Source organism: Limanda limanda, chromosome 22 (genome assembly GCF_963576545.1).
Source record: "Limanda limanda chromosome 22, fLimLim1.1, whole genome shotgun sequence".
NCBI classification, from domain to species: Eukaryota; Metazoa; Chordata; class Actinopteri; order Pleuronectiformes; family Pleuronectidae; genus Limanda; species Limanda limanda.
In genome coordinates, this window is record NC_083657.1 from 16,992,218 (window position 1) to 17,064,306 (window position 72,089).

General features: G+C 41.0%; 3 protein-coding genes across 6 annotated transcripts in view; all 3 read right to left on the reverse strand.

Moving 5' to 3' along the window:
* Positions 1 to 34,035: 34,035 nt before the first annotated feature.
* On the reverse strand, positions 34,036 to 54,496 carry LOC132995823 (glycogen phosphorylase, muscle form). The gene is made up of 20 exons (XM_061066032.1): positions 54,159 to 54,496; positions 49,154 to 49,255; positions 47,784 to 47,862; positions 47,587 to 47,690; positions 46,578 to 46,709; positions 45,723 to 45,834; positions 45,530 to 45,612; positions 43,918 to 44,061; positions 43,219 to 43,311; positions 42,464 to 42,610; positions 41,680 to 41,843; positions 41,318 to 41,432; positions 39,970 to 40,071; positions 39,368 to 39,515; positions 39,217 to 39,275; positions 38,678 to 38,819; positions 37,469 to 37,676; positions 36,899 to 37,033; positions 36,086 to 36,152; positions 34,036 to 35,418 (listed from the first exon to the last, which is right to left on the reverse strand). The coding sequence occupies exons 1-20, from the start codon at positions 54,399 to 54,401 to the stop codon at positions 35,269 to 35,271; spliced, it is 2,529 nt and encodes an 842-aa protein (XP_060922015.1). The 5' UTR covers positions 54,402 to 54,496; the 3' UTR covers positions 34,036 to 35,268.
* Positions 54,497 to 57,747: 3,251 nt separating this feature from the next.
* sf1 (splicing factor 1) lies at positions 57,748 to 68,280 on the reverse strand. Of its 3 annotated transcripts, none has more exons than XM_061095752.1 (12): positions 67,895 to 68,280; positions 67,203 to 67,331; positions 65,374 to 65,449; positions 62,409 to 62,561; positions 61,676 to 61,765; positions 61,401 to 61,584; positions 61,128 to 61,243; positions 60,860 to 60,967; positions 60,569 to 60,764; positions 60,228 to 60,477; positions 59,812 to 59,976; positions 57,748 to 59,064 (listed from the first exon to the last, which is right to left on the reverse strand). In XM_061095752.1, the coding sequence occupies exons 1-12, from the start codon at positions 68,151 to 68,153 to the stop codon at positions 58,733 to 58,735; spliced, it is 2,058 nt and encodes a 685-aa protein (XP_060951735.1). In that variant the 5' UTR covers positions 68,154 to 68,280; the 3' UTR covers positions 57,748 to 58,732. The 3 variants fall into 3 exon arrangements, with proteins under 3 accessions (XP_060951735.1, XP_060951734.1, XP_060951737.1); XM_061095751.1 differs by having other exon boundaries at positions 60,228 to 60,480; XM_061095754.1 differs by lacking the exons at positions 65,374 to 65,449; positions 67,895 to 68,280 and having other exon boundaries at positions 60,228 to 60,480; positions 67,203 to 67,264.
* Positions 68,281 to 70,282: 2,002 nt separating this feature from the next.
* The window catches only part of LOC132995863 (RNA-binding protein 4.1-like), a 4,503-nt gene continuing 2,696 nt past the window's right edge, over positions 70,283 to 72,089 (reverse strand). The window contains exon 3 of one of the 2 annotated variants that reach the window (XM_061066092.1): positions 70,283 to 71,532. In XM_061066092.1, coding sequence (XP_060922075.1) covers positions 70,679 to 71,532 — 854 coding nt within the window. In that variant the 3' untranslated portion in view covers positions 70,283 to 70,678. The other variant, XM_061066093.1, reaches the window with a different exon arrangement.

The following is a 72,089-nucleotide window of genomic DNA, read 5'->3' on the forward strand; positions in this document are numbered from 1 at the left end:
TACATCTCACCAAATTCTACACACTGAATCATTAAAGGTACATCTGACTGAATCAGGAATTGGACATGGATGTTTGATATATCATTGCCCCCTCTGTGTAAATTGTGGCCCTTGACTTATGAAAATACTTCACCAGCCTCTGGAGAACAACCCCCCAAGCTAGCTTGTCCTTAATATTTAACTCATTACTTTTCTCTTCTGAACAGTCTGACAGGTCTTGACCATGACCTGACAGACATATTCAGCCAGAAGTGACAACACTGAAAGACATGTTGGTCTAATGTTGAATGTGTTTTTTTCCTTTGATGCAGAAAAAACTAGGTGGAGGTTCTCAGGTTGTTTGTCTGCCCCATTTTTATGAACACATGTCAAATTCTGTATGAAGCTTCAGTTGGACTCAGAGATGAACTGATGCAAAATGTCGAGGTCACGGTGACCTCATGATCTTGTGAATTTAATACATCACAATCACCTTCAGGGAATTTTGTTACAAACAAGTATTCACTTCAAGGATGATTTGATTACAACTGAAAGTAGTTCAAGGTTATTAACTTAAAAAAAAAGCCTTTTATGCCTCGTTAATGTCACGTTTGTTGTATAACTGGACACAAATGCTGCCAAAGAAACATTACAAAACAAGAAGTGCAGGGAAAAATATTTAATTGACAAACTAAATTGCTCACACTCAGAATGCTGGTTAGAGAACTCAGGTGATCCAAGAGCTGAAACTCCAAACAGAGACACAGGAGCTGGACTGAACAGAACCAAAGTGAAGAGACGACCTGACACAGACAGAATAACTGAACCCAGGTGAAACACATGAGGTCAGGTGCACACAATCACAAGATTGAAGTGACCAACAATGACACATGGGGGGGAACAGGAAGTGAAGGTCACAATAAAACAGAAAATGGCACAACATGGATGTAACTAAACTGAGCAGAAGGACACACAAGGAAGGGGAAGATAAAATACAGAGGACAAATCCCAAAACACAAATATACAAAAACAAAGTCCAAACAAAAGATCATAACAGAAATGAAAAGTCCAAAATTTGACTGCTATATAGAGCGCTATATAGTGAGCTTATCGGAAAAGAACAAAAATGCTTTCAGACACTATTCAGTGCATTTTGTCTGCATTGAAAAATGACCTCATTGCCACAGGAATAAAATGTACAACAACAACAATGTGGAAAATCACAAAGTAAATTTGAAATGTTTATTTTACAGCTTTATTGTAAAAAATAAACATGTTGGATGATCATCTTTAAATGTGGAAATAATCTTGTTTCCCACACTTTGTGCTGTGATGCACCGCATGATGGTATATATTGTTTGGTTAGTGAACATTGGTTGCACACTACTTTTCATGATGCATTGTGGGAAACAATGAGTCAATTACATTGGATATTAAAAAGATCTGTAAACATTTGGACAGCACTAAAAAATTACGAATTCAGCATATAGTGCACTATACAGTGATTAGTGAGGGATTTGGAACACAGCCATAGACTCACAGATGAACTGATTAGATTTCAGTTGGTGGTGGTTAACTTATAAAACATGTTTTGGCCTCTTGAACATGATATTTCAAGTCTGTGGTTCAATCATTTTCTCACATTTTGAGCAGTCGTCACTTGAATGTGTTGAAGATGAACAGATTAGATTTCAGTGGTCAAAGGTCAGGGTGACCTCATATGAGAGGAAAAAAAATGTATGCAGAAATAAACTGCACAGGTTGAAGGTGGCAAATGACCACAGGGTGGAACTTTATATCTGAGTTGCTTGTTTTTGTGAATTGTCTGACAGGCCTGATCAAAGTGTCTTGTGGGCAACATGCAGCCTGGAGACCAGAGGTTCCTCACTGTGTTGTGAATAAAAGATCCAAGTACTTCTTCACAGAGCTAGTACCACTGTAAACTTGTGTTTTCTTTCTCTCCTCATTCTTGCAGTGAAGCTGCAGGACTCCTCTGGACCTGAAAGACCCTGCTGTGAAAGCAAACATTCTGAAATCAGCAAGTTTCCAAAATCCACCCTGAAACACATTCATAGACCCAGGACAGATATAATAAAGAGTTTGATGACATCAAATAACCCTGAGGCAGATGAGTGAATACAAAGAACTCCTGCCAGAAAGGATTTACAATGCAAAGCAGCCAGAACACTGGAAAGAAGAGTTATCATGTTGACTCCATTGAATTATTTTAGGATGTCGAATAAGGCAGGCTTCAATATCCAGTTGGGTTACAGCCTGAGGATATGAAATTGGGCAATGAGTTAATTCAATTTAATTTGTTTAGCACCAAATCTGATTATCTCAAGGCACTTTACATAGTAAAGTTCAGACCTTGTACGACTATAGAGAAACCCAACAGTTCCCACAACGAACAGCACTGACGACTGTGGAGAGAAAAAAAAACTATTTCACTGGAACTAAGAAACCTCAAGAAACAGAGAGAGAGAGAGAGAGAGAGAGAGAGAGAGAGAGAGAGAACCTTTTGACTTTTAAGTAAACTTTTATTTAAATAATTTCATGAAATAAACATAATAAATAACACTTCGATCATATCATATTTAACACAAGGACTACATGTCACACACCCACACGGAATTTAAAAATGAAGGATCAGTGAACCGTCCTCCTCTGTTGAACATAAATCCTGTCTGATCCCCCACTGAGATGTAAAAGCTTCAGGTTACTGGTCAGGCTGGAGAAGGCATTTTCACGTGAGTTGCTACCAAGCCTTTAAAACACTTCACCACATCTGTCCAGCCTATACCCAACATCTGGTTCATCCTGCTCTTCCAAGTGGCCAGTTTAGCTATACCATACAGGAAGTTAACCCACTGCTGTAGTTGTCTAAATAAAACCTGTAGTGGGGGACAAGTCACCACTAGGTGCTCTAGAGTCTCCCTGTCACCACAGAAATCACATCCCTCCCCAGTACTCGGGTCCAGGTGAGCTCTGTGTCTGTTTGTAGATAAAGCTCCATGTATAATCCTCCACTGGAGGTCACCCATCCGTTTTTCAACAGGAGGTTTATACAGGTCCCTCCACCTGCCTTCAGGGGTGCAGCCTGCAGCAAATTCCTCAGTGCAACTCGTCTCCTTGACTCCAGCCAGAGAGCGAAGGTTCAGCACCTTCACACAGCTGACACAAAGCTGCTTCTTCCCACAAGAGCTGAAACTACCCAGCACCGGTGTTCTGAAGGAAAGAAGCAGTCCACTCTCCTCTCGCCACTCATCAGCAGCAGGGCTGATGATCAGAGAGGGAAACAGGTACTCACAGTCATCATCCCATTGGTCAGCTAGAGTACGGTTTTCAGCAAACACTCTCAGTGGCACAGACAGACACTGCAACACTTCCTCCACAACCCTCTCCAGCACTCTGGAGGACCTGATGTTGGTGACGTCACAGAGTGTTTCCATTGATGCGTTTGTGAGGTGGCCCAGTTTGATGATGCCCGCCTCAATAAACGTATTCCTTAATGCTGTAGAGGAAAAGGTGTCAGTTCTCAGGAAATCATTGTAAAACAGCGGCTCCTCAAACAGCCATATCCCCGGTCTGTGGTCAGGAGTCCGCTTGACCTCCAGTGTCTGCCAGGCGTTCACCACCGAGCTGTAAAGCGGCGTCAGTCCGGTCAGGTCAGCTTCAATTGTTGATAGCAGGAATAACTGTTTGTCCTGTGCTGACCAGACCTGAAGAAAGTCACCAGGCGACGCTGCACATCTTTAACCAGACCTGGAGGTGGCACCAACACAATAAGTCTGTGCCAAAGAGACGAGGCGACCAAGTTATTCACTATCAGAACTCTCCCCATAGGACAGATAAGGTAGCAACCACTTCCATTTAGACAACTTTGTCTCCAGCACCCCCTCCCAGTTCTGCCTCTGGAAGCCCTCCCTTCCTAGATGTACTCCTAGGACCTTTAATCCATTCCTTCCCCACTGGAGATTACCGGGAAGACCAGGATCAGTCCCCGGGCTCCACTGCCCCATTAAAAAGCCCTCACTCTTCTCCCAGTTGACTCTGGCTGAAGAGGCTCTCCCATAGCAGACCAAACTTTCCTGAAGTTGCTGGACATCATGCTGGTCAAGGATAAAAACATTAACGTCGTCAGCATATGCTGAGACGACCACAGGAGGGTTGTGAGCCAGCCCCGGCAGAGAGAGACTCCTCAGCCTGCTCCTCAACCTGCACAGAAGAGGTTCGATGGCGATGCTGGAGAGTTGTCCTGAGATGGGGCAGCCCTGCCTGATGCCTCTCGTGACGGGCACAGGACAGCTCAACCCTCCCCCACCTTCACCACACAATTAGCCCCACTATACAGCAGCTTGATCCAGGAAAGGACCCCCCCCCAACACCAAAAGCCTGCATGGTTGAAAATAAAAAAGAGAATTAGGAGAGAGAGAGAGAGAGAGAGAGAGAGAGAGAGAGAGAGACAGAGAGAGAGAGAGACAGAGAATTGTCAGAATAGTTGTTATAATGAAAATAATGCATAGTAGTATAATATATAATAATAATAATACCCATCATCATCACTTCTTTTACTTCTCTTCTCATCCTTATTTTCATCTGATCTACATATTAGATGGAATTAGAGGTGATCACAACATTAGTAGGTAAACATTTCAAACATCCCTGTCACAGAGGATCAATGGATCCACGGTGTGAGCAAGACAAACAGACATTCATTCACTCACCAGCTGCACAGGGGTGGAGGCAGAGACCACTCTGGGTCAGATACGATCAGAACTATCTGCATAGTGAGATGTCTCCAGAGGCAAACAAGGAAAAAAATTGTTGTTTGCATCTTTGCCTTTTTGCATAAAGAGTTCAACAGAACACTGACTATTTACAGTAAAGAGGAGGAGCTGGTGTTACATTTCCCTAAAGCTGCATTAGAACTATAAGTTAGGTGTTAGTGGTGAACACTGGCACAGACAGTCCACAGAGCAGCATCAGGATGGAAGGGATCTTCATTGGTGTCTTGTGTCTCTCAGGTCAGTGAATTTAACTGTTTGTATGATGTCTAACAGGAAATCTGAATATAGAGATTAATTTGAGTCCTCATACATAACAAAAATAACTGGTTTCATCCTCAGGGTGCCTCACCGTCTCCACATGCCTCCTTCATCAGTACCACTTTGTGTCTGATGCAAAGAATTGGACTGAAGCTCAGAGCTACTGCAGAGAGAAGTACACAGACCTGGCCATTATTGAAAACACTGAAGAAATTAAGAAACTTAAAGATACAGTTTCTGCTGCTGGTCACAGCTCTAAGGTTTGGATTGGCCTGTACAGTCATATTGACTGGAAGTGGTCAGAAGGGTTCAACCAGAGTGGAGCTGAATATAGGAAGTGGGATAAAAATCAACCAAACCATTATTCAGCCAATCAGTTCTGTGTGGCCATGGATTCCAATAGAAGATGGTTTGATAATATCTGCCATGTAAAGCATCAATTTATCTGCTACAATGGTAATGATGTCCTTTATATTGATCTTTACTGTACAAGATAATTTATAAGATATGATTTTGAAAACCATTGTGTGATCTCAACAATCTCTCTTTTGTTCTCAAACTTAACTTCAGGAACATTAGAGGATTCTGACTTGGTGCGAGTGAACACAGCAAAGACTTGGTCTGAGGCTCAGAGGCACTGCAGAGAACACTACACAGATCTGGTCACTGTGAGGAACGACGCTGACAACTACAAGATAAAGAACTTGATACCAGTTGGTCAATTTGCATGGATCGGTTTGTACAGAGATCCTCAGATTTACTGGTCCGACGGGAGTATCTACTCATTCCGCTACTGGTATCAGGGTCACAACCCACTTGGCTCGATGAAAGTCGTATGTGGTGTTGCAGATTTGGAGAAGGGAGGAAACTGGAGGTTATTTTCCTGTGAAGAAAGAAAACCATTTGTCTGCTACAGCGTCCCAAGTGAGAATCTTTTTTGTATTTTTGTGTTGCTTATTTTTTATTTGTGGGTTTTCTGACAGGCCTGATAAAAATGTATTTTGGGCAACATGCAGCCCAACGACCAGAGGTTCCTCACTGTGTGTTTTAAGTCAAAGATCTGAGTAGTTCTTTCTCCACAGGAATAACTGTAGGTTTCATTAAACTATACACCACATTAAACGTGTGTTTTTATTCTCTCCTCATTCTTTGTCTAAGCAGCAGTGAAGACATTGGTGAAGGTGAAGGTGGAGCTACAGGACTCCTCTGTTGACCTGAATGACCCTGGTGTGAAAGAAAAGATTCTGAAACAAGCAAGTCTCCAAAATCCAAACTGAAACAGTAACTCGTTCATTGACCCTGGACAGATGTATTACAGAGTTTTACATCATCAAATAACCATGAAGGAGACTAGTGAATGTAAAAAAAACTCCAGTCACAGATGTTCTACAATGCAAAGCAGCCACAACAAAGGAAGGAAGAGTTATAATCATAATCCTTAAATTATTTTTGACAGATTATTCTTCCAGGTTTTGCCAAAGTAGCTCTTCAGTTTTTTTTATTATTAGTGCTGTTACTAATAACATCTTACCATTAATAATTATCAGTCTTGCTATTCTCTCTCACCCTCTCCTCAAATCTCTCTCTCTTCTCTTCCCTCTTTTACACTCCCCTCTCCTTCTTGCCCACATTGAGTCTGGTTCTAGAAGTTTCTTCCAGTTAATGAGGTTTTTTTTTCTCCACAGTCTCCAAAGTGCTGCTCATTGTGGGAACTGTTGGGTTTCTCTTTACATTTTAAAGTCTTGACCTTCTATGTAAAGTTCCTTGAGATGATGTATATTGTGATATATACGCTATATAAATAGAATTGAATTGACTTAAAACACATAACTCTTTGTCTTAGAGAGCAAAGGAATCTGTTAAAAGTATTTCAAATAGCCTCCATTTCTGTTTTTCAGTTCCAGGACAGATTGAAGGCGAACGGACTGAGTGGCATCACCTTGAAGTGGAAAGAACAGGCTGATGGGAAAGTTTTCCACAAGGAGGAGAAAGGTTCTGACAAGAAAAAAAAAACTGAGCTTTAATATTTGACTTCAACTTTTATTGCATGCGCTTATGTTTCATGTCTGCACGTATACACACCTCTATCACTGTACTCAGTTAAACTATACCAATTAATTCTGTTGTAGAAAAACTAGCCTTTGTGTGCTTAAATGCTTAAACTGTGCATCTGTGTGTAAAGAGCATCAGGAACTTTATGCAGCCTGGGAAGAATGTTTAATTAACACCAGACACAGGGAGAGTCTCCATCGGAAGGAAAATGTAATTAGTTGCTTGGCAGGTTAATAATTTTACAGCTGATTATGTCTTATACGAAGGAAATGACAAAGACCCACAGCACAGGTCAAGCCAATGCAAAACAGATTTCTGGCTGCAACTGTACGCTTTCACCAGACAGCATCATATATCCAGCATAAAGAAATGTATTAATGTATCCAACCTTACTGGAATGCTTGTTTTTTTAACATATATTAAGTGTGTGGAAATGTAATCATAAAAAAAAAATGCAGCTAGACATCGCCCGAATCTAATGGAGTCAGGAGACAGGACCTTCTAAATCGAGTAACGCCTGAAACAGAGGCCTCCAAAACTCCAAGATTTATAATGGTGTCAAAGTTAGACCAACAACCACAACTTTACAGTTTTTCACAATTATTAACACGTTTTTCAAAACAATAACGGCTTTCTCAAAAATGCACACAGAAAACTCAAAACCTCACACACAAAATGCTAAACCTGACACTCCCTTTGCAAGATGACTCTTTGCCATCAAAATAGAACTCATGTTTTCATTTGGTACACACAGCCATATTTTCAAATGACACACACATACCATTTATTGAGTACACACAACTAAGCATTTGCTTGCACACTTCCAAGCATTTACAGCACACTGAAGTGCAAAATTGAAAACACAATCATCGGAATGGAACACACCATATGAATGACAATGACTCTGGAGAATTAGCCATTTCTCCTTTTGTAAACTGTTTCAGTGTAGGCCTACTTTTTTCATAGTCAAACATAAAACAGCACACAAATATGCAGCAAAAAAAGGTTTACAGCATGAGAATGCAAGTTACAGTATGGACACAGAGAGGTCAACACAGTGGGCTACAGTGAGACACTGTAGAAAAGGAACAATATTGGATTACAGGTACAATACATGCATGTGTCAGTGCTGAATGTTTGGTATTAACAAGCACAAACTCTCACGGTAACTCCTTGATTCGGTCTGTGTTCCGTTCGAATGGAACCCTGTTCACATGTTTCATCCACATGGCATTCCTATGAAGAATACGGTCCAATGTAGAGAGGATGGCAGTCTGGACGTTTCTAAATGTAGCATGGTCAGCCAGGATTCTAGTTTTTATTTGTCTGAGTGTGATAGCGTTGCTCTCACAAACCATATCTACAATTTCAGTCTCCTGTCCGGCTGTGAACATGCGTGTTCTTCCTCCACGGTGTGGTTCTCTTTCAGTCCTGCAAAATATAAATACTGAGAGCACACTGTATTCTATTCTATTCCATTGTTCATCAAACAAAACAGAGGCTGAAGACACTTTTATGCTGCAGTCCTGATTGCAAATTGCTCAACAGACCTGAATGTTTAGAGATTTGAGTATTTGTGTGTTGTAGGTTGATGCTTTGATATTTTACTTGAGAAGTGTGTGCAACAACTGAACATTGTGTGTAGTGCTTTGACAACAAGGTGATGTGTAATTGAAATCAGAGTGTAAAGAAGGAAAGTCAGAGTCTAATGAGATAAGGGAGTGTGAAGTAGTGCCAAATTGGGTCAAGCTATTGGTACATGAAGTGAAGGTTGTGCAAATCGTGCCGAATTTTTGCTTTTTGTGTGTTAACAACTGAGAAAAACTGTAATACACCATTAGAATCAACCCATGATGTAACTGTAGGGGGAGACAAAGTCAACTTGGGAATGTATGAAACCATTAGGTTTTGGGTAGAATCAGAAGTTTTTAACCAATGAGGAGATGGAGAGATCCACCTCCTGATTGGTTGATCGGCAACAGCAGAGACGAGGATGAGCATATAAGCAGAAGGTTTGAAGCTCAGTCTACAGTTGGGTTCTGGAACCAGCTCGGGTTAACATCTTGTAAAGAAAAATAAAATCGACTGCATTGAACTCTGACCATCTCCAGTGAATTCTTTTGACCAACTATTGAGACTCCAGTAATAGCAAAGTATACGTGTTGGAAAACAAGTCAGGACTTAGCATCTGGTCCAGTATAAGACTTTTTATCTCCAACAATGCATCCTGTAGAAGAGTCTGACCCTCATCATTAAAACTGTTATTTACACTTTATAAACAAATCCTTTGTTTTCTCACTCACAGGTTTGCAAAGGGGAAACAAATAACCACAGGTTTTTTAATTGTTTCTGAATAACGTCAAAGAATTAGACTCACATTCATCCCATAAATCCCAGAAATGGACACTGATTAAGTTCAATGGTTTAAGACAGGGGTTTTCAACCGGGGTCCGCGGCCCCCTGGTGGTCCGCAATGGCATTGCAGGGGGTCCGCAAAATTTGTTTTGATATTTCAAAAAATTTCCAGATTACTCTTGAATACCGTGAAAAATATCTAAAATAAGAAAACATGTCTAAAATAATATAAAGGTAATGAGGGGGACCTTGACACCGGCTTGGGGCTAGAAACTGCCAGTAGTTTTCCCCTGTGCAATGCGTGTTAGGTATATGTAGAAGACCGGTTGAGCTAGGTAGAAAAACTCTCAGGAGGTCTTGGAGATGTAATTTGTATGATGGGAACCCTAACGTTATATATTGATGTACATATGGTTCTGAGATGCAGTACAACTACAAACTGCATTTTAATTTTGTTTACAATTCTTAAGCACTGAAAATCAACCGTATTTGTAGTTTTTTAAACAGATTTTTTCTGGATTTGTTTGAGGTTTTTAAATGAAACCAACATGGAAAACCAAATGTTAAAACTTCCTTCTATCCACATGCACGCACGCACACACACGTAGGCACGCGCGCGTGTAGGCACATCAGTGGGCCGCGGATTACTTTCTAGTCAGAATGGTGGTCCTTGGGACAAAACCAGTTGAAAACCCCTGGTTTAAGAGACAGTCTCTTGCAGCTTTCTATTTGAGTCTGCTGGCCCCTAGGGGTAAGACCATAGACTGCAGTTGCAATGTATGCAGTTGCAGCCCCATTTACACCAACATTCCCAAATGTCGGCAAAAAAAAAAGAGGGGGTATGTGCGCCGGGGGGTGGATACCAACATTATCTTGTCGGTAGATCTTGTTGAGCTGGTCATTTCAAGAGTAGCTCACAAGCCTATAAAGTGTGGGCACCCCTGTGATAGATAATAGAAAACTGGTTCGCTGGCCAGATGATTTTTTTTTTAAATTTGTGCTCGTGCCGCCCCCCACGTGTCATGAAAAAGTGCCGCCCCGGGCGGCTGGCCGCTTCGCCCGTGCCCACAACCGCCCCTGCATGTACAACACAAACACACACAAATGAATATATACATACATATCCTCCACTGAACCCAGTATTCCTCAATCCCTGAATAGCAACATCTTTATGACCTTCTTTAATGATAAGATTCTAACTATTAGAAATAAAATCAATCATCTCCTGCCCTCATTTTGCACTAATACCCTATCAAGAATAGAATTCTCAGAAACAGCTGAGAATCTTACCAATTATTTAGACAGCTTCTGTCTGATTAACCCAAAATAATCTCACCTTCTAAACCCACAACTTGTATCTTAGATCCCATTCCCACAAAATAACTTCTACTCATTCCGCTACTGGTATCAGGGTCACAACCCAATTGGCTCGATGAAAGTCGTATGTGGTGTTGCAGATTTGGAGAAGGGAGGAAACTGGAGGTTATTTTCCTGTGAAGAAAGAAAACCATTTGTCTGCTACAGCGTCCCAAGTGAGAATCTTTTTTGTATTTTTGTGTTGCTTATTTTTTATTTGTGGGTTTTCTGACAGGCCTGATCAAAATGTATTGTGGGCAACATGCAGCCCAACGACCAGAGGTTCCTCACTGTGTGTTTTAAGTCAAAGATCTGAGTAGTTCTTTCTCCACAGGAATAACTGTAGGTTTCATTAAACTATACACCACATTAAACGTGTGTTTTTATTCTCTCCTCATTCTTTGTCTAAGCAGCAGTGAAGACATTGGTGAAGGTGAAGGTGGAGCTACAGGACTCCTCTGTTGACCTGAATGACCCTGGTGTGAAAGAAAAGATTCTGAAACCAGCAAGTTTCCAAAATCCACCCTGAAACACATTCATAGACCCAAGAAAGATACAACACAGAGCCAGAACACTGGAAAGAAGAGTTATCATGTTGAGTCCTTTGAATTATTTTAGGATGTTGAATAATTCTTCTAGGCATTGCTGCTGTAGAGCTGCTGTTTTTGGTTGAGATCAGGAAACACACAACATGCTGGGGCTGAGCTGGTGCTCGGTCCTAGAAGAACTGGATCTGAGACATGTGGTGCAAATTGTGTCTCCATGAACACATCAATGTTGTAAAGATTAACACTGGATACCTGAAGGCAGGCTTCAATATCCAGTGGGGTGACAGCCTGAGGATATGCAATTGGGTAATGACATAATTCAATTTAATTTGTTTAGCACCAAATCAGAAAATAGATTATCTCAAGGCACTTTACATAATAAAGTTGACACCTTGTAAGATTATAGAGAAACCCAACAGTTCCCACAACGAGCAGCACTGACGACTGTGGGAGAAAAAAAAAATATATTTTACTAGAACTAATAAACCTCGAGAACCAGATTCAATGTGAGCAAAGAGAGAGAGAGAGAGAGAGAGAGAGAGAGAGAGAGACCAAGAAAAATTGTCAGAATAGTTGTTATAATGAAAATAATGCATAGATGATAGCAGTATAACAATACTCATTATCATCACTTCTTTTTCTTCTCTTCTCATCCTTGCTTTCATCTGATCTACATATTGGATGGAATTAGAGGTGATCACAACATTAATAGATAAACATTTCAAACATCCCTGTCACAGAGGTATCATTGGATCCACGGTGTGAGCAAGACAAACAGACATTCATTCACTCACCAGCTGCACAGTGGTGGAGGCAGAGACCAGTCTGGGTCAGATACGATCAGAACTATCTGCATAGTGAGATGCCTCCAGAGGCAAACAAGGAAAAAAATTTTGTTTGCATCTTTTCCTTTTTGCATAAAGAGTTCCACAGAACACTAACCATTTTCAGTAGAAGAGGAGGAGCTGGTGTTACATTTCCCTAAATCTACACTAGAACTTGTTAAGTTAGGTGTTAGTGGTGAACACTGGCACAGACAGTCCACAGAGCAGCATCAGGATGGAAGGGATCTTCATTGGTGTCTTGTGTCTCTCAGGTCAGTGAATTTAACTGTTTGTATGATGTCTAACAGGAAATCTGAATATAGAGATTAATTTGAGTTCTCATACATAACAAAAATAACTGGTTTCATCCTCAGGGTGCCTCACCTTCTCCACATGCCTCCTCCATCAGTACCACTTTGTGTCTGATGCAAAGAATTGGACTGAAGCTCAGAGCTACTGCAGAGAGAAGTACACAGACCTGGCCACTATTGAAAACACTGAAGAAATGAAGAAACTTAATGACACAGTTTCTGCTGCTGGTCACAGCTCTAAGGTTTGGATTGGCCTGTACAGTCATATTGACTGGAAGTGGTCAGATGGGTTCAACCAGACTGGAGCTGAATATAGGAGCTGGGAACCTAATGAACCAAACTATTTCAGAGCATATCAGCTCTGTGTGATCGAGTTTGCCTATGGAAGATGGTTTGATGATCCCTGCAATCCACAGATTCCATTTGTCTGCTACAGAGGTAATGATGTGCTTTATATTGATATTTACCATACAACATAATGTATAAGATATGATTTTGAAAACCATTGTGTGATCTCAACAATCCCTCTTTTGTTCTCAAACTTAACTGCAGGAGAATTAGAGGATTCTGACTTTGTGCTAGTCACTACAGTAAAGAATTGGTCTGAGGCTCAGAGGCACTGCAGAGAACACTTCACAGATCTGGCCACTGTGAGGAACTCCGCTGACAACACTCAGATACGGACCTTGATACCCTCTGGCAGTTGGGCATGGATCGGTTTGTACAGAGATCCTCAGATTTACTGGTCCGACGGGAGTAACTACTCATTCAGCTCCTGGTATCAGGGTCACAACCCACTTGGCTCGATGAAAGTCGTATGTGGTGTTGCAGATTTGGAGAAGAGAGGAAAATGGAGGTTATTTTCCTGTGAAGAAAGAAAACCATTTGTCTGCTACAGTGTCCCAAGTGAGAATCTTTTTTGTATTTTTGTGTTGCTTATTTTGTATTTGTGAGTTTTCTGACAGGCCTGATCAGACTGTTTTGTGGGTAATATGCAGCCCAAAGACCAGAGGTTCCTCACTGTGTGTTTTAAGTCAAAGATCTGAGTAGTTCTTTCTCCAAAGGAATAACTGTAGGTTTCACAAAACTATACACCGCATCAAACGTTGTTTTTTTTTCTCTCCTCGTTCTTTGTCTAAGCAGCAGTGAAGGCGTTGGTGAAGGTGAAGGTGAAGGTAGAGGGCTCCTGTGTGAAACTGAATGACCCTGCTGTGAAAGAAAAGATTCTGAAAGAGGCAAGTCTCCAAAATCCACCCTGGAACATGAACTCATTCATAGACCCTGGACAGATGTATTACAGAGTTTGACATCATCAAATAACCATGACGGAGACGAGTGAATGTAAAAAAAACTCCAGTCACAGATGTTCTACAATGCAAAGCAGCCACAACAATGGAAAGAATAGTTATAATCATGATCCTTAAATTATTTTTGACAGATTATTCTTCAAGGTATTGCTAAAGTAGCTCTTCAGTTTTTTTTTATTATTAGTGCTGTTACTAATAACATCTTTCCATAAATAATTATCAGTCTTGTTTGTCTCACTCTATTCTCTCACCCTCTCCTCAAATATCTCTCTCTTCTCTTCCCTCTGTTACACCCCCCTCTCCTTCTTGCCCACATTGAGTCTGGTTCTAGAGGTTTCTTCCAATTAATGAGTTCACAGTCTCCAAAGTGCTGCTCATTGTGGGAACTGTTGGGTTTCTCTTTACATTTTAAAGTCTTGACCTTCTATGTAGAGTTCCTTGAGATGATGTATATTGTGATATATACGCTATATAAATAGAATTGAATTGACTTAAAACACATAACTCTTTGTCTTAGAGAGCAAAAGAATCTGTTAAAAGTATTTCAAATAGCCTCCATTTCTGTTTTTCAGTTCCAGGACAGATTGAAGGAGAACGGACTGAGTGGCGTCACCTTGAAGTGGAAAGAACAGGCTGATGGGAAAGTTTTCCACAAGGAGGAGAAAGGTTCTGACAAGAAAAAAAAGACTGAACTTTAAATATTTGAAATCAACTTTTATTGCATGTGCTAATGTTTCATGTCTGCACGTATACACACCTCTATCACTGTACGCAACTAAACCATACCAATGAATGATTTTGTAGAAAAAGTAGCTTTTGTGTGCTTATATGCTTAAACTGTGCGTCTTTGCATAAAGAGCATCGGGAACTTTATGCAGCCTGGGAAGAATGTCTATTTATCACCAGACACAGGGAGAGTCTCCATCGGAAGGAAAATGTAATTAGTTTCTTGGCAGGTTAATAATGTTAAAGCTGATTATGTCTTATACGAAGGAAATTACAAAGACCCACAGCACAGGTCAAGCCCATGTAAAACAGATTTCTGGTTGCAACTGTATGCTTTCACCAGACAGCATCATATATCCAGCATAAAGAAATGTATGCATCCTTACTGGAATGCTTGTTTTTTTTAACCTATATTAAGTGTGTGGAAATGTAATCATTAAAGAAAATGCAGATAGACATCGCCCAAATCTAATGGAGTCAGGAGACAGGACCTTCTAAATCCAGTAAGGCCTGAAACAGAGGCCTCCAAAACTCCACGATTTATAATGGTGTCAAAGTTAGACCAACAACCACAACTTTCATACACCATTAGAATCGACCCCTGATGTAACTGTAGGAGGAGACAAAGTCAACTTGGGAATGTATGACACCATTAGGTTTCGATATGAATCAGGAGTTTTGAACCAATCAGGAGATGGAGAGATTCACCTCCTGATCGGTAGACGAGGATGAGCATATAAGCAGAAGGTTTGAAGCTGAGTCTTCAGTTGGGTTCCGGAGCCAGCTCGGGTTCACATCTTGTAAAGAAAAATAAAATCGACTGCATTGAACTCTGACCATCTCCAGTGAATTCTTTTGACCAACTATTGCGACTCCAGTAATAGCAAAGTATACGTGTTGGAAAACAAGTCAGGACTTAGCATCTGGTCCAGTATAAGACTTTTTATCTCCAACAATGCATCCTGTAGAAGGGTCTGACCCTCATCATTAAAACTGTTATTTACACTTCATAAACAAATCCTTTGTTTTCTCACTCACAGGTTTGCAAAGGGGCAACAAATAACCACAGGTTTTTTAATTGTTTCTGAATAACGTCAAAGAATTAGACTCACATTCATCCCATAAATCCCAGAAATGGACACTGATTAAGTTCAATTGTTTAAGACAGGGGTTTTCAACCGGGGTCCGCGGCCCCCTGGTGGTCCGCGACGGCATTGCAGGGAGTCCGCAAAATTCGCTTTGATATTTCAAAACATTTCCAGATTACTCTTGAATATTGTGAAAAATATCTAAAATAAGAAAATATGTCGTAAATAATATAAAGGTGATGAGGGGGACCTTGACACCGGCTGCTAGAAACTGCCAGTAGTTTTCCCCTGTGCAATGGGTGTTAAAGGCAGAGGTGTAAAAAGTACTGAAATATTGTACTCAAGTAAAAGTACCTTTACTTTGATGAAATTTTACTTAAGGACAAGTAAAAGTACCCATCTAAAAATCTACTCAAGGGGGGGGGGGGGGGGGGCGCTACGCTCCTCAGCACATATGAGACAAAAAAGACACATGTTGGGACGCTGTTGCAGTTAATGTTGGAGCAACAAGTAAGTGTATGCTTGAAAAAAACGATTAACTGCCGTTTCTCCTCCTTGCAGGCCTCCTGCAGAGCCATGACAGCGGAGCTCTGGATGCGCAGCGTGCGGATCAGCAGCTCCGTAGATTTCTGGTAGCGACGGATCTCTCTCAGAGCCTCGCTACCGGCCGGTAGCGGTGAGGCTTCTTAACGCCGCCGGTAGCCCGGGCTCTCACGAGCAGCCCTGGTCTCCAGCTGCTTCCTGGGGGCTTTGCCTCTGGTGGATATGCGAGCGGCATTTGCAGCATTTCCATTGATTTATTTAGGGAGTGAATAAACTGGTGAAACAGACAACTGACAACAACTATGCGTCGCTTGACATACGTCACATATTACGTTGCTCTGATGGTTGTAGGTCTATCCAATTGAGCGAAGAGAAATTTATTTTCCTGGTTTGGTTGAAAGACGCCCCATAATCACACCCACTGGAGCAGTATCAGACTCATATTCTGACTAGAATAATGAGTCTGACAACGTCAGGCTAGGTCCCTGGGACAAAACCAGTTGAAAACCCCTGGTTTAAGAGACAGTCTCTTGCAGCTTTCTATATGAGTCTGCTGACCCCTAGGGGTAAGACCATAGACTGCAGTTGCAATGTATGCAGTTGCAGCCCCATTTACACCAACATTCCCAAATGTCCGCAAAAAAAAAAGAGGGGGTACGTGCTCCGGGGGTTGGATACCAACATTGTCTTGTCGGTAGACAGTGTTGGGGAGTAACGGAATACATGTAACGGCGTGACGTTTTTAGAATACAAATTATGAGTAACTGTATTCCGTTACAGTTACAAATTAAATAGATGGTATTCAGAATACAGTTACATTGTTGAAATCAGTGGATTTACATGACGGTACTTCTCTGTTTCTCGAGTTTATTCACTCTCTCATAAATCCACCTGCGGCAAAGCCCCCAGGAAGCGGCTGGAGACCAGGGCTGCCGTAAGAGCGCCCCGGCCCCCGTGAAGAAGCCTCACCGCTACCGGGACCGTTACAGGCCCGGGACCGTGGCTCTGAGAGAGTTCCGTCCGTTCCGTGTTGCAACGCAATTCACCGCCAGACCACTAGCCGGAGTAATGTTTTTTGTTGAAGTCGGCTCTTCTTCGTGTGTGGCACACGTATATTTACATCGCCGCGGCGGCTCCTCAGAGCCTTTTTCTGGCGGACAAATCCGCCGGTCAGTGACGGGTTATACTAGTGGTCATAGTTTCGGATCTTTTCTGCCAAGTGCTCTTCTATTTTGGTCCATATTCGTTCTTCTAAATCTTCCGTGGTTTCCGCAGTTTCCGGGCATGAAACCAGAAATGCGACTCCGGACGGGATGTAGTAAGCAGACCAATCACAAGCCTTGGGGTCTGCATGAGGCTCGCGTCGCTTTGTCGTATAGTTAGAAAAATTGGCTGACGCATGCAAGCCGCAGGAGGGGCCCCGCAAGTACGCGAGGGGCGTGTTGCGTCTCTCGCGTGCGTGCGTGCGTGCGTAAAAAGCCGAGTATAAATCGGCCTTATGTATTCTCCACTCAAGCCAATTGGGAGTTGTCGTCCCCCCCCCCCTCTCTCTTTTTATCTTTATGACTGCTTGTGTGTCTATATGGATGGGCAGAGGGGGGCATTTAATAATGTGATTGGTAAAATTGGTAAAATTAAAACTCCAGGACAACAGAAGGGGAATACAAACTATGGGATGCATACTTTATCATTTATATCATATCAAATATGTCATCAATATCGTTTAAAATCATTTTTCAGTGTGTTTCCTGGCGCGATACGCTCGCGTCAAGCACAGCACGGTAAAGTATCCTTCCCAACACTGTCTGTAGATCTTGTTGAGCTGGTCATTTCACGAGTAGCTCACTAGCCTATAAAGTGTGGGAACCCCTGTGATAGATTATAGAAAACCGCTTCGCGGGCCAGATGATTTTTTTTAAAAAAACGTTTAAGTGCTCGTGCCGCCCCCCACGTGTAATGAAAAAGTGTCGCCCTGCTTTGCCCGTGCCCAAAACCGCCCCTGCATATACAACACACACACACACACACAAATGAATATATACATACATATCCTCCACTGAACCCAGTATTCCTCAATCCCTGAATAGCAACATCTTTATGAACTTTTTAATGATAAGATTCTAACTATAAGAAATAAAATCAATCATCTCCTGCCCTAATTTTGCACTAATACCCTATCAAGAATAGAATTCTCAGAAACAGCTGAGAATCTTACCAATTATTTAGACAGCTTCTCTCTGATCAGCCCAAAATAATCTCATCTTCTAAACCCACAACTTGTATCTTAGATCCCATTCCCACAAAATTACTTGAGAAATTAACAGAAAAAACAAAAATTAAAAAATTGTCTAATCAACCAATGATTTTGCGCACAGCAGCTGATAGGAAACACTTGTTTTCGCAGCCAGAGGCTGTTTTGCACTGGGAACTGAGGAGAGACAGAAGGGCACAGAGAGAACATCCAGTACCAAAGAATGGTATGTATGGCTTGTACTTCACTCAGCCACCAGGGGGCAGTCAAGACTCTTTTCTTCGCCGTTAACACTCATATAAAGTCACCCGTGAATACAGTTTTCATTGTGTCGTTGTGAGAAGATCTGTAAACCCGTTACTTTGGCTTGAGTATGAAAACCACACATTAATAACTGAAACCCTGAATTACAAACTGAGGGAGTCGAGTTTAAAAGGAGGTGGAAGTTATCAGGTGCAAAGAAAAAAACTTTAAAGTTGGATTATGGGAAATGTAGGTCACAGACAGTCCTCCCTTGGCTTCTGCTTCCATGTTCATTATTTAAATAATTGTCTCTGACATCAACAGTCAAACCCATGAAACTAGAACTTTATAATGGAACAGGAAGTTAAACAACTTCACACAAATAATCTGTTTATAGAGATTAGGAAACATTGAACTCTCACACAGGACTCTCAACTTTCTCTCTGAGGTTTCTACGTTCTTTTTACCCTGTTAAAGGGGATTTTGTAGTTTTTCTTTCCTCTTGTTGAGTCTTATGGGCAGATGTCAGACCTTGTTAAAGCCCTATGAGACAAATTGTGATTTGTGAATATGGGCTATACAAATAACATTTGATTGATTGATTGAACTTTTAGGATGTACAACACTCAGTTGCTGGAATATCCCTGGGATAGTTTTATTAGAGTATTTAGAGCACAGGTCTTCAACAGGGGGTCCGTGACCCCTAGGGGGTCTGCGGAGGTACTGCAGGGGGGTAGCGCAATCTTTGGTTGATAAGACAATTTTTTAATTTTTCATAATTTTTTATTTATTTTCGAACTAATTTTTTCCCCACAAATTTAAATGTCTTTAAATTCACATTAACATGCATCCAACATATTGTGAGGCTGATTTCACCCTCTGCCTGACAACCTCCATCCGTCCAAGGTTAGATAAGTTGTGTGCTACCCATCAGGGTCCGACATCTCACTGATGTGGGAGTATGTGTGCCATCCACAGATGGCTTGAGGATTCACTATCTCTTCTCCATGCATGTTTAAAATAAAAACATGAATCTTTGAATTACTTTAATAGCTCAGTGTTGTATGAAAGATGTATGTTTATAAATGGCAGTGGCATGGCCACCGTGTACCTTGCACATGTTTAAATTAAAAACATGAATATATGAACCTGTGTAATATTTGAATAGCTTAGTATTGAATGTACAATAACAGGATCGCTATGTTTCTACATGGCACTAGGCCCAGTTTAATATAAAACACAATTGTATACAATATATATAGTAGGGGGTCCCTGCTCCATCTGTCCACCAGTTTGGGGGTTCTTGGCCTGAAAAACATTGAAGACCCCTGGTTTAGAGTATTAGTGTGTACTCATGATCTAGATATGTTGTTTGCTTCTTCCACACGTCTTTATGAATGTACTCTCCTGAAAGCACAGTTTATATGTAGAACAGTTAACCCCTCCCTCTCTTACCTTTCCTGAAGCCTCGTGGGGAAGGAGCGTCTCTTACAGATGTTACAGTAGCACGTTGGAGGCCCAGCGCAGGCTGCAGGCTCGAGTCCTTTCTCCATCCGAGAGCTTCCAGGCCCTGATGACCAGGGTTTGTACACACAAGCTTTTGTTTGCGTGTTTGAGTATGAGCTGCAAATACACAAGGAGACAATCAGTCAGAAGGGTTGTGTTTGTATTATATGATGTTTGTTCCTCTAATATATTATTATTTATTTTTTGATTTGATTCCTGAACACCAAAAAATTATTCAAGCCCTTTTTGGAGGTGACACATCTAAATATCCTTTACCTTATTCATATCCATTTAAATAGTTTACATAAATATTTTACAGATGTAACACAAAATATTTTAATATTTTCACTCACACCTTTCATGAACACAAAATAAATAAGTTTAATTTGGGGACTGCCCCTAGCGGTTGATTCTCCCAATTTTCTTTGGCGGCCATTTTCTCAGTCTGCTTTGAGCTGCAAGCCAGAGTCACTGCCGCAGGTGGAAGACCAAACCTTGGTGAGTAAATATATTACATTTTTCCTGCTGTCAAATAATGGGTATTCTGTAATATTGACGGAAATATGAGGAACAGCCGTTAAAAATTAATCGAGGCAACTTTTGCTCAGTTTTTAGTCAAATCGGAGTTGGCGGGCAATCTGGCTAGCTAGTAATGTCCGCCTTTTCTTTGATGCAGAGTGACAGTTACTGTAACTCACTAAAGGTTTAAGTGAGTTACATTCATGACTTGAGCAGGTCTATTACCACTAGTCTTAAGTCTTAAGCCACAGGCATTTTAAGCAGACACAATGTGTCACATGTATAGAAATGATGAGCTCATATAGCCACACACAAACCGCACAACATCCCCAGCGTTGAACGGCTCCGTGTCATGGTTGTCAGTTGTTCACACCGGCAGCGGCTCTGTGTCATCATTATGACGTAGTATCTCATTATTATCAGATCCTAAGTCATAAGAATGAGATACAGGATTTTTATTTTCTTCATCACGTTGAAATGAGCTTCCATAGATTTTGACCTGACAACTGATGAACTTCCTTCTATGAAACTGCAGTTCATGTAAGAATTCTTCTTTATATTTTTGTTTGTATTTGTTTATAGTTTTTTCAGCATTGTACTTAAAAAGTGTTTTGTATTTGGCTTGTTTAGGCCTCCGCCACTGAGGGTGTAGAGAGGGACATTGCACTCGCAATCATGGGGATATATACTGTCTGAAGAGATGGAGATGTGGAGCCAGAGGACGTGGGAATCGTGATTGAAGGCATCAGAGTCATGGACTCAGGCTGTTTGCGTTCATTTATGCCCTTGATCTGAGCTTTTCAGACAACCTCAAGTACACTTTTGAGTTTATTCAGAAATTAATTGAATGTCACAAGCTCAATGCAAAGTTACACCAGCTGAAAATCAAGTTTGCATGAGCAGGAAACACAGCCGACAAAGTTCTGTGACCGCAGTGATGTTTTTCCTGGGTATGATATTTTTAAAGACTGGATTTCCGTGAGCTGGGAGAAGTTCAAGTTTCAAGTTTCACACATGGAAATTCTGTCCACATAACTTCCTTTTCCTTGTAATGTGACATTGACTCTGCTCTACATCACTTGTGTACTGCTGCCTTGTCACCTGCATGACTCTCATTTCAGGCCAAATGGACATAAACACGATTTTCCTGTAGTTTTCATTGGTTGTGAATGACCTCTTAATGCTGCCAGTCACTCTGTTACAGATAAAAGCTACATTTAAATTACTGCTTTAATGAGTTATAATGAGTTAAAACCCGATTCTGTTGGTCTGTAAATGACCAACAAGTTTATTGCCTTGTTGGTTTTGGGACTGGGGGATTGCTAGGCATTTACTTTTCACCAGCTACAGAGCTGGGCATGAGTCTCAAGCTGTTGAATGGCTATTTCTGATCAAATGTGATCAAAATTGCTAGATGCATGGACCCAAGGGGAGACATTTCTTTGAAAATTGGCTTATTTATGGCTGTATGGAAGTCATGTTGAATATTAGGAGAACACTGTAGTTTTCTTTTCCTCTTAATGCTGCAAGTCACTCTGCTACAGAGCGGTTAATATTACCATTTGTTTACAGTGCACTTCAAAAGGTTTAGCATTCAAGAAAAGTGTATTCACGTAAAAGTGAATGTATTATAAGTATAAAAATATATGTATTTGTATTGATGTTGAATTCAGGATAACTCTACGGATTGTGTTACTTTTATTTCCTGATGAGTTTGTTTCTTGATATTTGTTTTATGTAAAACAAACAAAGAAGTTTTCAGTGTTGGTTGGTTTTTACTATGCCAGTTTCTGAGCATTTTAAAATAAAAATAAACCTCAAACGAGGTTTGTCTCATGCGTCTAAATGGGGATCAGATGAAAAACTATTTCACCTTATTAAAATTCCTGGACCCACAACAACATTATCTGAATTCTTTCTTGGTCTATGATGTGAAAACCAAGGAGGAGCCTTGATTCCTCTGTGAGCATCAGGAACCTCCCCCCATTATAGTATCTGGGACAGAGATATCAGAAAGACTAATATATGGGAATCTCAATATCGATCATATTGTTGCATCACACAGACCCAGTTAAGCTGCATGTTTGAGGTAAGGTCCTGTCAGTTGTCTAAATAAACTTATAACTTTTAATTTTCCAGGTTTTTTGAAAGAACACAATGTGCTTGAAAGAGAAATAAATTTAAAAATATATTTAATGGTTTGTGCTCAAAGCTATAGAGCTCAAAGTAAACAGGGAGTGAATTAAAGGTTCAGTGTGTAAGGTTTTGGTGAAGGGATCAATTGGCAGAAAATGAATATGATATAATCCAAGTGATGTTTTAACTAGTGCATTTCATCTAAATTCTAAAAATTGTGAACTTCGTTCCCCCTTAAATGAGCCCCTTATATTTAAATACTTTATATTAACATCAGGAGCGGGTCTGGAAGGGGAGCGAACTGTGAGGGGAACTCAGCTGCAATATGCAACATCACCACTACATCTCACCAAATTCTACTAACTTCTTTAAATCTTTAAATGTGCGTCTTACTGAATCAGGAATTGGACATGGATGTTTGATATATCATTGGCCCCTCTGTGTAAATTGTGGCCCCTTTTTTATGAAAATACTTCACCAGCCTCTGGAGAACAACCCCCCGAGCTAGCTTGTCCTTAATATTTAACTCATTAATTTTCTCTTCTGGACAGTCTGACAAGTCTTGACCGTGACCTGACAGACATATTCAGCCAGAAGTGACCACACTGAAACACATGTCAAATTCTGTACGAAGCTTCAGTTGGACTCAGAGATGAACTGATCTAAAATGTCAAGGTCACGGTGACCTCATGTTCTTGTGAATGTGATATATCACAAACACTTTCAGGGAATTTTGTTACATCCAACACAAATATACATGTCACCCTAAATATTTGTGTTCACCCTACGGTTGGTTAATAAAATACTTGTTTCATTTAAAACGCAACCTACTTTTTTCTTGTTTTTGGCACGGTTTATTTTCTAATTGTTTGTCCCTCATGTACCTCATGTTTGTTGTGTAACTGGACACCAATGCTGCCAAAGAAACAGAACAAAACAAAAAGTGCAGGGAAAAATACTTAATCAACAAATTATTTTGCTCACACTCGCTGGTAAGAGAACTCAGGTGATCGAAGAGCTGAAACTGACAGAATAACTGAACCCAGGTGAAACACATGAGGTCAGGTGCACACAATCACAAGATTGAAGTGACCAACAATGACACATGGGGGGAACAGGAAGTGACGTAGTGACGTAACTTAACTGAGGCGAAGGACACACAAGGAAGGGGAGGATTTAAATACAGAGAACAAATCCAAAAACACAAATATACAAAAGCAAAGTCCAAACAATATATCATAACTTAAATGTAAAGTCCAAAAAGTGACTGCTATATAGAGCACAATATAGCGAGATCATCGGAAAAGAACAAAAAGGCTTTCAGACACTATTCAGTGCATTTTGTCTGCATTGAAAAATGACCTCATTAACACAGGAATAAAATGTACAACAACAACAATGTGGAAAATCCCAAAGTACATTTGAAATTTTTATTTTACAGCTTTAATGTTAAAAATAAATGTTGGATGATCATCTTTAAATGTGGAAATAATCTTGTTTCCCACACTTTGTGCTTTGATGCACCGCTCTACTTCTATTTACATTAGAACGACAGGTCGGGCTGTTACTGCTGCCCTCGCTCCTCCCGTCTCTTCTCTTCACGAGTGCAATGCAAGATGGTATATATTGTTTGGTTAGTGACCATTGGTTGTACACTACTTTTCATGATGCATTGTGGGAAACAATGAGTCAATTACATTGGGTATTAAAAAAATCTGTAAACATTCAGACACCACTTAAAAAATGGTGAACTCAGCATATAGTGCACTATACAGTGATTAGTGAGGGATTTGGAACACAGCCATAGACTCACAGATGAACTGATTAGATTTCAGTTGGTGGTGGTTTACTTATAAAACATGTTTTGGCCTCTTGAACATGATATTTCAAGTCTGTGGTTTGATCCTTTCCTCTCATTTTGAGCAGTTGTCACCTGAAGAGGTTGAAGATGAACGGATTCGATTTCAGTGGTCAAAGGTCAGGGTGACCTCATATGAGTCCAGAAAAAATGTATGCAGAAAGAAACTGCACAGGTTGAATGTGGCAAACAACCACAGGGTGAGAGTTAATTTCTGAGTTGCTTGTTTTTGTGAAAAAAACTGTCTTGTGTGCAACATGCAGCCTGGAGACCAGAGGTTCCTCACTGTGTTGTGAATAAAAGATCCAAGTAATTCGTCACAAAGCTAGTACCACTGTAAACTTGTGTTTTCTTTCTCTCCTCGTTCTTGATGTGAAGCTGCAGGACTCCTCTGAACCTGAAGGACCCTGCTGTGAAAGCAAACATTCTGAAACCAGCAAGTTTCCAAAATCCACCCTGAAACACATTCATAGACCCAAGAAAGATATAATACAGAGCCAGAACAATGGAAAGAAGAGTTATCATGTTGAGTCATTTGAATTATTTTAGGATGTTGAACAGTTCTTCTAGGCATTGCTGCTGTAGAGCTGCTGTTTTTGGTTGAGATCAGGAAACACACAACATGCTGGGGCTGAGCTGGTGCTCTGGCCTAGAAGGACTGGATCTGAGACATGTGGTGCAGATTGTGTCTCCATGAACACATCCATGTTGTAAAGATGAACACTGGATACCTGAAGGCAGGCTTCACTATCCATTGGGGGTGACAGCCTGAGGATATGCAATTGGGTAATGACATAATTCAATTTACAGTTTTTCTCAGTTGTTTACACACAAAAAGCAAAAATTCGGCACAATTTGCACAACATTCACTTCATGTACCAATAGCTTGACCCAATTTGGCACTACTTCACACTCCCTTATCTCATTAGACTCTGACTTTCCTTCTTTACACTCTGATTTCAATTACACATCACCTTGTTGTCAAAACACTACACACAATGTTCAGTTGTTGCACACACTTCTCACCCTAAAATATCAAAGCATCAACCTACAACACACAAATACTCAAATCTCTAAACATTCAGGTCTGTTGAGCAATTTGCAATCAGGATTGCAGCATAAAAGTGCCTTCAGCCTCTGTTTTGTTTGATGAACAATAGAATAGAATAGAATACAGTGTGCTCACAGTATTTATATTTTGCAGGACTGAAAGAGAACCACACCGTGGAGGAAGAACACGCATGTTCACAGCCGAACAGGAGACTGAAATTGTAGATATGGTTTGTGAGAACAACTCTATCACACTCAGACAAATACAGTAAAAACAAGGATCCTGGCTGACCATGCTACATTTAGAAACGTCCAGGCCGTCAGCCTCTCTACATTGGACCGTATTCTTCATAGGAATGCCATGCGGATGAAACAAGTGAACAGGGTCCCATTCCAACGGAACCCAGACGCATCAAGGAGTTACGGCGAGAGTTTGTGCTTGTGAGTACCAAACATTCAGCACTGACACATGCATGTATTGTACCTGTAATCCAATATTGTTCCTTTTCTACAGTGTCTCACTGTAGCCCACTGTGTTGAACTTGCATTCTCATGCTGTCTGTGTCAGCACTGTACTGTTCTCTGTGTGTACCAAAATAAACCTTTTTTTGCTGCATATTTGTGTGCTGTTTTATGTTTGACTATGAAAAAAGTAGGCCTTCACTGAAACAGTTTACAAAAGGAGAAATGGCTAATTCTCCAGAGTCATTGTCATTCATATGGTGTGTTCCATTTCGATGATTGTGTTTTCAATTTTGCACTTCAGTGTGCTGTAAATGCTTGGAAGTGTGCAAGCAAATGCTTAGTAGTGTGTACTCAATAAATGGTATGTGTGTGTCATTTGAAAATATGGCTGTGTGTACCAAATGAAAACACGAGTTCCATTTTGATGGCAAAGAGTCATCTTGCAAAGGGAGTGTCAGGTTTAGCATTTTGTGTGTGAGGTTTACAGTTGTCTGTGTGCAGTTTTGAGAAAGCCGTTATTGTTTTGAAAAAACGTGTGTTAACAATTGTGAAAAACTGTAATTAGTTTAGCACCAAATCATAAAATAGATTATCTCTTTACATAATAAAGTTGACACCTTGTAAGATTATAGAGAAACCCAACAGTTCCCACAACGAGCAGCACTGACGACTGTGGGAGAAAAACATTTTTTTTACTAGAACTAATAAACTTCGAGAACCAGTTTCAATGTGAGCGGAGAGAGAGAGAGAAAGAGAGAGAGAGAGAGAGAGAGAGAGAGACCAATAACTATCGTCAGAATAGTTGTTATAATTAAAATAATGCATAGATGATAGCAGTATAATAATAACAATACTTATTATCATCACTTCTTTTTCTTCTCTTCTCATCCTTGTTTTCATCTGATCTACATATTGGATGGAATTAGAGGTGATCACAACATTAATAAATAAACATTTCAAACATCCCTGTCACAGAGGTATCATTGGATCCACGGTGTGAGAAAGACAAACAGATATTCATTCACTCACCAGCTGCACAGGAGTTGAGGCAGAGACCAGTCTGGGTGAGATGCCTCCAGAGGTACACAAGGAAAAAAAATGTTGTTTGCATCTTTTCCTTTTGCATAAAGACCTCCACAGAACACTGACTATTTACAGTAGAAGAGGAGGAGCTGGTGTTACATTTCCCTAAAGCTGCATTAGAACAAGTTAAGTTAGGTGTTAGTGGTGAACACTGGCACAGACAGTCCACAGAGCAGCATCAGGATGGAAGGGATCTTCATTGGTATCTTGTGTCTCTCAGGTCAGTGAATTTCATTGTTTGTATGATGTATAACAGGAAATCTGAATATAGAGATTAATTTGAGTCCTCATACATAACAAAAATGACTGGTTTCATCCTCAGGGTGCCTCACCTTCTCCACATGCCTCCTCCATCAGTACCACTTTGTGTCTGATGCAAAGACTTGGATTGAAGCTCAGAGCTACTGCAGAGAGAAGTACACAGACCTGGCCACTATTGAAAACACTGAAGAAATGAAGAAACTTAAAGACACAGTTTCTGCCGCTGGTAACAGCTCTGAGGTTTGGATTGGCCTGTACAGTTCCTCTGAGGCTCAGAGGAACTGCAGAGAACACTACACAGATCTGGTCACTGTGAGGAACAAAGCTGACAACAACATGATATGGAACTTACAGTTTTTCACAATTGTTAACACACGTTTTTCAAAACAATAACGGCTTTCTCAAAACTGCACACAGAAAACTGAAAACCTCACACACAAAATGTTAACCTGACACTCCCTTTGCAAGATGACTCATTGCCATCAAAATGGAACTCGTGTTTTCATTTGGTACACACAGCCATGTTTTCAAATGACACACACATACCATTTATTGAGAACACACAACTAAGCATTTGCTTACACACTTCCAAGCATTTACAGCACACTGAAGTGCAAAATTGAAAACACAATCATCAAAATGGAACACACCATATGAATGACTGACTCTGGAGAATTAGCCATTTCTCCTTTTGTAAACTGTCTCAGTGTAGGCCTACTTTTTTCATAGTCAAACATAAAACAGCACACAAAAAGGTTTATTTCAGTACACACAGAGAACAGTACAGTACTGACACAGACAGCATGATAATGCAAGTTACAGTATGGACACAGAGAGGTCAACACAGTGGGCTACAGTGAGACACTGTAGAAAAGGAACAATATTGGATTACAGGTACAATACATGCATGTGTCAGTGCTGAATGTTTGGTACTAACAAGCACAAACTCTCTCCGTAACTCCTCGATGCGTCTGGGTTCTGTTTGAATGGGACCCTGTTCACTTGTTTCCTCCGCATGGCATTCCTGTGAAGAATACCGTCCAATGTAGAGAGGCTGACGGTCTGGACGTTTCTAAATGTAGCATGGTCAGCCAGGATCCTAGTTTTTATTTGTCTGAGTGTGATAGCGTTGTTCTCATGAACCATATCTACAATTTCAGTCTCCTGTTCGGCTGTGAACATGCGTGTTCTTCCTCCACGGTGTGGTTCTCTTTCAGTCCTGCAAAATATAAATACTGTGAGCACACTGTATTCTATTCTATTCTATTGTTCATCAAACAAAACAGAGGCTGAAGGCACTTTTATGCTGCAATCCTGATTGCAAATTGCTCAACAGACCTGAATGTTTAGAGATTTGAGTATTTGTGTGTTGTAGGTTGATGCTTTGATATTTTAGGGTGAGAAGTGTGTGCAACAACTGAACATTGTGTGTAGTGTTTTGACAACAAGGTGATGTGTAATTGAAATCAGAGTGTAAAGAAGGAAAGTCAGAGTCTAATGAGATAAGGGAGTGTGAAGTAGTGCCAAATTGGGTCAAGCTATTGGTACATGAAGTGAATGTTGTGCAAATTGTGCCGAATTTTTGCTTTTTGTGTGTTAACAACTGTGAAAAACTGTAATAACACCTCTCGAATGGGCATGGATCGGTTTGTACAGAGATCCTCAGATTTTCTGGTCGGACGGGAGTATCTACTCATTCAGCTACTGGTATCAGGGTTACAACCCACTTGACTCGATAATAGTCGTATGTGGTGTTGCAGATTTGGAGAAGGGAGGAAAATGGAGGTTATTTTCCTATGAAGAAAGAAAGCCATTTGTCTGCTATAGTGTCCCAAGTGAGAATCTTTTTTGTATTTTTGTGTTGCTTATTTTGTATTTGTGAGTTTTCTGACAGGCCTGATCAGACTGTTTTGTGGGTAACATGCAGCCCGAAGACCAGAGGTTCCTCACTGTGTGTTTTAAGTCAAAGATCTGAGTAGTTCTTTCTCCACAGGAATAACTGTAGGTTTCACAAAACTATACACCACATCAAACGTTTGTTTTGTTTCTCTCCTCGTTCTTTGTCTAAGCAGCAGTGAAGACGTTGGTGAAGGTGAAGGTGAAGGTGGAGCTACAGGACTCCTCTGTAAACCTGAATGACCCTGCTGTGAAAGAAAAGATTCTGAAACAGGAAAGTCTCCAAAATCCACCCTGAAACATGAACTCCTTCATAGACCCTGGACAGATGTATTACAGAGTTTGACATCATCAAATAACCATGAAGGAGACGAGTCAATGTAAAAAAAACTCCAGTCACAGATGTTCTACAATGCAAAGCAGCCACAACAAAGGAAGGAAGAGTTATAATCATAATCCTTTAATTATTTTTGACAGATTATTCCTCCAGGTATTGCCAATGTAGCTCTTTAGTTTTTTATTTGAGACCAGGAAACATGAATCCTGATTTTGGCATGATTGCTTTGTGACGATCATAAAATATAAACATTCCAGCAGACAAATATCTTGGTAGCTGTTTTTTTTTTCTCCACAGTCTCCAAAGTGCTGCTCATTGTGGGAACTGTTTGGTTTCTCTGTACATTTTAAAGTCTTGACCTTCTATGTAAAGTTCCTTGAGATGATGTATATTGTGATATATACACTATATAAATAGAATTGAATTGACTTAAAACACATAACTCTTTGTCTTAGAGAGCAAAGAAATCTGTTAAAAGTATTTCAAAATAGCCTCCATTTCTGTTTTTCAGTTCCAGGACAGATTGAAGGAGAACGGACTGAGTGGCGTCACCTTGACGTGGAAAGAACAGGCCGATGGGAAAGTTTTCAACAATTAGGAAAAAGGTTCTGACAAGAAAAAAAAAACTGAGCTATAAAAATTTGACCTAGCGCATGCAACTTTTATTGCATGCGCTAATGTTTCATGTCTGCACGTATACACACCTCTATCACTGTACGCAGTTAAACCATACCAATGAATGATGTTGTAGAAAAACTAGCCTTTGTGTGCTTATATGCTTAAACTGTGCGTCTGTGTATAAAGAGCATCAGGAACTGTATGCTGCCTGGGAAGAATGTCCATTAACACCAGACACAGGGAGAGTCTCCATCGGAAGGAAAATGTAATTAGTTGCTTGGCAGGTTAATAATGTTACAGCTGATTATGTCTTATACGAAGGAAATGACAAAGACCCACAGCAGAGGTCAAGCCCATGCAAAACAGATTTCTGGTTGCAACTGTACGCTTTCACCAGACAGCATCATATATCCAGCAAAAAGAAATGTATTAATGTATGCATCCTTACTGGAATGCTTGTTTTTTTAACCTATATTAAGTGTGTGGAAATGTAATCATTAAAAAAAAATGCAGATAGACATCGCCCAAATCTAATGGAGTCAGGAGACAGGACCTTCTAAATCGAGTAAGGCCTGAAACAGAGGCCTCCAAAACTCCAAGATTTATAATGGTGTCAAAGTTAGACCAACAACCACAACTTTAATACACCATTAAAATTAAAAGACCCATGATGTAACTGTAGGGGGAGACAAAGTCAACTTGGGAATGTATGACACCATTAGGTTTCGATACGAATCAGAAGTTTTGATCCAATCAGGAGATGGAGAGATTCACCTCCTGATTGGTTGATCGGCAACAGCAGAAACGAGGATGAGCAAATAAGCAGAGGGTTTGAAGCTCAGTTTTCAGTTGGGTTCTGGAACCAGCTCGGGTTCACATCTTGAAAAAGAATAAAATCTACTGCATTGAACTCTGACCATCTCCTGTGAATTCTTTTGACCAACTATTGAGACTCCAGTAATAGCAAAGTATACGTGTTGGAAAATAAGTCAGGACTTAGCATCTGGTCCAGTATTAGACTTTTTATCTCCAACAATGCATCCTGTAGAATAGTCTGACCCTCATCATTAAAACTGTTATTTACACTTTATAAACAAATCCTTAGTTTTTTCACTCACAGGTTTGCAAAGGGGAAACAAATAACCACAGTTTTCTTAATTGTTTCTTAATAATGTCTAAAGAATTAGACTCACATTCATCCCAGAAATCACAGAAATTGACACTGATTAAGTTCAGTGCTTTAGGTCCTAAAGCATTGCAGAAAGCTGCAAGGGACCTTCTCCTCAAGTTTATTTGAGTCTGCTGACCCTAAGGGGGTAAGACCATAGACTGCAGTTGCAATGTATGCAGTTGCAGCCCCATTTACACCAACATTCCCAAAACAGGAATGTACACGGACACTGCATGTACAACACACAAACACACACACACACACACAAAAGATGTATATATACATACATAAATAAATAAAATATGTAATGCGGAATTATGGTATTATTCACATGACAGAGGAATATTTCCATTTTTATTTGATAACTTTATTATACATGGCTTTTACATTGAGTGTAGACATTGTGTTGCTGTGACTACAAGCAGCTACAGAGCTCACAGTGTACAGTGTATGATAGGGTTGTCAGTGTTACACTCAAGCTGTGACTGTTAGTGGTGAAGGGATCATAAACCTACAAGTCTGTGCTATTGTCTTATGATCGTATTAGACTGTTTCTGCATGTGTGTGTGTTTCCTGGAGGAGTCCTCCTTCCTCTTCCTGCTGCCGTGGCTGCTCTGTTGCAGCCTGTAGTTTTTCTGAGCCTGGGCTCTCTCCTTCTCCAGGACCTCTGTGTCATCCAGAATCTCCAGACCTGGGATCTGACTGATGAAGTTCTGTCTGAAGAAGAACAAAATGAAGACAACTGAGAAACACCATTCACAGGATATTGTATGCGGGTTGACCTTATGTATATAGATTTTTCATGAATTTCAACTTTAATTAAAAAAAACTAGAAAGGAAGTGGCGCTCCAACGACCGTGTATGAAATCACCCATCTGGAAAAATTGGGTTTAAGCATATCAGAAGGCCCTACACAAAGCAAGAGCTGCCTACTACTCCACACTAATAGAAGAAGAATAAAAACAACCCCAGGTTTCTCTTCAGCACTGTAGCCAGGCTGAGAGAGAGCCAAACCTCCACTGAACCCAGTATTCCTCAATCCCTGAATAGCAATATCTTTATGACTTTCTTTAATGATAAAATTCAAACTATTATAAATAAAATCAACCATCTCCTGCCCTCATTTTGCACTAATACACTATCAAGAATAGAAATCTCAGAAACAGCTGAGAATCTTACCAATTATTTAGACAGCTTCTCTCTGATCACCCGGAAAAAATCTCATCTTCTAAACCCACAACTTGTATCTTAGATCCATTTCCCACAAAATTACTTAAAGAAATTCTGGCCCAGCAGAGGACAGTTCAGGTTGTTCCTGCTGATTAACAGTGGCACTTGTATGTTGACATGTCCATAATTCTCACAACAGACCTGAAGTTCAACGTCTACCCAGCCGTCAGAAGGAAAGTCTGTCCCTTATTTATTTTTTCAGGGAGTTGGCAACCCTAGTTGAGACTCAAAAAGAACACGTTGCTTAAAACCCATAATTTTGTAAAAAAATTGGTATGGCCTCTCTTTGTCTTGCTGCTTCGCATTACTTAACTCTTGGAAAAGCTCAGTACTGTTTTTGTCCCTGATTTGGGCTCGGAGAAACTGCTTAAACTCAACAGTTAAATCACATTTGTCAGTAAACATATCTCTAAATGTACCAGGTTTTATGATCTTAATCACAGTGAGAATTACCTTCTTCAATAAATCAAATTTATTTGTATAACCAATATTCACAAATCACAATTTGTCTCATAGGGCTTTAACAAGGTGTGACATCTTCTGGTCTTAAACCTCAACAACAGTAAGGAAAAAACAACTAAAAAACTCTAATAACACGGTAAAAAGAACGTAGAAACCTCAGAGAGCCACATGTGAGGGACGGACAGAAGTGCAATAGATGCCACGTGTTAAGGAGAACTCAGAAAGACAAGGGTGTTTGCAGCATTGATTAGAATAAACACTTTGTAGCATAATGGTAGGTACATTAATTGATGGATTATTGTCAGTAATGGTAAAGTAGCTAAGTAGAAATGTTGTATATCAAGCAGTCTTGTTGTAATCATAGTCCATGGTCAGCTGCTACCTCGATCAAGGTCCACCACCACTATCAGATGCCAACATGATACAGTATCCACCATTATCATCAGCTTCAGCCATTACGATCCAGTCTCTTATACACGATCCACCATCATAATTCACGGCCCTGGATCTGCGTACTATAATGCATAGGGGCTCCAGGGAAGAAGTCAGGTCTTGATGCGAAATTAATTTCTTTGAAATGAATCCAGATCTCACCCTCTGATTTCCGACTGATTAGATTCACTTCACAAACAGAGATAGTGCCCTGTTAGTGCTTATCTGAATAAGTTCTGACATGACATTATACAGATCCCTTTGTCCAAGTCTTCTCTGATCTCATTCTTTTCTGAGCCAGAGATGCTCCAGAAACCCGGCTCTCATTAGTTGTGTGCATTGCTAGAGAGGTGTTTAAGTGAAGTGAGACGTATGAGCTGTTGATGTTATCTAGTCATTTATTGACGAAAACAAAGAAAAGCACTGGCAGACAGCGAAAATGTTGGGTTCAGTGTCAAGGACAGTTTTCTGCGGCACCACAGTAGTCAGTCATACAGAGCAGCTGAAGCAGGACAGGATGCTGTTACAGTACATCAATAAGGCTGATATCCACAGTTTCATAGACTCGTCAAATGGTACACACACAGAAACACTACAGAATACTCACATCTCTCAGATTCCATCATGTAGACTTAGGCCCAGAAGGCTTCAGCATTCTAACACAGGGCACTTTTAGGAACAGAGTACAGCGAAGGAGACACAAACATGCTGAGGAGATCACAGGTAAACAGGTCTCCCCTGACCATTAATGATTATACACACACAGATGGATACATTCAGCAAACACCAAAACACACTAACAGAGCAGTTGGAGTCTTCTAATATGAAATATTAATGTGAACATTACTTTGCTGGCACTATGGAGAAGTGGCTTTCTTCCAACACCATCCAGTCAGAATGCTGCTTTGAGGCTCTGGTAAACATTAGCCACTGTGTGTCCTTTTCTCACTTTCATGGAAGACACAGGTTGTTTTGGAACAAAAACAGTTCTGAGGTCTACTAACATTTTTGCTGGGTTTTGGTAGCCACAAGGGCCCGGAAGCAGAGGAGGAATGTAGTTAGAACTGGGGTTTGAATATCACTGTAGCGTGAAAACCAAAGTATGGAAGTCCAAGTCTGGTTAAAGATACAGTCCCAGATACAGTACAGCACTGTGTACACATTTTGATTCCACTCCTGATTCGGTGTTTGGACCTTTAATTTCCAAACATCACTGGCAAATACATTTTGGAGAATGGAGGGACCATTGGACTATGAAAAAATACAGAAGTATCTCTTTAATGGTTACACTCCTGCCGAAGAACCCCATGATTCCAAAGTGAAAAACCAGGCTATTTCTTCGCTGCTGAAATGCCAATGGAGAGATACAGGGCTTTCACCCAACAGTGAGAATATGCATTGCTGGTGCAGACAGGGAAAAAAATACATATTTTGAATGAGGCCATATTAGTACATATTACTATAAGATGAAGTGGAAGTATTAGCGCGTGTACAAGGATCAGTAATGTAATGAAATAATGCCACGGTACACAGTGAGCAAGCTACAGGGTTTGTCTCTCCTGGCTGGACCACGGGGCAGGCTACGGTTAGTTGGAGGAGGCCGATGAGGAGGTTTAGCGAGGATCGTCAGGAGCTGCGATCTTCTCCAGGCTGGGCTCCATGCCCCAGATCTCCCTGGCATACTGGGAGATGGTGCGATCGCTGGAGAATTTGCCACTGCCAGCAATGTTGTGGATCACCATCTTGGTCCACTCTTTGGGGTTCTGTTACAACAGGGGAGTCACATTGAAAAGCAAGATGAGACTTCATTGATTCCTGAGCATAGTATAGTGTAATATTGTATAGTGTAGTATAGTATATCAGAGGATCCCCCATCCTATATGCTGAACTGTCCTTGGGCAAGATACTGAACACCAAATTGCCCCTGACGGCTGTGCTGACCATGTGTGAGTGATTGCTGATAAAGAAAGTGCTGCCCATAGACACACTACATGAATGTGTATGTGTGTGAATGACAACTGTACTGTCAAGCGCTTTGAGTCATGAGGTCAAGACTAAAAAAGCTCTTCATAAATACCAATTTAGTAGAGTATAGTATTTAACAGTAGTATAAAGAGCTATAGTATCTGCAAACTTTGACCAAGTTTGAAAAAGTACAATATTTAAATAGCATAGTGACACTAAAATTATAAAATTGCAGAGTGCAAGTACTCTGTAGCATATAACTGCATAGTATATTCTGGGTAGTATATTAATGTACATCTATTAGATAATATATAAATAAAAGGTGAAACAGAAATTTGACAGAATTCTACATATACTGTGTGTGTACGGCGACTTAAACGGCTGTAGTTCTGAGTCTGACTGCACAACCTGAGCAGATTTATTGTGATGTTACATCTACTGCTTTCCTCTTGATAACTCACTGACCTTGTAGAGGGCACCAACTTTCTCCTGGCATTTGATGTAGTCTTCATAGTCTGCAAACACCTTGAACCTGTAGCACAGACACACAGTTAAGATGATGCAGTCTAATGATAAATTACTTCATATTGTGTCGTGCTATTTTGTGTCACATTAAACAAAGTTTGGTTCGATAAAAAGAGGTGGTTTCCGTCCAGAACAAACAATACATTTTTTGGGACAGTTCGGACTGCATGAAGTTGAGAGAGCATTTAACAATAGAAGAAGAAAAAGAGGAGGAAGCAGCATGCAGCATTGCTGGTAGTCTTTGCGTCTGACAATATGTTTGACTGAGAAGTAGAAGTAATACAATAATGACAATGCAGTGGCAGCAACATTAATGTAGTGAACCTGTTCAATAATTTTCCAAATTAAAACAGAGGGACTATTTTTTTTGTATGACAAACAGATCAATCTCAAGTGTAGGTGCACGCAGTCATGTAGGTGAAGACGACAGGACAAACGTGTGTGATGAAAAAAATCTAATGTGCTCCCTAATTACAATGTGAAACCAAACCTAGCCCGATCGAATGTAAACGATGGAATAAAGACATGAAGCGTTGCTCGGACCCTGGTCCAGAGCTTCAGGTGTGAAAACGGCGTTAGATGACGAAGACGCACAAGTTTACATCATATAGTCCCTGCAGTCATAGTCTTTGAGTGGTAAAAAACAGTCACAGTGACAGTTGGATGACACTGCATGACAATGCATGACTGTGGAGATTATGTCAGCATAGACAGAGTGCTGATTCCTCAGCATCAGCATAAGCGTGTTCTAACCTGTCATGGTTCAACAGCATATTGACGAGGTCTTTGAAGAGGCCAGGCTGGCCGGGGCTGAAGAAGCCTCCTGAAATCTGGTCCATCGCCTGCTTCAGTTCTGGGATACGGTTGTAGTACGACATGGCATCATAACTGGATACAAAAGATATTTGTAAAAAAACTGGGTTAGGTATTATGTTAATAAGAAAATAAATAATACAACATCCCACTGTATTTCTTTGTCTGAACAAGATACATCTACATTTTTGCACTTTTCCTCAACGATTATTAAATCAAAGCAATATCAGTCTCCTGTACACAATTTAACACTTAAAAGTTAAACTCAAAAGCAATGCAGCACATACATAACTCAGATGTTCTGTCATAGCCTTACCTGACCAGTGGCATGACTAGTATGACCAGTTTCCAATGGTGGCTGATGGTAGTGAATGTTAGCAAATTCTAGTATTAAGCTAGTAATACACCCTATTCATCATCATCTTGTCACTTCTTGTTCCACCAATCTCTCTCCTCTATTATTTCCGAATGTGATTTGGATCCAAACCAATCCACACTCATGAGACTCACCCCTTCTTGTCCATAGCATCAACATCCTCCACCCTCATGCCAAAGATGAAGAGGTTCTCCTCTCCAGCCTCCTCCGCCATCTCCACGTTGGCGCCGTCCATGGTGCCGATGGTGAGGGCACCATTCAGCATGAACTTCATGTTCCCGGTGCCAGAGGCCTCGGTGCCTGCTGTGGATATCTGCTCTGACAGGTCGGCTGCAGGGACGACTGCACAGAGAGTTGGAAAGATCCTGATTGATGACATTTACAGCATGCAGGCACATGGTGTTGAGGCGGGCATCCTGTTCCTAGTCAGTGGTGCTATGATTGATACTGAATTTGGGGATTTGAATGTGGGCTCGCCAGGTCATCAAACATGTTAAGTCTTGTGCAGATTGGACAATGTATAGTCGAATTAGAGGAACTTCCTGTTTCATAGTGATATGGCCACGGGAATGCAGTTGAAGGAAAACTTGTGATTAGCATTACTTTTCATTGTCGTGGTTGATGTGATTGATTCTGTCGAAGGAGTTCATTAAAACAGAATGCTTACAAATAGTAAAAACCAAGGAAAAATTGCACATTACGATTAACATTGGAAACCTAGGGTATGGGTCCAAAACGCTTTTTTGTAATTCTGGACGTGGTACATATACCTACTGATATTCATACACGTCGGTGAAACGTCCCGCAGGGGCTGTTTGGTTTCAATTTTATAGCTGGGTGCCACACCCATATACAAGACCTACATTGGAAGTAAATGTTAGCCATTTCCGACGTGTGTGACGAGTCTCGTGACTTTTAAAACATGTTTAGCCCTCCAAAAATTAGCTCCATAGTAAAAACTAAACATCAACATCTTCCCTCTGCCACATCGACAGCTTTCAACAAAAACGTACAAGATTCATAGCCTATCATTGACCTTGTCCTAAGGGTCTTCTGACCAAAGTTCAGCTCGATATTGTCAAGCTGGTGGAAGAGTACATCACGCTATAAATATTTTCATTTCTTGTTGGCAGTAAGGCACGCTATGACTGTGATTGAAATTAGCATGGTTGTGAAAGTACGATGTGTGTGAATCACCATAAATGACCACTTAATCCAGAAAGGCAGACTTCCTGATGAGTTTGGAATATGCGTCCTTTTTGGTACGTCTAGGCATGAAGTTTCAGTCTACTGTCTTTGACACTTTTTTCACCATTTGTCCAAAGATCAACAGTATTCATTACCTTTCTCAGCCAGAGTGACCCGATAGTTCTCCAGGAAGATGACCTTGAGGCGATCTCCCACCACTGGGTCATTGTTGACAATGTCTCCAATTGATGTGATCAGTTTGATGATCATCTTGGCAGTGTGGTAACCTGGAGCTGCCTGGAAACACACAGGAACATCACCTATTTCACATTTCTGTTAATGTTAAGCTTAAACAAATAAGACATGTTAGCATCAGTGAACTTTAGAGGCGTTGGAGATTTTATTTTCTGAACTGCAGACAGAGACGAGGTAGCTGTATCTAGGCTTACCGCAATCTGACTCCTGCTCTGTACTTAACATAATTTGTTTTATTCTGAGGAAAAGTCTAAATTCCACCCTGCTCTAAACTGGTAAAACAACTTATTATATTAATGTCAATGAAGCAGCTAAGAAATTCACTTTTGCTGAGCTAGGTTAGCCAAGGATCCCTTAAACCAAGGATGGTTCAAATAAAACATTATTTTTTCCATTGGCATGTAGCTCATACTTGCAAACGACTTAGAATTCTGCTCACCTTTCCTCCGATCATGACTGTCCTGGGGGTCCATGACTTAGAAGGCTCCTTCTTGATGCCTTTTAAAGAAAACAAAAGTATTAACCTGAACTTTTACTATGGACCTATATATGATTTCTGAAAAGTGGTAAGGAAAAGAAGAACCACTCACGGTTGTACAGTGTAATGATGTGGAGGCAGTTGAGCAACTGCCTTTTATATTCATGAATCCTTTTCACATGGACATCAAACATGGAGTTGGGGTTGATTTTCACCTTGTAGTTCTCTTCAAGGTAGGCGGCAAACTTCATCTTGTTCTCCTTAAAGTTGAGGTCAAGCAGAGCAATGTGATTAGAGACTGAAGTCAGAAGTAGAATTAGCGCTTCATGGTTGTCCACCGCCAACCAGTCAAGCTATAGTTTACATCAATGTCTGCCCAGACTTGCATGTGATGTGAAAACTTTGAAGGAATTGAATTGTAAGGTGTTAAGTGTTTTTTATCATAATTGGTAATCAATTCTTGATTAATGGCCAAGCATGTGTTTTATAAGGTCCCAGTGACCTTGACCTTTGTCCACCAAAATCTTTTGGTTACAAGTGCCCATTTGTGCTCAATGTTATAAAATTTCTCGAGGCGTTCCTGAGATATTACCTTCAAAAGAAAAGGACAGACGGACAACCTGAAAACATGTCTCTAGCCATGGCTGTTACAGGAGGAATAAAGACTCACAATAAACACACACTGAATCATCTTTACGCTTTAAAAGCCCTCACTTGCTTGACTTTGGCAACATCTCGAATGAAGGCGTCATCATCTACGAAGTCCAGAAGGTTCTTCAGCTGGTCCAGATCGCGGATGTAGTCATCACCAATCCTCTGGAAGAAAAAACATCTCAGTGAAGCTGCGACTCCAATGCATGTGCAAAAGTTTAAATCAGACTCATCAGATATATTTCAATTTGTTAATGTTAACAATGACTCCTCCATACACACTAAAGCTAGTTGTGAAGTTCCACAAGGTTCTGTCCTTGGACCCACACTTTCTACATTTTACTTCTAAATTCAAACAAGAGTCATTTTACTTTGACACAACATTTTCTGGCCAGATAGCTACCTTGGATGACATTAGCTTGGTCCCACCTCTACTACTCACACCAACCAGTCGAGGAAGATGGCCGCCAACATTGGGTTTGGCTCTGCTTGAGCTTTCCTAAATTAAAGAGGGAGTTTTTTTCTCCCCACAGACGCCAAAGTGCTTGTTCGCTGTGGGAACTGTTGGTTTTCTCTATAATTTTGTAAGATTTGGCGCTGTCCAAATAAAATTTTATAGAATTGTTCCTCGTAAAAAAATTGCCTAAATAATTTACAACAAATAGGTCTGTTTTTCCCCCTTTGTACCTTATAAAGTTGTTATTGTTAACATGATGCCTGTTTACAGAGTGGCCACACTGAAACAAGTTGCCCATTACAGTTATTTTGTCTTTTATTAATCTTAAAATATTGACTAGCGCAACTTTAGGCTCTGACTGGATGTTTGTAATCAATGCTCTTTGGGGGTTAAAGTTGACTGCTACTTAAATTTTCATGTACACTGGCTTTATGCCCTCGAGTTCTCTTCAGATTTTACATCAAATCGACATGTATAAATATATACTGATAATGTTAACCCACTTAAAGGGCAATTGACTGCTTTCCCATTGCCAGTAGATGAGTCACAGGTTTTTTTCTTCTGGTGTCACAGTGGGTGCAACGAACGTCCCTCGAAACAGAATTGAGGTGTTTGGTTTGGTTTGTTAATATATTTCTCTTCTAACTCAACACTGACTGAACAATGTTCAATGTTGCAATTCAATGGAGATGACTTTGTGGCAGAGATGGCAAAGAGTCACAGAATTTACTGATCAAGGAAAATATACCTCCATGAGGCGTTTCATAGAATTGTGAAAGGGGCTGGAGTTATCTTTTATATTGTGTGCAGCAGTTTTATACCCATCCAAGCTTTCGACATGCTCCAAGTGCCAGTCACCCAACACGATGATTATTTCCAGGACTCTAATGTCAAAATAACTCCTCTTATCTCAGAACTCTCTACTTCAGTCTGCATGAAAAAGAACAAGCGCACCTCAGCGATGACCTCAGCTAGGCCAGGGTTGCACATGACCAGCCAGCGCCTGGGTGTGATGCCATTGGTCTTGTTCTGAAACTTCTCAGGGTCCAGTTCATAGAAATCCTTGAACCTGGTGTTGGAGAGGAGCCACAGTCTCAGACAAGTTTAGGAGCTCATGTCTAAAGTGATAGCACAGGAAGACCTAACAACATGAAATATTAGTGGTGTTTTCATTTTAACATTCTTCAAGCTTAAGACTCATTAAAACCAAGCTGGACTAAAATCTTGACGACTCGACACTTCAGAATACCAACGTCTTACGAAACATCTAAATTGCAAAAAAGAAACACAGCAGAAAATAGATCATGTGCTCTTACACAGTGCTTTTGATGATTTCAGAGTGGATACGAGCCACTCCATTGACAGCATGAGATCCCACAATGCACAGATGAGCCATGTTGATTTTCTTGACATCCCCTTCCTCGATCAGCGACATCCGGCGCATGCGGTCCTGATCATCAGGGTAAACCTTAGCTATGCGCTGAGTGAAGAAAAGAGACAACAGTTTTATGGTGCAAAGATGAGGACAAACTGTAGACAAACCAAAAATGAGGGTTATAAATTGATTCAGTCTCAGGTTAGGTCCTGCAGTTGCACATGACGTCCTCCTAATAAAAATATATTTCTCACTAAATATAGCACACTCAGAATTAAATTTCAGATTTCTTGATAATATTAGAAGTTTGTGGAGATCAGAGATTGATGGCACTGTGTTGGTTTAGGAAACTACAGAAGAAGAAGAAGGAAGATTAAACTCTGAGTCAACAGACATTTAACCTGTAAATACTGTTTGAGAAATAATTTGGCCTGAGCAGGACAGTGTAGGTGCAACATACATGCTTTTCTCTTATGTTGCCACTATATGTTTGATGTATATCTGGTCAAGTGATTCAGGAAAAAAACAATGCATTTATGTTTGTGGATCTGGTATATTGCTGTTAGATGGGGGCACCATCTCTGTATTGTTTGATAAAGATTAGACTGCCTAGTCTCCCTTCTTTCTTTATTATTACCAGCATAAGCATTAGCTTAAGACTGAATAAGAGGACACAAGCTAAGGACCAGATATCTGCATAAAACTAAGTACAGAAACTTGCAAACCTCCAGGTGTCTCCTGTTGATCTCATAGACTATCTCCAGGTGTCGAGGCAGGAGGTTGTGGAAGAGGTCAACTGGCCAACGCTCCAAAGCTTCAGGCAGGACGGTGTGGTTGGTGTAGGCACAAGTACGAACCACAATGTCCCAGGCCTGCAGACAGAGAGGCCACAGACACCTGGGTTAGACAAACCTGACTCACTACAACTGGCAACAGCTGTATAAGATAGCCAATGAAATCATGCTATTTTGTACTAAATCTTTCTGGCAAATGCAGTAAATTGAGAAAATGACAGAATGGCCCACCTAAAATCTTGTCTTGTAAAAAATTGTGCATTATTCTTAATTTCCACACTCTTTGGAAAATATGATCCTACATCAGCAGGTTCAGCTGCTCACCTACTGTCGCAGACTTAACTATGACTGACGTGTGTCATTCTGCTGCAGTCTACATCCTGCTGAGTCACTGTTAGTGCAACCTTGAGGGATGCAAAGAGATTGCAACTGCAGCACAACTCATCCGAACAACCCAGTTAAAATACAAGAGGTCATTTTATAACGCAGGTTCAAGTCCTGCACCACAAAAGTATCTTGTACCCTACCTACTTTCTCACCAGCATACTGCTACCTTGTCACCGCTGCAGGTAGCGTGATTGTCATATTGTCAGATTTAGAAAGTCAAAAAGTTTGCAGCTCTCCTGATTTTACAGCCAGTTTTTGACGAGCAGTACATTTTAAGCAAACCGAGGTCTGCATCATACCTGCTCCCAAGTGAGTTTCTCAACGTCCACCAGGATCCTCATCAGTTCAGGGATGGCCAAAGCAGGGTGAGTGTCATTCAGCTGGATGGCCACCTGGAGACCAGAGTCACACAGTAGATGGTAAATGTACTGCACTTATCAAGCATTTTCTAGTTTTGACAACCACTCAAGTGCTTCACGTTGAAGGTCACGTTCACACATACATTTCTACAGCACGTCTAAATATAGCACTTCCCTATCACTCACTCATACTAATGGCACATTAGTGTGTGAATGTGTCTTGCTCAAGGACACTCTACCTTCACATTAAAAAATCTGGCAGATACTTTTATCTTAATAGTTATGGTCGTTAGGGAGCCTGTACTACTAAGTAAATTCCACCTACTAAGGATATGTGGTGGTTATCCAGCTTCACTGAACAAAACATTAACTGTTCTGATAGCTAGTTATCAACTGGCTCAGTTACATTTGGGCAAAATGCAACCATCTCCCATCTAGAAAAGTTGATTAAGTTGTCTGAGACTGACCCATACACATTTTAAAGAGTTATGTGTGTGTGATTAAATTGAGCCATTAAACCAAATCAAAAGACCAAGAGTTACAACAAGCAATTTGGCAGAACAGCCCATAAACTGTGATTTGTAGCAAATAAAATGCTTGGATGAATCAAATGACCTGATGGAGTGATGTATCTCTTACCTTTTCTGGCAGCGTAGAAAGGTCCAAGCGCACAAACTCTGTGGAGCCAAACTTGGAGGCTTTGAAGCGACGGATGATGTCCTGAAGAGTCGCAGCTACAACAAAGTACTCCTGTTTTAGACGCAACTCCTTCCCCTCAAAGAACTGAAGAACAAAGACAATAAAGAACACTCATATATCCAACATTACATTTTTAGAATGCTCGACTAACAAAAAAGCTGCACAATTTAATTTTTATTTTAGAAACCGATGAAGGAGCTGCAGATTATAGATGAGTAAAACCTTCATTGTTTGAGGCCACACTTGACATAAACCGAGAAAGTTTGTCAAGTGTCAAGCATCATCTCTGGCTATCGAGAGTAATGTTTGTGTCCATATGATAAATAAAAGTCCATCAGCTCTGGAAGAAAATTGTTCTAAAGCCGCTAAATTTTTGCTCTGTGTTCGTTTGCGAGGTGCTGACTTTGCCTTTCTGCTGCTTTGTGCTGAGCAGGTTGTGTACCGTTGTGTATTGTGGGTTCATCAGAGCCTTTCAGCTGAAAACAAAAACCTGCTGCTGTTACATAATCATTTGTACAACATCTACCAACTTGTTCCACAAACATCTGTCTGTCTGTAGATTGCATATCTCATTAACAGTTAATCTATCCGGCTTCTCACTTGGCATGTGCAGTTTGAGTGGCCTTCAGAAGTGCAGTGCCAACTTTGGTTAGATTTGGACACGTGATACGTTTATTAACCAACTTTGAATAAACAGGCGACCCATGCTCTGTAGCAGTGAGTGGAGGCGGGGCAGTGTGCCTTCAGCCTGTGTGGACCAAGTTAAACATATCTTCTTCTACATCCTCAGATAAAGTACAGCAGTGGTTGGCAAATGGGTCAAACCACACGTCAAAATCTTAAATCAAATCTAAAAGATCATTCTTTCCCCATATTGGGCTGGATACAGACAGTCACAGGTGCAGGGGGTGCTGCCCTCCATCAAGGCAACAACATTCATAGAATCACATCCTGTTTGGCAATTCATATTGTTGCTGTTATGCAATACAACGAGCTAAATTACTTTAAGTGACCACTTTACATTAGAAATAGCAATTTGAACTCACCCACAGACCATAGTAGCACCTTGGACCATTTTATTTGTTCTATGGAAACCATATTTTTGAATGGGTGCAATTTCACAATCTCTAACCGTCTGAGACTATTTGCAAATTCTAATCTACCAATATCTCTCATGCATACAGTGCTCATTCAATATCAAAGAGTTTAACTTATAGTATCTTTCTGTATAAATATTTAAATGAAGATTTTACTTGAGTAACTCAATCCTAGCCAATCTTATTTGGAGGAGTAATGAAAGCAAAGCACCACATTGTTACTCAAACTGAGTGTTATTAATACCCATCACAGCATACAGACTTTCATCTACTCTACTTTCTGTATAAGTGTGTATTGTAGCTTTTTAACAACATTTCTCACACAATCATTTTGACTGACACAATAAAGATGTTGGCAGTGCCATGATGCATTTAACATGGAGAGTGGAGAATACAAAAACTGCAAAGTTACAGTGCAGACCAAAGAGGAGTTGATGTTTGGTCAATCCACTCACGTTGTCGTTGGGGTAGAGAACCCTGGAGATGTTCTCTGCCAGGTTTCGATCCAGCACAGCTTGGATGTAACCACCAACATTAACTGTGGGATAACAGCAGTTTGAGCAACTCATGCTCAGATTCTTCACTTACTTATTTTAATTCTTATTGGATAAGATTCCGTAGATTTGTATTTAGAATGACAACACTCACAGTCTTTGAGGTTGAAGTCACAGGGGGCCTTAGCAGACCACAGTCTCATGGTGTTGACAATGTTGTTCCTGTAGCCGGGCACTGGGGTGTCATAGGGAAGAGCCAGGACAACCTGAGTTCAAAACAAAAAACACATGGATTACAATTACATTATTCCCTCTGAAATCAACTTCACAAATTCTTTAACCACTCCTTTATGCTTTGGAAGAAGCGCATGAGACGAAGAGGCTGCGGTACACAGAGATGTTATCTGAGAGGAGAGTAACGTAGCAGGAAGACAATATTCGCTCCAGTGGAGGTTGGCTGCAGGGGTTTTATTTGCAACATCCATCATCAGGTTGCTCAAAGAGGTAGGAATCAGTATGAATAAGAAACATCACAGGCTGCAGAACAATGCAACCAATGGCTCTGGATCAGGAGGAAAGACCCCAACTGGGCCACACGATATTAGACACACACACCCAGGTCTGATCAGCCTGTGGTGGGTTCACCTTAGAAGAGTGTGATGTGATTAAAAGGCCAAAACACTGGATGACACTATGGTTCAAAACTGATAAACGTCCCTAAAAGAAACTTTCACGTGAAAAAAATGTCATATAGAACCTTTTTACTCATATTTAGAAGTTGCATGAGAAAAGCAAGTTTTCATAGTGTTTACATCAAACATCAAAAATTCAGTTTCCCGGAAATTATACAATAATTAATAATAATCATCATATGATCAGAATAAGTAAAAATATTATTTGTATTTATTAATCTGAGCAAAATGTTTTGCATCAGTTCGCATTAACAGACTCCCACAACTAAAGTAACGGTCCTGTGACTTATGTCAGATTTATGTCCACTCCAACTCACCTGTGTGTCGACCCACTTCACTCCTTCATCTGTGTGTTCCACTCTTCCATAGTAGTGGACTGGGCGCATGTACTCAGGGCGAGCCTTCTCCCAGGGGTTACCATAACGCAGCCAGTCGTCAGCTTCTTCCACCTGTGGGAACATACCACTGGGTTTTCACTGCTTGTGCTCTGAGACATGCTGCTGATTCTTCCTGATGTTCACATTCCCCATATTTACATGGATTTAAAAAATTTGCAATTTGAAATAACAGTATTGTGGGGAGTTAGAAAGACAATGAATAAAATAAATAAAAATAGAAAAGACTAATCTAAATTATTCTTAAAATATAAGCTGTAATCTTTTTAAATATTTCATTTTGAGGTTGATCCCTGAGCTCTGTGCTGAAAAACACTGTGTCTGTTTGATTCCCATGAAAACATTTTATTTCACCTTAATAGTTGATTATCAGGTCAGTACATTTAAGATTTGTATAATAATAATAGTGACATCTGATGACATTTACACTCCGTCTTCTAATAAAATAAACTAATTAAATAATTAACAATATCATTGATCCACACTACATTCACAAACCAACAAAATGAATGCGCTATAGATGGCTGTGCGCATGGGCCAAATCATATACCATGTCTCATCATAGTTTGTAATTAATGTATGATGCAGCTGAACAACAACTCAATCGGAGCTAGCATCACGGTAGAAGTGGAGCTGGTGCCAAAAAGGGAATTAATGTCAGTAGTGTGTCAGTGGTTCCGCTATGAACAAATTGTATACAGTAGTTATCTGTAAATGTGTCTCCTGTGCCCTCCTGGGATCATATCTCACTTCCTCGCTCTATATGCAAAATAATATGTAGTTTTTAGCCAGTTTGACAAGAGTGACAGCTCTGCTCTACTATGAAATACAATTTTGAAATAACCAAAAAATTGAAAATTAATATGTATCGGTCAGAAAACTAGAAAATATATTTGTAGTGCATCCCAGACGCACCAGCAGGCAAACATACCTGCCAGCCGTTGACCATTTTTTGATTGAAGATGCCAAACTCGTAGCGGATGCCATATCCGTAAGCGGCCAGACCCAGAGAGGCCATGGAGTCCAGGAAACAAGCTGAAACAGGAGAGGAGGGGTTGAGACAAGACTGTCCACTGCACTAAACATCACTGTCTGTCAGCAGCCAATCAGCAGACAGCAGGAGCTCACCAGCCAGACGACCCAGTCCACCGTTGCCTAGACCGGCATCTTCCTCAATGTCCTGCAGCTCCTCCATGTCCAGACCCAGCTGATGAACACAAGAGAAACTGGCATGAGTACTGCAGCTTCCTCTGGGGTCCAGCTATATATTTATATATATTTATCATTCCTTTCCTCTTTAGCAGAGAGGTGCGACGCAGCTCGACCTTTTGACCTTTAACTGAAGAAGATATCAGGGCCGAGTCTTTTCTCAATGCTACTGCCAGAGGCTAAACCCTGGATGTATAGTAAAATCAGTGACGTCAACAACTGGATTCTGAAGAAGCCTTTTTTGTGTGTCTGGGTTTGTGTTGATGCGTCTGTGGTGTCTTGTGTGTAAGCGCTTGAGAGATTTGATCCCTGGCCATTAAAAAGGACATAGGACATTGATTTCACAGAGGGAGGTCAGTCTGTTACTCAGCCTGTGGAGACTGTTGTGTAACGTCTTCGGTGAGACAGCAGAACTTATTAACTCTGAAAATAAATCACGATGATATCATCAGGGTCACCTTAGCTTGAGCTCAGACTAATGTACTGTGCAACTACATCTTCATGATAAACCAAGCCATGGAGCTTCGAAGACACGTAGTTAACTAAGTACATTTACTAAAGCACTGTACTTGACGAACAATTGAGAGGTACTTTACTGAAATATTTCTACTATACGCAATGCAAATATTTTACTTTTTACCCTACAACATTTATTTGTCAGAAAAAGTTACTAGTTACTTTGCTGAATGTAAATATTATAGTACTATACAAAAGATAATCAATAGATACATTAAGCTACATTATTATAAATTAACCTGCTAAGCAATATGCATACTCCGTTGTCATTACTTTTACTTTGGGTACTTAAAATATACAGTATTTTGATGCCAATACTTCTGTTCTTTTTTCTAAAGTACATTTCCACCACTGAGAGGATTTCCCCCTGAGGCTGATGGAAATATTTTACTAGTGGGAAATGTTGGAGCTTAACATATGTAACATGTAAGCACTCTAAATTTTACTTAGGTGCAACACTAATTCACCAGAGCACCCCTTCAATGTTTTCTACACTGACTGTGGCCCAACTCCATTCTAGCCCCTTCTGTTCAGCCCTACCCACTGTGGAGAAATGATCATTTAAACCATCCAACAACAGATCTACACTAGAGCTGACATGTCATTCTCCACTAACTGGTAGAACAGGTGCTGGATGGTACAAGAACACAAGTTCCATCTTGCTGCTTTGCTGCAAATTAATGATTTTGGTTTTGTAAAAATCAAAAAGTTAAAGCTGCAGCGTCCCACCATCTGTTCATGAGGTTTTTCCCCCCCAAGATCCTTTGCCTCACCTGGTATGTAGCTTCATCACAGGCATTCTCCAAAGCCAGGTTGACCATGGTGTTCTGCAGAGTCCGGCCCATGTAGAACTCCAGGGACAGGTAGTAGACACGCTACAAAAAAAAAAAGAAGAGAAACAATTCATCAGATATACTTTCAGGTTTTTTATCATTACATGTCCAAAAACAGACAAATACCATCCATTGGTTTTTTTTAAAACAAAACAGAGCAATAAAACTCCCCCCACATTCTCAGGAGGACACTAATAATATCACACACGTGCTCCATTTAGTTCCCTTAATGGCCCTGTGACATTATCTCTGCTCGACAACAGCTGCTGCTCTCAGAGACAGCACAGCAACCACAATATCTCTACACTTCACAAAGAGGCCAATCAAACCACGGGAGCACAGTAGCCTCCTCACCACACTCAAATTGAGAAGGGCACTCAGTCGTGCAAATACCTCTGCTAAGGCCGAACAACCCTACACATGATTGTCGGGTTTTTATAGTAGAAATATAAAGGAAAAAAAGAAGTTCCCTCCATCTTACCCCTGATCTTTTCTAATCTAGTGACCCAAACCGATTTGTCCACGATCTCCATCTACCAATCGTGTTGCCATTTCATTGATTCACTGTGACCCTCCTGCATCTCATTCAGTCTTCATATCCAGCTGACTCTTCATCACATCACACTACCAACAGTGTCTGGGTCACGGGGACCCTGCACAGCCTCAATCATGGTGACATCACGATGGGGTCTACGCACGAAAAGATTAATTTATGATCACATCACATGTCTCCTACTGCTGTGCACAACATTTCAGTTTTTGTTCATCTGTCAATTGAAGTCTCTCCTGATTGATTTAAACAGCAGATTAGTTGTGCGGTGTTACTACCAAGCTTCTGATCATCTGCACAGTATGTACATATGACAATAAGGTGTCAGGCAGCTTACATTCACTAAGAGCAGTAAGTTATAAGTGACTCCCACTAGGACTGGCTCATTTGACCTCTAACGGTGACATAAACTAATACTTTCTCAAGCTGTTCTGATTTCTCTTAAGTTGACTGTTAAACCAACTCAAAAACATTCACTCAGACAGGGAGGGAATGCTTTAATAGAATGGGGACTATTTTCAGTGGCTGATTAATACACATTTGGTGCTGCAGTGAGAATTCACTAAAGTGTGTGTGTAATGAGGAAAAATGTCACCCAGTGTTTTGACAACACTTGAGCTCTATGGCACAGAGGAGTGAAGAGTACCAGGCTTTACATACACACACACAACATGCCAGTGGGACATATTCATTGTAGGGTTTATGGTGTTAAATTGTACTTTTGCACAGTAATGAGAGGAATGTACAATTATTCTTTAAATAGGGGTTTCACATTAAAATTACCTTTCTGTGTCACCTTCTGTAATCAGGTTGTCATCTATTGTTTGTGCTGGGGAACATATTCAAGCCCCAGGACTCAATATTTTTTATGGCTGCACCATTCCATCCAATAGAAACATGTTAAATGTCTCGTGAAACCCCTTCTCACCATTTATACCCCAAAGGAAGCCGCATTGGTACTTTTAATAACTTTTCAATGCGAATATAAAGTTCAATGGAGCTGAACTGAGCCCCGGCAGAACAAGCTGATGTGGAATTAATGAAGCCAGCAGAGTTTCTACTTTCCAGTGGCATTACCAGTGAAGCTCAAGGCCGACAATCAGCCTCCATCACCCTCACACGATGCGGCACACTGTGCAGAGCCAGGTGCAGACTTACACACTGGCCATGACTAATTTATCATACAGCATCGACCTCCTGTTCCAGACTGGCAGGGGGCCCAAGTGCAGGGCTCTTTGTTAATGTATTAAACTTCCAGGAAACATGTATACAATTACTTTTGATAAATGTACTACTTTTAATCTATACAAGTTTGTTTTCCTCAAAAAAAGTTAAATAGTGACTTTTGACTAAAACACATGTCTGTATCTGAAAATTATTATTGAGCATATTTCTTGATTATGTAATTTGTGTATTTTCCAGCTTTAAATTCATATTTCGATGATTAAATTATTGAAAATTATACTTTTATCATTGTAAATACAAAACTCAACCACAAAATAAAAAAAGGGTTAGGCCGTGTAGACACTCTAAAACAGGGGTGTCCAAACTATGGCCATCCATTTTTAATTGGCCCGCATCAATGTCTAAAAATATAATTATTTTTTTTTTTTTTAAACTCAAAATTTTGTAGCGCTCAAATGGCACTTAGTTAAAGCACTTTGTTTTGCTTTATGGGGTCAGGCTTCTTCGACAGGGGAGAGGCCGCAAGCACGCAAGAGCCCTTGCGTGCCCCTTCTTTCGTGCTTGCGTGCATTCACCAATTTTTGTAACTATACGACAAAGCTACGCAAGCCTCACGCAACCCGCAAAGCTGTGATTGGTCCGCTAACTACATCCTTTCCAGAGTCATATTTCCGGTTTCATGCCCCATAATACCGGCAGAAACCAAGGAAGATTTAGAAGAACGGATATGGACCAAATAGAAGAGCACTTGGCAGAAGAGATCTGAAAGTATGACCACTTGTATAACCCGTCACTGACTAAATACAAGGACACGCAGATGACATGCAATTCCTGGAAGGAGATCTCAGCTGACGTCGGTTTGCAGGTCGACGAGTGTACAAAGCTGTGTAGAAAGATCAGGGACAAATTTGTCCTCCAGAAAAAGTAATAAACAGTCGACAAAGACTGTCACACACAAAGAAGGTGTCTCTAAGGTTGTCTTCGACAAAAAAAGTTACTCCACCTAGTGGTCTGGCGGTGAATTGCTTTGCTGACTTGCTAGCTGTCCCTCAGAACGCCACCATGCCACGCCCCCCCGCCCTGAGCAACGCGACTGCCAACAGTCCACTCCAGGGCAGGGGGGCGTGGCAGCGCGAGTGGCCCAGTCCTTGGTATTTTTTTCTGTATGTGGCCCTCGGGACAAAAAGTTTGGACACCCCTGCTCTAAATGATACTTGCCAAAGGTTTAACTTAAAATAAATTGTAGGAAAATGTATGCATTCTCACAAATATTTGGCTGTGCCATCTACATAACCCATCTGAGTTGAGAAATACTGTTAAAAATACTTTAAAGCAGTTTGAAAACTTGTTTAACAAAGTAGACCAGTTTAAATGCATTGCTCTGAACTAAATAATATGTATTACATCTATACTGAAGATATACATTTTGAGGCTATTTGACATTGACATATATGCATTTAAAGAAAACCTGAATAAATGGAGAGAAAAAAATACAGACAGATTAAATGAGGAATTTTTGCATCTCATCGTCTGGCAGGTATAAAAATGTTTTAAAATGATGAGCAGGCCCAGTTAATTCTGTATCAAGGTGGCAAGTGGAAGAGATTGAAATGACTTTGAAGCAGGTCATTGTGAGTCCTCTAAATGCAACAGCTCCAGTCACAAAGACGTTAAACTGGCTGTTGAAATAGATCAGAGAATAAAGTGACTTCTACATTTTGGTCTAGGACCAGACGTCAGGGGTTTGGGTGAGAAAGTGTTGATGGTGAGCGTGTATTAGAAGACAGAAGAGCAACCGTTCCTCAGGTGACACAGGGTCAGTGCACGATGTGATCAGACTGTATCACGACATCAGTGCATCCATAGTTACATAACTGTATAAAGAGCTTATTGCAAACACTGGTGTGTGTTTTTCAACTTCAATTCTATGCTGTGCACGTTCATGGGGCCCAACACACTGGGCACAAACTGTACAGTCTGAGGAGTAGGACAATGAAAGCAAATCATGTGCTGGGTCCTGCACAGTCACCGTATGGGAGGTTCTACACCAAGTCCACAGCTTGACCTGCCTCAGTAACGGTGTGTGGCCATTTTGTGATGTGGTGGTGGTGATGGTGGGGGGTGGGAGGGGGCTTGACTCCGCAGTTACGTAATCCACATTTCCCCAACCAGTTGAGCCTCCGGATTCCATGCTGCAGTGCCAGTGATGGGTACTCTCAGTGCGTGTGTGTGTGTGTGTGTGTGTGCGTGTGTGTGTATAAGTCTCTCTATAGTCATGAGAGACCGTTTTGGTTCATTGCCATCTTTGGGAGGACATTTTGGCCTCACAAATTCAAAAGGCTTTGTGAGTGTTAAGATTTGATTTTAGGGTTAGGATTCGTATTAGGTTTAGGTTAGGGTTAAGTTGTGAAGGTTACAGTTTGGGGCAAGGGGCGAGGGAATATATTACACCAATGATTGTCCTCACAATTATAAAGAGACAGGTGTGTGTTCCTGTACTTACATCTTTGTGAGGACCATGTACAGAGTGAGGACATTTTGGCCTCACAAATTCAACAGGCTTTGAGAGTGTTAAGATTCGATTTTAGGATTAGGATTCGTATTAGGTCTAGGTTAGGGTTAAGTTGTGAAGGTTACAGTTTGGGCAAGGGGCTCGGGAATATATTATGCCAATGATGGTCCTCACAATTATAAAGAGACAGGTGTGTGTTCCTGTACTTACGTCTTTGTGAGGACCATGTACAGAGTGAGGACATTTTGACTGGTCTACACTTTTTCAATTGTCTGTCTGATGGTTAACACTTGGTTTCAGGGTTAGGTGTTAGAATCAGGTTCGACATTTCATTTGGATGGTTAAGGTTTGGGTAAAGGGCTGGGGAATGCATTATGCTAATGAGTGTCCTCACTTCAACACAGAAGTACAAGCGTGTGCGTGTGCACCAGATCAGAGTCCGGTGATGGAGGCGAATGCAGATGTAGTATTACGTAACGTCAGCTCAGACACAGGGACTCGCATCTGTCTCGCACACAGAGCAGCTGAACACTGACTATTTATGGATATGAAAAGTGTATAGGAACACACATGCACGCACATGCACACGCGCGCACATCTCTTGTGATACTGCAGCACGGAGCCCAGCATCCCCTCCCGCCCCCACCTCTCAGCTGTGTGTACGTGCAGGGCTGCGGCATCAGCCCGCCTCTTCTTACTTTGGGGTCCTTCTCATAGTAGTGCTGCTGCGTGCGGATCCAGCGGCCCACCAGGTGGTCCCGCACCGTGTTGGCCAGGGCGAAGTAGTAGTCCCGCTTGGTGGCCACGTTCCGGTCCTTCACCAGCGTGAAGTGGAGGTGTCGGTTGAAATTCGCCTTCAGGTCCGTGACGTTCTCCACGCCGGCCAGTCCCCGCACCGAGATCTGCTTCCTCCTGTCCTGGTCCGTCAGCGGCTTCGCCATGGTTCCGCTCTTCCGTTAAAATGTCACCGGGCCGCAGGTCGAATGTTCTCCCGTCTGTGAGTCTCTCTTCCTCCGGTGAGCACAGACAGCAAGAGGGGACCAGCCCACTTTATATGTCACGTTCGCTCTGTCAAGCCGCACCAACCATATCCGACGCACTCTTTCAAAATAAAAGCTGCGTCAACCAGCAAACCTCGAAACAATGAACAAGTGCGTCACAGGTGTCACTACTTTATATTGTCGTTAACAGAAGATCAATAAATAAATCGTATTAATGTCCGAATTAAATATAGGTTTAACTATCCCCATATGTATGTGAAGGGTATATTTATCACTTATTATCTACTCACCACTATGTCGATGGGTGGGGGGAAGTGTTTGACACTTTTTGAGGGGGGGGGGGGTAAACAATGTTGCAGCCAAAACCAATAAAAAAAATGTATCCGGGGAGGATCACAGAGGACATTTAGGCTAAAAACATGGTGTAAATGACGTTTAAAGTCGGATTTGAAAGTTAGGGCTTATGGACACTTGGTTGACACCACACCAGCAGTAAGGAGGCATGTTATGGTTTGTTTCTGTTTGAAGAACAAAAAGTGAACTTACTGAAGTTACTTCAATGTTTTGGTTTGGCTGCAACGCTCTTTACGCCTAAAATTCCCAAAGTGTTTTGTGGACTCAAAAACTTCACCCACCCCTCCATCGATATAGTTGTGAGTAGATGAGTGAATTTTTGTTTTTCTGTGAACTTTCCCTTTAAGCTGTTGTAGGTCTATCTAGATTCACTCATTATCTACTCACCATTCTAGATTCAAGAATGTCCAGGGACACATGACATGGAGCTTCTCTTCCTCCTCTCCCTCTTTATCACATTCATGTCTCATCAATACATGTAACTGACTCATGTTCTACAAACAACACCCTCAAGTCCGTCTCATTGGTGAATATCATAAACATAAAGCCAGGGTGCTTCAGACCACCACTAATATCCAATTATTTTCTCTCCTACTCTATTTCTAAAAGAGCAAACAAAAAAGCCACTGAAGCTTGTAAGGGAAATATAACAGTTGACCATTATAATCATGTTTATTTCCCCTTTTGATTGATAATGATTGAATCTCTTACAATGCTCTCCTTGATCATGCTGTCTTCTTCCTGTAGACACTGAATGGGTATTGACCTGATTACCATAGACATACACTGTAACCTGATTTTCTCTAGACACAGCCCTTTACTACTGGATGCATATTGCTCTGATTGCTGTAGACTAGGCATTGTTATATTCTTGTGATCAAAGGATCTCAACCTTTTCCTGTTTAACAAACCCCCTCCAGAGTGGGAGGGGTTAGCCGAATGTATAAAATAAATGACCTGTTTTCTATCTGGTGTGCATATTACAGACTAAACCCTGTGGTATGCACCATGCTCGAGCATTAAAGGTGACGATACTGTAAGAGTTTTTGAGACTCGTTTCTTCGTTGGTAGTGGGATTGTAGAAATTGCCACGCAAGCTTAACAAATTTTAGGGAAAATACTCTTTATTTCCATTCTTTTTTCTGCATGTATTTCAATGTTTTACTTTCACTGTTTTGTTCAATATGTGTCATTATCACAAAATGTCACTGATGCTTTTGTATTATGAGACAGATTCCTCTATGTACTGTGTATATTTTTTTCAACATCTAAATTAAAAAAGGGGGGAGGCCTGCAAACTGGCCCCCAACCAGTTTATATTATATGTTAACATTTAAGTCCGTTTGGTTTGTTTTAACATCTGTTTTGCTATTGTTTTAAACTCAAATCACTGATTATACGATCACACCCTAACAAACTAATATATATGCAGGCTTGTCTTCATCAGTGTGGTCGTTCAGTTGTGAAAAAACACATACTGCATAACAACATAAACCACTTACTAATTTTTTTGGACTTAAAAATATATTATTGTTTGTAATGAACAGTTTGTTCTTTAGACATCCAGGGACCTAAATATAGAACTAGAATAAGTAGGCTACAGGTGGTTGTACTGAATAAAGTATGTAGGCTTAAGGCCAACTTATGCTTCTACGTCTTTTCTATTACGGACAGATAAGACCGCCCTATCCGTCGTGGAACGCCCTCTCCGAGCGCCTCGAAGAGCTTTTCGTACACCTCTGATTTTTCTAACTGTCCGTGTTTATGTCGGAGAGCCCACGGACAGACCTTGGCTGTGATTGGTCCGCGAACGACATCATTTCCCTACGACGTCATTTCCGGATTTCACATTTGCGGAACCTTAAACGTCCTGCTTGACAATAAACCCAAACACAACTACGATTCTACGATTAATGTGACGTGTGTGTTAAGCCAGCGGAGCTGTCCGGCTGATGGTGGCTCGTTAGAGCACTGACGGCATGCATGCACAGTCACCTACGGTTATAACGAGCTTTCAAAACGCCGCTAGCGGGCTAGCCACCATGCTTACTGCGGTGGTAACAGAGCAAAACCCGCCGTCACGACTTTAATTCCACTTCTATCATGACACTGTTTCTATTATACCGCCAGGTTAGAAGCAAACACTGGATAGTAGTAGTTAGTGTCGGGAGTCCCTGCTGACTGTGTGTGGAAGCTAGCTGGGAGGGGAGCTAGCTTCAAGCTACACGGAGCTTCAAGCTGTGTAATCAGCAACACAGTTCGGAAACAAGACCGGGGAACCGCTGCGCTAAGAAACGATAACATCAGCATTTTGACCCGCTGGGTGTCACTTTATTTAGTTCTGTTAGTTGCCATGGTTCAGTGTGTGGGAGGCAAGCTAACAGAGGTAAACAGACACACGTGGACTTCTTCTTCCCAAATGGGGTAGGCTTCTCTGAGCTCGTCTTCCGTTGCGCCACATATTGGTTTGGCGATGAATTTTTTTCGACGTACAGTGGTCAGAGATGTAAAAATCAAAGACTCTTCACCCCCTGTGGAGCCCTCTCCGAGAAAAGGATACGTAGAAGCACACTGGAGCCTTTAATGGCAACTGACCAAACTTCATCTGGTGAGCACGATCAAGAGATGTTATTAAAAGCCAGGAAACATTTGGACTCTCTTTAATAAATGAGTAAACTTATCACCATTACTGCTTCCATCAGGATTAGGTAAAACCAAAGACTACTGTTGATGTCAATGGATGACATGAGCAGATAATCTACCTTCTTGCACTGTGTTATAAAACACTGTGCACTTCCCTTTAAGTGACGGCTTCCTGGAGACTTGAGAAGCAGAATACCCCTCTAGACAAAAGGCTAGTTATGCAACATGTTGAAGGAGGCAGCCTAAAAGAAGATATCCCTGAAATGAGACCAGTCTGCACAAAAGGACAAAAAGGTGAAATGGATCAGTTTAATTCTAAACCAAGCAAGATTGCAACAGCTATTCATTCAGACTAGGGCCATAACACAACAGACTAATTTCCAGAAAGAGAGTAAAACTATAATTTTTCCTCTCCAATAACTCGATGGACAAAACTGATACTTTTGTCCTTGAAGAAGCAACATAAACACTGCACACAGCATCTTATCAGAGCAGAGAGATGCAGAGAAACAAGGATATATATATATATCAGATTCCCAACATTCAAGTAGTGCAGAGGGTCAGACACCAGCAGACTGCAGCACCAAAGCCCCTTTTCAAACTCAGTGTCACAACTGAGATGCAGACGATTAACAAAAGAGAAAAATAAATTTAAAAAAAAACTGGGAATTTCTGGAAATTAATCTGAGACAGTACTACAGAAAAGTTTTTCTGACAGAACTAAGATACACCTCACATCATGTTATTACAAAAATATTAATCTTATTCAACTCAAAGCCAACATAAGGAGCATGACAGGAGTACAAATGTGGTGCTTCAAATTAAACATGCAAACTGAAGTTCAATATCTTAAATCCAATGAAAGTCATGTTTTCAGGTGTAACTAACATTTGAGGCGATGAGACTATTCAGCATAAATGTTATCAAGCAGTTAATTTGGTAACCAAGTAGCAGGACAAAGTATTGTAGAACAGCAGAAGAATTGGCCAGGAGCGTCTTTTGTGTGCACACAAGAATCTTTGTATTTATGTGAATTTAAAAACAGGAAAAATAACTAAGTTACACAATTTTACAAATTGAGCTAACAGCCTTTCAGTAAATTCATAGATGTCTTCACAATATCAAGGATCAATAAAAAATAAAGCACTGGTTATATTTTTTTCTGTGAGCACACACACAGAAATGCTCTATATAACATCAGTCCATTGGATACAATAGAACAATGTGCTGCAGCGTTGAAACTCTTCCGGGAGGATGGTTCTTCTGTGGCAGGCTTAATTCTGGGGTGGTGGAGGTGGGGGGGCAGGAGGCATGCCGAATGGGGGCATGCCTGGTACCCCCATCCCCATCATGGTGACAAAGTTGGAAGGGTCCATGGGTGGTGGGGGGGGTGGTGGTGCATACATCATGCCGGTCGAGCCGGGAGGTGGCGGAGGGGGAGGAGGAGGGGCGCCAGGGGGCAACGGGGGCTGGACGCCAGGGGGGGGCGGCACCATGGATGGGGTTCCCATGGGTGGTGGGGGCTGGGCTCCCGAGGCTGCAGGCTGCTGGGGCTGCTGCCATGGAGGCAGGCTGCCAGTGCCAGGGCTGGACGTAGTGGTGGTATCTGAAGGGAGAAATAGAGGTTAACTCTTTACTGACATTGATATCGTTTATAACCCCCAAAGAACTTCTGTCAATCAGATCATCTGGCTCCAGAATCACCAGTCAGTGTGGCTGCTTCAGACATTATAAAGTCCAGAGAAGCTGATGTGAGAACACAGCAGGAGATGCTCCACAAGATTGACCCTGAGCCGGTTATGAGGTTTTTATCATGTGACCGACACACACACAAGAATAAAAACGCATTGCATTGTTGTGCATGCGCCTGAGCAGAGAATCTCCTGCTGCGTTGAACATGTGCTAAAGGCAAAACACTGGAGAAAGTCCGGACCCAAATTCGCCAGAGATCCTCCAGAGCTCATGTTCGAAACCGGCTTATGTAATGTTATGTTGTAACCAGAGTCAGATGACCTGAACTGAACACTTTTCTGATGACCAAACTGCATTTTATTCAGATTTAAAAAAATAAAAAGATAATTAGTCTTCTGACTGTATCACTGTTAAGTAATTGTATCAATCCCATTGTTAGGGCCATTTTAGCACTTCACGCTAAACACAGAACATTGTTTGCATTTCCCTGTTTAATAAAGAGTGTTTTGGCTTTTTTTTGGTGAAAACTATTATACCATATATAATAGACAAAACAATGCAACGTACATTTTGACATTAGACAGTTGAGTATACAGTATAGTGTTTATATTGATAAGTATATGACGGACAGGTTTTGTATCAAGTTTTGGTGGGTTCTTACTCTGTTGCCAGGGCAGCGGTGTACTGGTTGCCATGCTGCTGGTTGGAGGGGGAGGTGGAGCCTGCTGTTGCCACGGAGGCAGTGGACCAGAAGGCGGGGGAGGTGGCTGGTTGCTCGGGGGAGGGGGTGGAGGGGGCATCATACCCATTGGAGGAGGCAGCAGACCTATGGAGGGGTAAAAACAGTGTTGATACGGTGCCAAAGCTTGTTTGCTTTCTTGCCAGTTTGAATGATCTTCATTCATCAAGCTACATTGAGGAACTTGTAAATACATTTTAAGGATTTACAAAGCACTTGTGTAAGAGTTGTCATCACTGGATTACTCTTCTGGGCATTTCAAGACTTTCAAGGACATGGACATCTCAACGGTGATGTCTTAAAATCATTCAGCACCTGCCAACTAAAAACGCTCTTACCCATAGGGTGTCCATGAGGTCCTGGACCCTGGCCCATGGGGGGGGGCGGAGGCTGCATCCAGGGGGGAGGCAGACCGTTGGGGTTTGGGGGTAGAGGGGGACCTCCCATGTTGGGCATGGGTGGAGGGTAGTTGTGGTGTCCTCCATGCCCACTGTGTCCTCCATGTCCTCCGTGTCCACCATGTCCTCCGTGCATGCCATGGTAGTTCCTGTTCTCAGACGGGCCAGAGTTCATCCAAGGAGGCCGGTTCTGCTGCGCACACACACACAAAATCATTAGGTCACAAAATAAACGTTTCTATGGAAACCACAGCATGGAATCAAATGTGTCACAAACTTACCGGAGGTGGCTGGTTGTTGTTTTGGCCTGAGGATCGAGGCCCCCCCCCCTGGTTGTTGGAGTGTCCCCCTCCAGATGTGGGGACTGGGGCCTCCCCAAGCTCAGCCATGAGGGACAGGTACTCCTTGTCCATCCGAGCCTTGTCCTGGGCTGACTGAGGAGGCTCACCACCTGTTGCTCTGTGGGCAGCAAATGTGCTACACGAGGCAAAGCAGCAAACATAGTTACAAAAACATAACTCATAACCAAAGTGAATGTATTCTCTAGTTTTGTGGCTTGTTTAAGTGATCACCTGGTGTATTTGCAGTCAGAGGAGATATGGCCAGCTCCACCACACTTGGTACAGAGGGTGGTGTTGGTAATGCTGCGTGGCTCGGCGTTTTGCCAAGGACGAAGGATCCTAAAGAAACGGAGACAATCTTCAGTGTTCTGTAGCTTACACAGAGCAAAGTTGACTTTGCTCATAAATTAGTATTCTCCCCTACTCCCACATCCATCACCTATGATCTGAACCCTGAAATGTGCATGCGGCTCCACCACTGTGAGACATGTTCACTGACCTGTTGTCGTCTTCCCTCAGTGTGCCATTGAGTCTGGCAAGCTCCCTCAGCTGCATCTTTCGTAGGTCATTCTGATCCTCAGGTGTCTCGATGCCTTGCTTCAGGATGTTACGAATCTGTAAATTTTGCACCATTAGCATTACATATTATACATGTCATAAGGCATGTTCCATGTATAGAGATAATTTCAGAAATGTTCACACGTTTGAAGCACTGAACAAAGATGGATCATTGAAAGGGAACAAGATAATCCGCACACTGGTGTTATCTAACCTGTTCCACAGCTTTCTTGACGTTCTCCATTGTGTTTGCAGTGACCAGGGCATGCAGAGGCTCATCCTCCCCTGGGAGCATCTGTCCATCCTTTCGTCCAACCTTCCCCTCCTTTACAGAACCTTTACCACGGATCATGATCTTGGCACAGCACTCCTTCTCAATGTTCTTCAGTGTGTTACCACTGGTGAAACACGAGGGAAACTTGGTCATTAACTAGCTTGTTCATAGTATATAAAACATGCATGGTGATAGCAATATTAAGTCCAACTTACCGTGGCCCAATTAGCAGACCAACAAAGTTGATTTCTGGGTATTCGTCCTGGGGAATCATAACTTTGTCATTGACTCTTGTGGCTGGAGGTCTGCAAGAAATGGATACAAGATCAGCATATACTAAGATCACTTAAATACTTTCAGTACAGGTCACAGATAAGAGTAGGGCTGTACATTTCCCCCAAATAATGTGACTGGACACAATTTGTTCAAATACTATATTACTGTGAGGCTGTTGCATGATTTAATGCCAACAAACAGACTCGCTGTTACTTTTCTGGTACGGTGTAGAACCCAAAATGCGTCCACACACCACTCCTCCAATGCTCTGGTATCATGACTGTCTGCTCAGGACTTATTTTCTAGCCAGTATCCTCCATTTTCCTGACAGAACAATGTAACATTACTGTCTTACGTGACTGATAAATCAAGAGGGTGTACAGTAGGTCAAGCTGACAGTGATCGCCCTTTGCTGGATAAGGATAAACTACTTCAGATGGTCTGATGCTTTTCGAGACTTTAAATATTGAAGTCGAACAGGTCATACAGGTTACAGGTTTCCTCGATGTTAGTGTTCCTCAAAAGTCACTAAGCCCTAATAAACATTGATCTGATTAAAACCAGTTACTGGTTTAAAAAGGTTGTCGCCAATGGTTGTATTCTATTTAATTAAAACAGACTATTATGATAGCCGAAAGCTGAACATTTTTATAAAACACAAATAAATCTTACTTGTAGTCTGCAGGAGGCTTGAAGTCAGGGTTGAGTCCAACCATCTCAGTGATGAGGGAGTGGCGCTCTTCCTCGATCTTCTTCCTTGTGCGATACTCACGGGTGTTTAACCTCTTGCCCTCGCTGTTATATATGGGCTCTGGAGAGGGAGACCTGAAAACGGCAGACAAAAGACAGGAAATACAACATCAATACCTTTCTAGAATTGGAGCTCATCAGGTTAACCATAACACACTTCCTACAGCTAATTAAAGCTTTAGAAATTTAAATTCTTCATTAGCAATTTCTAATCAACAGGTAATGATATATCTGAGAAATTATGTTAAATTTAAATAGACTTTTCGGAAAATTGGATCTGCTGAGATAAATCTCAGAAAGAATGACTACGTGACAAAGGGCCAGTGCAGGAGCAAACTAAAAAGGAAAAGAAAATTATATGGGAACTCTGCACTGACGTTTCAAAGGCTAGAGTTCATTAATTTATACAATTCAGGGTAAAACGGGGGCAACCAAAGCTGTATAGCGGTAATTAACCCAAAACAGTGGAGGGGCATCAACCACACAGGAAAAACAAATGAATGGCCATAACTAAACCTGCATACAGGATTGTTGGCCTATAAGAAAGAAAAGCTGGAGGTAAGAAAAAGGAACCAAAGCAAAATTCGCAATCCTAAGCAGAAACGCTGTCTTTGAGAGTTGCTTGGTGTTGACGTGGCGGAAGAGGTCCGTACCTCCCCTTGGATGCTGAAAACCTGTGTTGCTGCGTTAAGGAGGCTCTGTGCTTGAAAAAGGGTTAGGTTGACGTGGGGTAATTTGGGTTAGAGAAAAGGAATTAAGATTAGATATCCACCTTTTCCTATGCTCTCCCACCTGAGAGCCACATTTGTGTCCATGTGACGTGAAGAGGGGAAAAAAACGTTTTTCCTTTTATGCTTCAAACTTCCAACGGTGACAACCTGAAACATCCCCAGTTGGTTCTGTCACATTAGATTGGGGAGTGATTTATAAGAGTGCTGCAGCTCTGCAATCGACTTTTTGGTTGCTGTGGAAATGTCTGATTATGATGAGGAACACTATGCACTGTACAGACGGCAGGGACTCTAGCTAACAAAGGTCAATGTCACACACTCATGAGAGCAAGCCACTTCCTGTGGGAACAGATCCTTATGGAAACTATGTTATAAGATTGCTATTGCGTCTCCGGCACTTAGAAGTCTGGCAGTTTTCTTCCAGACCTCAAAAGTCCAGCCTGAAAAATGGCGCACGCCCCCCACTTTCCCTTCCCCCTGCGTAGAAATGTTAAGCCCTGTTACGAGAGAACTAGTGATCAATATTGAAAAACCTATTGATAACTGATATAGCACAGTGAAGGCTAAATGTCATCACTGTGAAAAATAGATAATTTCCAATGTGCAAGTCAGGAAAAGCAAAAAAAACTTGATGGGTCTGAATTATGAACTTAAATTAATTATATTCAAAGAGCCAATTCTATTTCAACTTCAAGACTAAAAAAGATCTTGCATGTCATTAAAACAATTTAAGTAGTGTGTTGACCCAAGCCTGTTACAGAGGAAAACCTTAATACATTGTACATGTATTCATTCATAGGTTCACACAGCACTCTACATCAGACGAACAAGCAGTGGTTGGAACCTTTATGCAGTAAAAACTGGGAGGCTAAATTTGAAGCACAACTCCACTGACCTGTCGAGTTAAATATCAAATAGTCCACTATGAAAGGTGCAAATATTGAAGACTTTTTTTTTTGTCTTTACCTGAAACAAACCTAAAGTCAACTAACATTGAACTACGTAGAGTGGGTTACCCAAGCATTCATGCAGTCTACTCCTATTTGGAATAACATCGCCTGCAAAACTATTTCCACCTAATGTGTCTATCAAATACATAAGATTCAACCTTTGCTTGACGCTACACTGTGGTTTAACAAAGATCTCACCAAACTGTAAACATTTATCTGACAAATCAATAAAAGTAAGAAACCACTTAACTCAAGGTCAACTTGCTAGCTTTTGGAAGCTTTTAATTGGAGCTCACCATCTTCTTCAGGAGATGGCAGTTTCTATGATCCTCTTCCTCCTCTGAGGAAGACGAGATTTTACTAAAACCTCCCAAAAAGCCAGAAAGTTAACCCCTCATTAAGCGTTTCTTTAGGTCAACTACTTTTGCCACAGTCAATAAGAGAAATTCATGTTGAATTTTAAAATATTTCTGTTCATATAAAAGGTACTTAAAAGGCACAAGAGCTACATTTTTAACAGCAGATTATAATTCTGCCCATTTCGATTCAATATATATAGGATTAAAACTAATTTATGGGCTGAACATTTTTAGATTTTTTGGGGGTTTTGTAATTGTACACACTGCCTTGAGTAAAAAATAGACTAAATTGTCAGTTAATTAGGAACAAATAGCTGAAACTATTGCAGTTTAATGGAACAGTCTTGAAGGTTATAATGATAATGTTTTGTTGAAACAGTTACTGACGGGCTTTAACGAGAATATAATCATTCTGCGGGCTGAATATTGCGGTGCTGTTCTCGGCACAGCTGTCCAATTAGTGGCCAAATGTTGCACTTATAGTATTTTCAGAAAAATCTAAATTTTGAGTCAAGCCTTATTAAAACATTACGGACACTGATATCAGTCCCTGTATATGTAGAAAGATGTATGCTTACTAGTGAGAGAGTTATTGATAGACCTAATAAAGATGATGTAGATCAATTCTCCTCTAGCATTAGGTTTCTGCTAAGTGCATTAACTAAATATCTTAAACATCACTGCCCTTCAATTATAAGATGGCTAATTAACCTACCTTCAGGCTTATTACTATACAATTTGTGATTTAGACGAACAACCACATATATACAGAAAATCAACATTTTTCTTCCAAAAGTCAAGAAGGTAGAGAAAATGTTACTGTTCGAGGGTTTAATCGTTTTCCGACCTGTCCTCAGGGTTAACAGGGATTCCCAGGTCTCCTGTACGCAGTTTACGAGTCAGGTCTTCAATCTGCAGTTGGACTGGAAGAATTCAGGTTAGGAAAGAAAAACAAGGATGGAGAGAAATGTGGTTACCACAACAACATCAGGGAGACAACGCTCTACACATGAGAGCACTGTCCCATTTATAACTAAGGTTAAACAACAAATGGTGAGTCTGTTTAGAAAAACAAAGGGAGATCAAATGAACATCTCATAAGACTAAGGCATTTCTGAAGATATGAGGCATTTACCAAATACGTTCTAGAGGTAGATTTACATTAGCACAAACAGGACTAACCTTTTCTCAGACAATGAATCAACATGGCAACATGTCAGTAAAGGACTAGACTGTGATTCCTAAAAATGCCTTTACCATTTTAAACACCGGATGAGGTTTTTTTCCAAGGAGACGGGGCTTCAGATACTGTAGCATATTGTGTTAAGAGGCTTTGGCATTTTAAGGACACAGCTGGTCTATAAAAATAAATAAATCACTGATTGGTCTATTTGTTTTCCAAGTTTCAATAAGAAAACGGTTGATGACCGTCGCTATTGTCACTCCATTATTCTAATACTGAGGGGCTGCAGTGACGAAGAAACAATTCTTATATATTGAATGCAGTGAAAAAATAAATCAATCAGTCATCTCATGCACATCATGAAAATTGTAATGAAAATAACCCCCAAACAGAGATTAACTGATCACTGCAATGATTACTCTGGATTAAAGAGATGAATACGGGGTCTGTGAATCGTGGCTCACAGCAATTGCATCTTCAAATGTTTCCCTTGGATCATTTTAGGGGGTCTACTACATGAGCAGAGGAAATGATAAATATGACAAGGAGAGGTGGGCACAGATGAATGTTTACATACCAAGGAAGTACAACCATTACCAATGAGTGAACAACATCAATAACAAAGTCAGTTATTGACAAAAGGTTTCATTTGCTTCAGAACACCCAGCTGAGGGCCTGTGAAGACAGTGTGTTGGTGCTACACTGCTGCTGAAAGGCATATGTGGTACAAAACTGGAATCAAATGATCCCTTTTTTTTTTAACAGGCCAAACTAAGAACACAATGACAGTGTTTCCCAATTTGATATGCCCACTAAACCAACTGGTTGAATAGTTTAAACATGATGGACTGTTTTGCCATTGAAGCAGCATTGCTCACACTATGACCAATATTAACAGAAGCATACTTTGGCATGTTAGAACATTATGAGGAACTTCTCCATGCACAGGAACATTACTGATGACGTGTAAAGGGATCAGGCAAGACATTTAACAGTGACCTGCAGATCAGGACAGATATCAGCAAGCAGTGGTGTTTAATCATCTATGTCAAACTCCTCTTGCTAATGGGTTCCCGATGGTATGCAAACTGTAAGTACACCACATCAGAACCAATTTACCTACATAAAAAGAGACATAAGCTTAATTGCCACCTTACATCATCAAGTTATAATCACTGTGCATCAGAAACTATTGCTTCATCTCAACAGTTGGAGCAGAATTAGACATTTCACTTTTGGTGTAACACAGAAATGTTACGGTGATTAGATGGAAAATGTAATTCAAAGTTGCTAATGCATCTTGTTGGTGCCTTTAGAGAGCTCTAGCTGTTGGGAACGCAGCAAACAGCACAGACGTGTAACATTAACACTGGTATGCATCAAGTAAGAAAACTACAACCTCAAACAGATGCAATTGATGAGACATAACAAAAACTGCATTTTAAATCAACTCAGTGACATTTTTTAACCAGAGATAATTAATAAACATTTACCTATATATGCTCTCTCCTGATCCCGGGTCAATCCAGGTGGAATAACAGTGGGCATGCCTGGTATGACCGTCTTCTGGTCAGGCGTCTCGCTGCTCCAACGACTCTTCTTCCTGGATTTCTTACCGAAATCTACCGAGAAACGGGGGATTTAGTGCATATTGGTTGCGGCTTCGACGCACGTTACAGGATGAAAGTCAATTGAATCACCAATTGCCGTGACCTTGCAAAACAGTAGAGTTGACAAGCGATTAGAAGTAACGATCTATAAAGCTGGGCTCAACATATGCTCCTTTAAATTTGAACGTAATGGCTGAGTGGAGTCGTCAAGGATTATATTACTCATTAAACAATTAACTTACATCTCAGCACTGTGTTAACTTCCTCATGATAAAAGAAAAGTTGAACTGCAGCCATGTGGCTAACTGAGCCTTAGATTTGAGTTCAATGTGACACATGTTATCATGATAAAAACAAATCTCTAAAATCAACAAACTAACATTCATGTTGCACTTATATTCATTAACCGATTTACATTAGCATTGTAGAATCCATTTAGTGCAGGGCATGACGCGGGGCCTCTGACGTCAGGCCATGTTAGTTAGCCACATTAGCTGGCTAGCTAGCTAGCATTAACCCATGCAGCATCAAGCGCTTGTTGTGTTCGCGGGATATTGCGTTGGTCGTTCATTTACCTGGGCTTACTAGTCCGGCCCCCGGAGGTGGTTGAGGAGCCTGAGTCGAAAACCCTGCCGCCGGGCTGAACTGGTGTGGCTGTGGAAAAGTTGCGACAGGCATCGGAGGCTGGAAAGCTTGTATCGCAGGGAAGGATGCGGGCGGCCCCGGTATAGGCATCAGCCCGTTCCCCGACCCAGGCCCAGCGTCAAATCCTCGTTTAGCGCCGATACTGGGGTGCAACTTCCCTAAGGGAGTCGCATTTGCTCCCGTGGCCATATTCAAAAAGACTGCAAAGTTTCTGTAAAACGTCAGTCGACTCAGGTATAAATTGGTTTAAAGTGGGAGAATATCTGTCGGAGCATCCGCCGCAGACACCACTCACAATTCTTCAATCAAAATGGCGCCGAACAGAAAACCACAAAGGATGATCCGCTGTAGAATAAAAGCATTCCTATTGGCCAGACTACGACACTCCCCTGGATCCTCATTATTCATCTTGATTGGCGGATTCGGCCATCAACGTGATCACTGACACGTACTCGTGACGCCATATCCGGCCTGCGTTTGTCCGTGATTGACGCAACAGGAAGAACCATGGGAAGAACAAAGAAAATAATCCACGTCACAAATCAAAATCTGCGACTGCTTAAAATCTCCAAGAAAAGCTTTATTTACAATGAAGAAGTGTAATTATAATTGTCATTAACAAACAAAAGAAGGTTGATTTCTTTTTTTATTTTGATAAAATTAACTTCCTTTAAAATATATAATGACTGTAGATGTTTTGTTTTTACCAGTGTTTGGAGTTGGATCTTTTTTATTTAAAGATTTGAAATTGTATAGTCAATAATTACTGCTCAATCAACTGAACACTAAATAAAATAAAATTAACACGGTTTTAATAACAAGAACTGTAACTAAATCTAACTGAGATACTTTTCAATGAGAACATAATAATACATCATATTTATATAGGGCTTTTCAAAGCTCTCAAAGCCGTACACAACTTTTGTTGTAACTTCACCTTTTTCTTTACCATAAATGCTGCCACCTTTAACTGATATTTACTACATATCTTGTGCATGTACATTACATTTCTTTCCATGATGTACTTTTTGCATTCTCAATCCATTTTTTTCCCATTTGCACAACTCTCATCCTATCCACTGTGTCCTTTGACAGCATACTGTGTTTTTCTATGTTTTGATTTCTCAATATGTTGTGTACACATGTTCTGTATAGTTATTGTTTACACCAGCTCAGAGAGAAATGGAATTATATTATTTTGGCTTATCTGGTCAAAATAATCTTTTAACATTAAAAAGAAACCAATGTCTGTACAATGTCAGAGAGCGTTTACAAAATACAATTTTGGAGAATGGGATTTAACCAAACAACGATATCTGCCCGTAGGAGTGCCTAGTTGCAGGCTGTGGCTTGGGGGGGTGCAGCGGTCGTCCTCTAACCAGAAGGTGGGCATGTCTGCAGATGGAAGATGTTGATTCAATCAGCTGAATCAGAACTGTGGCATTGTACTTAAAAGTTAAAAGAGCAGAAAGCAGATCATTTAGAGTTCAAAAAGTGTCATGTGGAGATTGAATATCCCTGTAAGAGAACACACAACTACATGTTTATTATTATTATTATGATCCTTACACACATGCTAACTTTACTTCATATAATCTGACACCAACTAAATGTCCCCTGCTTGTGGTTGCTAATCTTCCAATTTTAACTTTCTGTATCGAAATTCCAACTGATGAGCATTAGTAACATGGATCAGCATACCGGATTATTCAGTACAACACACATACAACTGACAGTCTTTAAACAGATTTTAATTTTGACCTTATAGTTAGAAATCAAGACAGACATCACAAGCAACTGAGGTCATTTTCTCATGGAACTAAAACATATGTTTAAAGCGTGAAGCCTCATATTTATCACAGCACTGAAAATAAATTGAAAACAAGTAATGTGACTACTAAAAAACAAGACCACAATGCAGCTTGGAAAGTTCTTCAACATAATTTCACAAATAGGTTTCATATTACCCAACTATAAAAGTATAATAATTTTTCATTTTGTGCAGGTCTATATTTGTGCAGGTTTGACAGTTAACCCCCACCCCTCCCATTGAACAATGTAGGTGATGAGGCATAAGGTATTGAGATTTATTTTGCCATTGCTTTATATATGCATTAACAATGTAAACTTACATCAATACAAATGAGTAGACAGAAATACACAAGGTGCTGCTGAAAATAATTCATAACATTTTATAAACATAACCCTAAGACTCACCTCTAAAACATGCACCATGCATTAATTTGATGTGTTTTATTAAATGAATGAATCATAAATATTGTAATGTAGCTACTATCTGGGGGGGGGGGGGGGGTTGCTCTTACAGTAATACAAATGGATGGATCAACCAGGTTGTAGAAAAACTCAGTCTCTGCACCTTCACATTAAACTACGCCATTTCAGAACTGCACCAATATCACAACATGTAAATAGGAAGATCAACGGACGTCAACTGAGCATTAGCTGCTGAGCATTTTGTAGTATAAGCTGGAATGAGATCACAGCATAATGTGAGAGCATTCAACCATATCCACTGAATTCTAGCTGTTGGAAAATTGGAAAGCTTTATTGTCACCTTGTCCACACTACCAACACGTGTCAAATATGCAGGGCTGACTTTCACCCCGATATTACCAATGAGACACAGTGTCACATTTAATTTTTAGTAATTCCAATTGCACTTGGGCTATCCTATCTTGCTGTATGGGACACGATTAGTATGCATATCTTGTCCGCTCAGCACCGGGATCCCGAGGATGTTCATAGGCAGTGCTTCTTGGGAGGGTCAGCACCGGGGAAAGGCGCGAACGATCAAATGCGTATCCATCTGCCTCAGCAGGGACTCTCCGTATCGGACTCCGGTCACGTGCATAGTATGAGGAGACTGGGGCTGGTGGAGGAGGGAGGGGAGGGCACTCGTATGGGTCAAGGCTAGAGGGGGGCAGACGTTCCCGAATAATAGCTATGGAGGCGGTTGATGGAGCAGGCAAGGGGACGGCGCCGCGTTCCTCGAAATAACTGCCTCCGTAAGAATTGGCCCTGTACTTTTCATAGTAGTCCACAAGACCGTACGGATCCCTTTCCTCGTAAGGCGACCGTCGCATCGGGTAGGCTGGTACCGCGCCGTAGAGTGAGCCGTTGCCCCTGTATGCCGCCTCGCTGTCATACATCCGGGCCATGCTATGATCAGCACCAGCGCTTATGCCATAACCTGGGTGCGGCCCGTATCTCATTGCACTCTCGTAGCCTGCACCCCTTCTGTACCCCGCCATGCTGCTGTGACCAGAACCCCGTGAAAACACATGTACAGGAGCATAGCCGGCACCATAATCGGGATCACCAGTGAAGTCTGGATGATAACCACTGTCGTGACCACGCCCGCCAAATCTCGAGGCATCGTATCCATCAGACTCTGGCTCTGAACCGTTTTTGAGGAGGCCATTTTGGTCTAGAGGGCACTCTTTGGACCAGTGGCCTTCCTGCCCGCAACGATAACAACCCGATCTGTCTCCCATTCCCGGCGCAGTACGCAGGCGGCTAGTCGAAAGCTTCACGCTCATCAGTTTGCCTTAAAAAGAAAAGACTCAATAAGGACTTATGCCTGCATTTATTCCAAATAATATATTTGACATTTCTTGTCTGGTATACAAAGGTCCCATAATCCATCAGTCTAGGACTATACGCTAATGTAACAATAAAACATGACCTATGATTGGTGAATTAGACAGTCCAGTTATTAAAGCTGAAATCCGTAACGTTTCAAATTTTATTTGCATCCCGCAGTTAAAAAATGGTATCTTCATGCATGTTCATTCATTAACAAGAACTGACCAAACCCTTTGAAATGATCTGCATTGTGAACTCATTTACAATGAACCAACACAATCTATTTGAAATAAAATGATCTAAGCTGGTTGCTGCCAAAGGACGATCAACCAGTTATTAAATTCAAAGTTCACTCCCCTTTTCTCCAGCACTGGGAATGTTTAATGGATGTGTTCAATAAAGACAAACAAATAAAAAAGATTAGAATTGTTGTTATTAGCTTTAGCTCTTTGTGTTTCTCTTTACTCAGTAACTCAGATGATATCAGATTTTATGATTAATGCAGAAAATCTTTCTTGC

Bases quoted from the DNA above. Each gene is read 5' to 3' on its own strand.
- LOC132995823 (XM_061066032.1), bottom strand. From the start codon at position 54,401: ATGGCGAAGCCGCTGACGGACCAGGACAGGAGGAAGCAGATCTCGGTG. The intron at 43,312-43,917 runs GTAAGAGATACA...TCTGGTCTCCAG, and splicing joins TTTCTACGCTGCCAGAAAAG to GTGGCCATCCAGCTGAATGA. The intron at 35,419-36,085 runs GTCAGTGAGTTA...CTGTTGTAACAG, and splicing joins AAGTTGGTGCCCTCTACAAG to AACCCCAAAGAGTGGACCAA.
- sf1 (XM_061095751.1), bottom strand. From the start codon at position 68,153: ATGGCCACGGGAGCAAATGCGACTCCCTTAGGGAAGTTGCACCCCAGT. The intron at 67,332-67,894 runs GTAAATGAACGA...GTTTCTCGGTAG, and splicing joins GGCCGGACTAGTAAGCCCAG to ATTTCGGTAAGAAATCCAGG. The intron at 59,065-59,811 runs GTAAGAACCCAC...TTCTCCCTTCAG, and splicing joins ACCGCTGCCCTGGCAACAGA to ATACCACCACTACGTCCAGC.